The sequence below is a fragment of the Wyeomyia smithii genome, chromosome 3 (assembly GCF_029784165.1).
Source record: "Wyeomyia smithii strain HCP4-BCI-WySm-NY-G18 chromosome 3, ASM2978416v1, whole genome shotgun sequence".
NCBI classification, from domain to species: domain Eukaryota; kingdom Metazoa; phylum Arthropoda; class Insecta; order Diptera; family Culicidae; genus Wyeomyia; species Wyeomyia smithii.
In genome coordinates this window covers 22,822,920-22,895,008 of record NC_073696.1, presented here as the reverse complement: position 1 = coordinate 22,895,008, position 72,089 = coordinate 22,822,920, and the positions used below count along the sequence as shown (strand labels likewise).

At 39.0% G+C, this 72,089-nt stretch overlaps 4 protein-coding genes across 7 annotated transcripts in view; 2 read left to right on the top strand and 2 right to left on the bottom strand.

The window, feature by feature from the left end:
• LOC129726452 (acetylcholine receptor subunit alpha-like 1) overlaps positions 1-136 on the bottom strand; it is a 24,041-nt gene extending 23,905 nt beyond the window's left edge. The window contains exon 1 of the mRNA XM_055683160.1: positions 4-136. Within this exon, the coding sequence (XP_055539135.1) occupies positions 4-79 (76 nt within the window). The 5' untranslated portion in view covers positions 80-136. The remainder of the gene's footprint in view (positions 1-3) is intronic.
• A 12,978-nt stretch (positions 137-13,114) lies between these two features.
• On the bottom strand, positions 13,115-40,377 carry LOC129726454 (DNA-binding protein D-ETS-6-like). 2 transcript variants are annotated; one of them, XM_055683164.1, is made up of 4 exons: positions 39,840-40,377; positions 20,268-20,315; positions 19,695-19,881; positions 13,115-14,061 (listed from the first exon to the last, which is right to left on the bottom strand). In XM_055683164.1, the coding sequence occupies exons 1-4, from the start codon at positions 40,207-40,209 to the stop codon at positions 13,566-13,568; spliced, it is 1,101 nt and encodes a 366-aa protein (XP_055539139.1). In that variant the 5' UTR covers positions 40,210-40,377; the 3' UTR covers positions 13,115-13,565. The 2 variants fall into 2 exon arrangements, with proteins under 2 accessions (XP_055539139.1, XP_055539140.1); XM_055683165.1 differs by lacking the exon at positions 39,840-40,377 and adding an exon at positions 33,117-33,360.
• Positions 40,378-53,221: 12,844 nt separating this feature from the next.
• LOC129726453 (kelch domain-containing protein 3) lies at positions 53,222-55,473 on the top strand. Its single transcript, XM_055683163.1, has 4 exons — positions 53,222-54,275; positions 54,335-54,830; positions 54,900-55,040; positions 55,100-55,473. Exons 1-4 carry the CDS (start codon positions 53,843-53,845, stop codon positions 55,158-55,160), a joined length of 1,131 nt encoding a protein of 376 aa, XP_055539138.1. The 5' UTR covers positions 53,222-53,842; the 3' UTR covers positions 55,161-55,473.
• Positions 55,474-58,301: 2,828 nt separating this feature from the next.
• LOC129726448 (eukaryotic translation initiation factor 4E-binding protein Mextli) lies at positions 58,302-70,396 on the top strand. Of its 3 annotated transcripts, none has more exons than XM_055683148.1 (10): positions 58,303-58,417; positions 59,393-59,844; positions 64,631-64,929; positions 64,995-65,187; positions 65,329-65,400; positions 65,894-65,954; positions 66,016-66,490; positions 66,551-66,995; positions 67,059-67,484; positions 68,853-69,041. In XM_055683148.1, the coding sequence occupies exons 2-10, from the start codon at positions 59,736-59,738 to the stop codon at positions 68,885-68,887; spliced, it is 2,115 nt and encodes a 704-aa protein (XP_055539123.1). In that variant the 5' UTR covers positions 58,303-58,417; positions 59,393-59,735; the 3' UTR covers positions 68,888-69,041. The 3 variants fall into 3 exon arrangements, with proteins under 3 accessions (XP_055539124.1, XP_055539123.1, XP_055539125.1); XM_055683150.1 differs by having other exon boundaries at positions 58,305-58,417; positions 67,059-67,177; positions 68,853-70,396; XM_055683149.1 differs by lacking the exon at positions 65,329-65,400 and having other exon boundaries at positions 58,302-58,417.
• The last annotated feature ends 1,693 nt before the right edge of the window (positions 70,397-72,089 follow it).

Genomic DNA, 72,089 nt, shown 5'->3' with positions numbered 1-72,089 from the left:
TACTTGGCACGTTATCCGTGCGTGTAAATCCCGTTAAACTGATTAGAACCAAAACAACAATCCAGTAAGTTTTAGCCATTCTTGCTGGGGAATGCTTTCGAAAAAGAAACACGCAAACTCAACGACTGCTCGCCGAGAACTGTTGCTGTAAAGCCTCAAGAAAGCGGTTTTGTGATTCAATTACGTGCTCTTTAATTTGAGGGGTTCTAGAGTACAACTCCCCCTTGAACAAATTATTTTTATAATATAGACATGATTCATACACATTTCGTTGGTTACAACAATAAAACAAATGGCGGTTTAAACTATTGAGGGTATATTTTACCCTGTTTGCCCTTTAGTAGACAATATAATAAAATCGGCTTTCAAGATACTTTTATATTCTAGGATTTTGAATAGCCATACGCCATTTGTTCAATTCGGTTTATCGTCAAATTTATTTGCTGTGAGTAGGTACAGTAAATATTTTCTTTTTCTGCAGATGCTCGACATAACACAAATATATTTAATACAGTTGTCATCGATGGAGTTAATGACATAGTATATTTCTTGGAATACCATTTGATTATTGCCCAACAGCATCCAATTGGTCGCACTTCAGAGCGGTCTGGAAGATTTTGGTCGTTTAAATAAATTCTACGTTATCAAAAATATCCAGCAAACTTTTTCGCTATCAAAACTATGAAACTGGTTTTAAATTGGTATATCTATCTTAGCCATATGATTTTAAATAGGGAAGCCCAAGATTTTGAAAATTGTAGAAGTAAAATTATAGTTGTTATTTGAAAACAAATAAGAACTGTTTTCTTTGTTAGAATAAACGAATAAAACTAGGATATATTTTCAAAAATGTAAGAGGTCATTTAATCAAAACACTGATTTCTGCACATCCTCTGCGCTATTCAAAGAGGCTCGAGAGTACATATCCCCGAAAGACGCTCATAGCACATCACTTGCGCCCTGGTGGCCTTGATCAACCGAGTCAGTTTATTCGGAAATCCGTTGTGCATGAACTGCCACAGCGGTTCTCGATGTATCCGCCGGATCTCGACTGTATCCGCCGTGAAGTCGATGAAGATGTGATGTGTGGGTACATTGTACCCGTATTCTATTGTTTCTGTGAGATTTGTCGGATTGACAAGATCTGATCCATGGTGGCACGGACTCCCATGAAGCCCAATTGGTGCTAGCCCACGAACGTGATAGACGACGAAACAAGATCTGTGAGAGTATTTTGTAGGCGGCATTTATGAGCAATATACCGCGGCAGCTGCGGCACTCCAGCTTGTCGGCGCCTCTCTCTCATTTTTAAAGAGCTCGCTCGACAGTCCGTCTTTGCCTGTGGCTGTTGTTCTGCAGCCGCCCCTAACATGAAGGTCAGTACTTGCTTCGCTTCTGCTTACTGTATCGCCATTCAGGTGTCCATCGAAGTACTCTTTCCACCTGTCGACCTCCTCACTGGCATCCGCGAGAAGGTTCCCATCCGCGTCGTTGCACATGTTAGCTTGCGACACATAGCCTCTGGGAGACTGCTTTACCTGCTCATAAAACTTCTGCGTATCACTGCTGCCCCGCACTCCCCTACATACCAGTCGTTTCTGCCACTCGGTGCGTCCATTCCTCGTGTCGCCGTTGCGGTCTCCCCGATAGCTTTGCGAATGCTGTACCAGTCGTCCTCGAGAGGAGATGCACCAAGCCCCTTCGCCGTGGGTAGTACCGCTTCGAGCTGTTCCGTGTATTCCTCCCCTGTCTGGGAGTCCCGGAGCAGCTTGATGTTGAGCCTCGGGGTTCGGCGATGTCGGTATACAATCGACAGTTTTGAGGGCAAAAATAGCGTAACTAGGTAGTGGTCACCGCGATTGGTACTACGTTGATGTCTGAGAAGAACTGGCCGTCGGTTTGCTGTACATTGGTCAGGTGATCTCCAGAAGGTTTTGTGGTTGTCCTTTCGAGTGAAGAAGGTACTTCGGACTGCCAGCCCTCGGGAAGCTGCGCCACGGTGTGCAGGCTGTGCAGGCCGATCACCGGCTTGTATATGTCTTCCCTATCGATATGAGCCTTCATGTCCCCGATGACGATCGTTATGTCTCTACGCGCGCAGCTGTTGCATAGTTTATCCAGCTGTAAGCAAAACGCTTCTTTCTCTACATCGGGTCTTCCTTCGTGAGGACAGTGCACATTGAGGATAGTATAGTTGTAGAACCGATCTTTTATTCTCAACAAACAACCTGTCGCTGATCGCCTGCCACTTGATCACACGCGTCTGCATCCCAACCAGCACTATAAAGTCGGTACCCAGCTCATTGGTTGTGCCGCCGCTCTGGTAGTGCTGTGCCCTGCAGCCACAAATCTTCCGTATCATCTCTCCTGGAGCGCTGATCCAGTACAGGTTCCATGTCCCGAGCTTCCTTATTTCGTCCATTGGTCGTTGCTGATTGTTCCGGTTCGTATTCAATTCTTGTTTGTTCGCAGTACACTAAGGTCGCTTTTTACGCGGTTTTTTTACGCGGATTCCGGAATTCACGCGGTTTTTCTACACGGATGGCAGAATTCACGAAGTTTTTTGCGTGGATTCCGGAATTTACGCGGTTTTTTACGCGGATTCCGGAATTTACGCGGCAAGTATTCCCCGCGTAAAAAGCGACTTTAGTGTATCTCAATTTTTCGGCATGCTGCCTTACTAGGGCTACGGGTGCCTAGTCTTGCGTCTTAGGTGTTACTACTGAGACACTGCGTTTGATTTTTCAACCGTCCGCTCCGGATCAGACGCTGTTTGAGCCGCCCCTAACATGAAGAATAGATGCTCAGGAAAACTGCCCTCCTAGTTTAACAGCTCCCTCTTTCCTGTCAGCATACGACCAAGCTTCCACCGGTTCATCGATCTTCCCCTTAGAGAATATGAATTGTCGGGCCTTTCTTTCGACCCCTCCCATCAAGTTTTGCACAACCTCCTTGGTCACTTTATTCGCCGCAGAAGGCCTGTTCAACTGCATCACGCTGGCAACTGTCTTTTGCGGCTTCCGCTTCCAATGGCTTAAAATTATTAAATTTCGTAATTGATGGTCCCGGTCGCGATGTAAATGTCACTCTTCAGGCCAGAGGAACAGAAGGCCTACCACACGAGATATTTCTTTGCAAACTCCGACAACTTTTTTAATATGTTTGAAAATCGTATTTCTGTCCAGGGAGCTGTTCAAACTCTGCCTTGACTTAGGTTTTATCGTTCCGTACCACGTGATCAAACTTTGTCTGTATCTTCATGTACACCTAAATATTATCACCGAGTATGGTAAAATAAAAAGCATCAGCGAGTACCAAGAGTGTAGATAAATAGCACACTCAAAAACGATTATCGAGCTCGGTAAAGCATTTTACCGAGTTATCACGGCTTAACCTCAGTTTACTGAGAATTGGATTGTAAATCTATACCAGCTTTATGAAAAATATGTGTTTTCTGGGCAAAATGTGATCTTTAAATAAAAAATGTTTATCGTTGTCCTTGGTTTTTTAATAAAGAATAATAAACTACTCGAAATTCATTGAATGACAGTTCGCCCATTTAAAAGTTTTCGAGCTGTTTTTTTATCTGGAAATAACCGAAACCGTGTGAATCTTTACAACCCAATTCAGCAAAAAAAAAACACGAAATCCATTATTCAGCAAAATTACCGAAATTTCGAAGATTCTGATGATGATGATGATGATAGTCCCACCTCATACCCCTACATCGGTTTGAGCTGGTCGATTTATCTAAGTAAGATATTATATAGAGTCATACAATGTAACCAGTTGACAAATAAATAACGGACTGGTTATTAATACAGACATAGTAACCCTTCAATAGAATACCAATAATTTGAAAATATATTAAAAAAAGAGAAAACGATTTTCCAATAATATTGATCCAAGGCTCATCCAGAACGTTTCCAACCCGAAAATTATCTGGACTTGGTTAGGAATTGAACCTAACATTCAGGACCAGGAGCGTTAACTAATCGGAATTGCTTCTGGATAACGATCCAGAACTACGAGAGAGATCCTATGTTTCTATAATTCTTGATAACGAGCTCTACAGTCCACAGGCAAACCCAAGCCTTTTTAGTTTTTTCTCCCAACCCTTTGTACTAAATCGTAAAAACAGATAAATGTAGAAAATGAAAATAACAGCGTATATACTATTGCAAACCAAAAAGCAACTTATCAACCCGACATGTTTTTTGTTTCAATTTCAGGGATTGAAACCTGATGTATTCAATATCCAGATTGTCTATGACAGTCTTCGCGCGCGTGGCTCAAACATGTGTAGCCGACTCTTTTTTTTTTAACTCTACTATTTAATACTATATAACTATTGTAGTGTCGTCATTACTTTTTGTAATTATCAGTTTATATAAATCTTGTCTTGCTCATCCCTAATTAGTTCTACATCTTAGACACCCCTTCTCGAACGAACAAGATTATCTGTTGCGCTAAAAAAAAGAGTAATAAAAGGCATTGGAAGTTCTGTTTTAAGTGAGACCAGTCGTGTATGTTCTGATTTGCTCTGTACAGTATCCGAAACCTCTCGATTCTACAGTGGCGAATGAGGTGAAAATTATTGTAGAACGCCGGGTAAAGCGACATTTTTGCCGAAGTTTTTTCCGCGGAGTGGATTGAGTTTTTTTTAGTAAGTTGAATGGGTTAAAGAAAAAGATTTCGAAAGTGTATTTGGATAAAATAGCAAATCAAATTGTTTTGTGACTGAGTGCTTATGTATAAGAGATGGGTGATGAAATACAAAAAATCGGTGATCCAGAAGCAAATTGAATTGTGTCGAAACAGCCTTATAAAGGGACCAAATGTGTCCTGAACTGTGAACACGCCAATGGCGCCGTTTTGGGAGAAATCAGATTGTTCTCAAATTAAGTGCTTGTATATGGCGGTGGGTGATAAAATGCAGAATCGGTCAAGTTAAGTTGTGTTGAGGCAGCCCTATGGAATGACAAAATGTGTCTTGAACTGTGATCACGCCAATGACGCCGTTTTGGGGGGAAACGAAATTCGCTATATATATATTGTGTCGCAAAGAAGATGGCCGCTGAATTTTTTATAACAGCAAAGAAGGGAGTAGTGATGGAACGGTTATGTAGTAGTGAGAGAAAAAGAAAGAGTTGGTGTGGAATGATGCAAATATTTCGAATTTGTGTTTGTTTTACATGACGATGAAGAATCTCTGGAGAAAATGATCATGGATAAACTGTGTTGGTAGTGGTACAGGTACATTTTTTTCATGTACTGATGAACTGAAATAATCGTAAGTATGATGCAAAGCTAAAGACAGAGCCACAGACTATTGGGTGAGTCAGAAGAAAACTTATTGAAAATGTATTAGGTACGTGATTCTAAAAAAGAGAAATAATTATCACATTTTGTCCAGTGAAGCCAGTGTTATTAAATTATTAAATGTTGATGCAGAGACATTAAGCTGGATATTGAGTAAATGGTTGCTGTAGTTATAAAATCAGTTGTGAAATGGGCCGAGTTCCGGATTCACCTGAATAATTAAAGTAAAAATAAAATCTTATATGAATGATGTTAAAAATTGAATTTGGGGAAATATTATGCTCGCATCAAAACCGCAAATGTAGATAAATTTTATTGTGACTGGGTAAATGAGTTTTTAATGTTATCTTGTTCTCGGCCCGAACAGTAACAATGCTTTGAGCAAGGCCAAATGTTTTTTTTTTCTTCACATATGTAGGCCAAAAATATTAACATAACAGTTTGATTTGTATTTTCGGTCGGTTTTTACCAAAGTTACAAATGGTGAAATGGGCCGCGTTCCGGATTCACCTCTTACAATTGACACTATTTGTTCACATAAAATGTGCTAAACTTAAGTGCATAAATAAAGATAAATTATATAAAAAAATATCTGAATCAGTAGCCGAGAGCTGGATTTTTCAGTTTATTCATTGGTTTGAAACAGAGACGTTTCTTGAGTTCGATTTCAGTAACAAAGTGGTGAAATGGGCCGCGTTCCGGATTCACAGGTCATTGGAAAAAAAAACTTAAATCCATAGGTAGAGTCATGAGCTGAAGGCTGGATTCTCAATCTATTCTATGAAATCAATAGTGGTGAAATGGGCCGCGATCCGGATTCACCAACAGACAGAAGCGTCGAATGCGAAAGATTTTTGTCTATCTATGAGGTTTTCAGGTTTCCATTATTCTTGTCAAACATTTGGCACCACAATAACATGTCGAAAACAGGGGAGAAATAACAAAGTATGAGTTTGAGTGGTAACGGTAGTACATTTTTTTTACAGAAAATGGAAACGCTTAGACCAGTGAGGCAGTTTGATGCAAAAGTGGATCAGTCTCAATTAGCCTCAGAATGGAGAAAATGGAAGCGTAGTTTGGAATACTATTTGGCTGCCAATGGCATCACTGGTCAACGTGAGAAAAGAAACCAGCTGATACATCTTGGAGGTCCAGATCTACAGGACATTTTCGACAATTTGCCAGGAGTTCATGATGTGCCACATGTTTCGCCGGATCCACCGTTTTATGATGTGGCCATTCAGCGACTTGATTCTCATTTCGAACCATGCAGACGACGAACGTATGAAAGACACGTATTTCGTCAAATTTCTCAACTTCCGGGAGAACGCTTCGGCGATTTTGTAATGAAACTACGAGTTCAAGCAGGCAGATGTGATTTTAGTCAAGAAGGCACCTCAGTGATGGAGAGTATGATCATTGATCAGATCGCAGAAAAATGCATTTCGTCAGCACTCCGCAGGAAAATTCTGGAAAAGGATCGATCTCTAGAAGAAGTAGTTGCCATTGGAAAAACTATTGAGGATGTCGAGCAGCAGTGTAAGGAAATGGTTCAAAAAGAAAGTTATGATAAGTTGTCGGCGACCGTGAATAAGGTGAACCCGCAAATCCCACATCCTCCTAAGACTACATTTCAAGCATTTGGAAACCGCCCGTACCAAGGCAATTTTTACCGTCAAAATTTTAAAGGTCAACCGCGATTCAGATACGAAACTAAACGAGATTGGTCGGCTCCCAGTAATCAACCATCTGTTTGGCAGTCTGGAGCACGTCAGTCAAACAATGATAACAGGATTTGTTTTGGTTGTGGACGTCGTGAGCATCTGAGAGGTAGTCCATCATGCATCGCTCGGGAAAAACAGTGTCTTCAATGCAGAGGTGTCGGTCATTTTGCCAAATGGTGTACGAAAAGGACAAACGATGAACCCTGTGAGACCGTTACGCCATCTAAACGAATCAAAACGGTGGTTGAGTTCGAAGACAAGGAGTATAAGAATAAAGAGAAACAAGACATTTGCTTCGTAATGGGTGAAAATATTTTTCGTTTCAAGGTGGGAGGTGTTGAGACCGTGATGACGATTGATTCTGGTGCCGCAGCAAACATTATAGATTTTAAAACATGGCAAATGGCAAATTCAAGGCTTATGGTTCATCTCTTCCTATTGAGATGGTCGGAATGTTTGTAGCTGAAATCGAAGCAGCCAATACCAAAATCGAAGCTACATTCTACATAGCAAAAAACGGCATGCAAAGCCTTTTGGGAGATGAGACGGCAAAAAGACTTAACGTTTTAAAAATCGGCTACGACGTTAGATCTGTTAGAGAAATACCAACGGCATTTCCAAAAATCAAAGGTGTCCTCGTGGAAATTCCGATAAATTCCGAGATCAAACCAGTGCAACAGCCGTATCGTCGGGCACCCTTCGCATTGGAGGATAAGATTGAGGAAAAACTTAAATATTTACAGGACCAAGATATCATCGAGCGTGTGCAACAGCCATCGTCATGGGTTTCTCCTATTGTACCGGTTATAAAGGATAATGGAGAAATACGTCTATGTATTGACATGCGCCGGGCGAATCGAGCGGTCATTAGAGAAACTCACCCATTGCCGATAATCGAAGAGCTTTTCGGTGGGATCAACGGTGCAGTTCGATTCTCAAAGCTAGATATAAAAGAAGCATATCACCAAGTGGAAATCTCGGAGCGATCAAGAGAAATTACCACTTTTATTACCAAACAAGGATTATTCAGGTAAAGACAGTTATGAAGAATTGCTAATCAAACAAATAAATTCCATTTTCATGTCCAATAGTGTCCTTTTTTTGTTGGTTTGTTTTTTTTTGTCCTTAAATGTGTCTATTTTTCTCATACAGATATAAACGGCTAATGTTTGGTATAAGCTGCGCTCCAGAACTGTTTCAAAAAGTCATGGAGACTGTTGTTTCAGGGTTAGACGGTGTAGTCGTATATTTAGACGATATTTTGGTTTGGGGACGGAATCTGGAGGAACACGATCGCAGACTAAAGGCACTACTATCTCGTATACAAGAGTTTGGCATTCTCCTGAATGAGAAGAAGTGTGTTTTCGGAGTATGTAAGCTCGAATTTATCGGTCATGAGATGTCCAGTTTGGGTATACGGCCGACAGAAAGTAGGGTTGCTGCCATCAAATCATTTCGGTGTCCGGCAAATGTTTCCGAGTTACGTAGTTTTCTCGGGTTAATAACGTATGTTGGAAGATTCCTGCCATCCCTGGCCGACAAAACAGAGCCACTTCGAAAACTTCTACGCGTAGGGGAACAGTTTCACTGGCAACCAAAACATACACTAGCGTTCGAAGATATCAAGTCGGCTATAAGTGAAGCTAAATTCCTTGGATTCTATGATCCTAAAGATCTCTGTATTGTAATAGCCGATGCGAGTCCGTACGGTCTTGGGGCGGTTTTGTTACAGCAGGACACGAGTGGAAGAAGAAGAATTATTTCGTTTGCCAGCAAGTCTCTGACAGAAATCGAAAGGAAATACTTTCAGACAGAGAGGGAAGCGCTGTCTTTAGTCTGGGCCGTAGATAGATTTCAGCTGTACCTACTTGGAAAAAAGTTCAAACTAATTACTGACTGTAAACCACTCCTGTTCTTGTTTAAAGAACGATCCAATCCATGTGCCAGGATCGAGCGCTGGGTATTGCGTCTGCAGACTTACCTTTTTGATGTGTTGTATGAGCCGGGTGCAAACAATTTGGCCGATGCTCTTTCTCGATTATCAGTAACGAATCCTGTGGCGTACAGACCGTCAGATGAAGGATGCATACTACAATTGGTTTTGACTGGTTTCCCTAGTGCTGTATCGGTTGACGAAGTGGAAGAGGAGGTTTTAAAAGATACAGTGCTACAAAGCGTTCAACAGAGTTTAGAAACAGGAATATGGAACGAAGTTTCGAAGAGTTTTAAACCATTCAATTCAGAATTATGCCGAGTTCAAAACCTCCTTTTGAGAGAAGATAGACTAGTCATACCGGAGAAACTGAGACCACGAATCTTAGAGATCGCTCACGAGTCTCACCCAGGAATGGTCGCTATGAAGAGAAGGCTTCGACAAAAAGTGTGGTGGCCAGAGATGGATAAGCAGGTCGAATCAATCGTTCGAAAATGTAAAAGCTGTACTCTGGTATCAATACCGAATACTCCCGAACCGCTGAGCTGTACCAAATTACCTTCAAAAGCTTGGGCTGATCTTGCCATCGATTTCGTCGGGCCACTACCATCCGGTCATAATCTGCTCGTGATCGTGGACTATTTCAGTCGTTTCACAGAAGTGGTGATTATGAAGCAAATTACCGCTAGTTTGACTGTTAAGGTTCTGCATGAAACCTTCTGCCGTTTTGGAATGCCAGAGTCCATTAAGACTGACAACGGCCCCCAATTCGTTAGCAGTGAACTCCGCGATTTCTGTAAGCAGTTTGACATTGAGCACAGGAAAACTACACCCTATTGGCCCCAGGCTAATGGAGAAGTAGAGAGAATCAACCGCTCCATTGTCAAAAGACTGAAAATCAGTCAGGTGACGACGGCAGCAGCTTGGCAATGGGATCTTCGTACCTTCGTTCTTATGCACAATTCAACTCCACATTCAACAACAGGTGTCGCACCATCGATCTTGATGTTCGGGAGAAAACTGAAAGACAAATTACCTGGTCTGGTTATGAAAGGATCCAACGTCTTGGAGGAGATTTATGATCAGGACCATCTGCGTAAGTTAAAAATGGCAGACTACGCCGATAAACGGCGAAGGGCAAAATACAGTGAAATTTCCCAAGGTGATACTGTCGTTGCAAAGCGCATTCAAAGGGAAAACAAGCTCGCAACGACTTTCGACCCTGAGGAGTATTCTGTCATCGCTCGAAATGGTACGGACGCAACATTAAAATCAAAAGAGAGTGAAAGGATCATTCACCGAAATGTGGCACATTTAAAACAACTCGTCACAGGCACTAACGATAACGAAGGTACTGAGGATGACCCACGCAACGGCAGAGACGACGGGAAATTCTTGCACCTTGATCCGGAACGTACATCAGCATCTGAAGACGAAGTCGAATTGAAAAATAACCAGCAGATTCCTACGAAAATTGATTCAGGTGTAGGTATGAAGTTTCGTCCTAGAAGAATGGTTCAGCATCCATCGTATTTAAAAGATTACAGAATCAATAACATTCAATAGTTTTAAGAAAGATAGGGATGTAGTGTCGTCATTACTTTTTGTAATTATCAGTTTATATAAATCTTGTCTTGCTCATCCCTAATTAGTTCTACATCTTAGACACCCCTTCTCGAACGAACAAGATTATCTGTTGCGCTAAAAAAAAGAGTAATAAAAGGCATTGTAAGTTCTGTTTTAAGTGAGACCAGTCGTGTATGTTCTGATTTGCTCTGTACAGTATCCGAAACCTCTCGATTCTACAACTATATTCAAACAAAAATCCATCATCATCAGTAAACATAATAACTTAATGTACCCAATAAATAGAAAAAAAAAAATTTAAATTTTACAATCTTCGTCATTAATTTACAAAAAATTCTATATAATCTGTCTACAAAACAAACTTTATGTGTGAAATACAAAGCCTTTTAAACTCCGCCATTGTTGCTGAACGTTTAACCTGTCTTGGCATCGAATTGAAAAAGTTAATTCCTTTGTACAACAGAGAGTTCTGTGATCTTCCGATTAAAAACCTAAATTAATCCACCTAGCGGTCAGACCCAGCCTTTCTCATTCAAACTTATTATATGTTAGAATTGATTTACACGATTTAAGAGAAAAAATACTCCTTGAAAATTTCTGCTGGTTTCAGCACAACTATACCATTATTAAATACTATACCATTATTAAATTACAATTAAAAACCTAACATTCACACACATATGAGCATACATTAAAACATACATATGCAAATATAATGAAATAAATATGTTTCGAATACATCACGCAAAAATCCAGATGACTACTTCTGGTTACCGGAGTACATCCTAAAATGGCTAAATTTTGCCTAATCTGGGTATTTCGATGGCGAAGATGCCGACTTCATCCATTTATGAGTATTGCGGAAGCGGTACACCCAAAGGCCAGAAATCAACATAGGACGCCATTTTAAATTTCTAGATACTTAGTAGCTTCCGATTTCTGAAAAACAACCTTAAAGGGACAAACATTACCAATGTTTTTCAGGAACATTATCCCGGGCTCGAAAGCCGGGAGTAAACTCCATATTTCACTTTGAAACCCGATTTTGCAGCTTTCGGTTTCTGGAAAACATCCACACACGTACACACCCACACACAAACATATACACCAATACATGCACACATGCAGAAAATGCTCGTTTCGTCGAACTAAGTCGAGTAGTATATGACATTCGACCATTTGGATCACTTTTCTACCTTTTATTTAGCCAGTGATCGTTAGGAGAAAGTCAATATGTTTACTTTCATTATGTGATTTCACATTTTTATGACCAACGGACAAAGTTATAATCCGAATACAATAAATTCAATAGCAACCTATGGGGCAACTAGACCTTTTATTTGACACTAATTTTGTGAAAATCGGTCCAGCCATCTCTGAGAAAAATGAGTGAGTTTAAACAATCTCAGGTTAACTTTTCTTTACATAACTTTTGAACCATATGTTCAATCATAACGAAATTTATAATTTAAGGGTTCTGGAGACAGCCCAATCATTTGAAACCAATTTTATTGAAATCGGTTGTGTGGTTTCTGAGATAATGATGTTTCGTGATTTTTACATTTTGATACATAACCTCTAAACTAAAAATCCGATTACAATGAAATTCAATAACAACCTATGGCGCAACTAGACCTTTCATTTGCAATTAATTTTATGAAAATCGGTCCAGCCATCTCTGAGAAAAGTGAGTGAGAAAAAAAGTTGCACATACATACACACACACACACACACACACACATACACACATACATACAGAAAATGCTCAGTTCGTCGAAAGGGGTCGAGTGGTATATGACATTCGGCCATTGGGACCACTTTTATACCTTTGGTTTTTCCAGTGATTGCTATACCTTTCTAGGAGAAAGGCAAAACGGAAAACGACTTTCTGGGACTTAGAGATTTTTGAGCTGGGAAACAATCTCATTTCACTTGTCCTATTCTCAATTTCACTTCACCGTCAATCTCACTCCACGGAGGTGATTTTTGTCACCTCACTTGAGGTGGAATCGGGAATAGGTCCAAAAAAGTGAAGTGAGCGTGAGAGTGAAATATATTTCACCGTGAAGTGACTCCCGTAATAAGCACCATTGCAATGCGTCCAGCATTTAAGTTAGGTGCACCGAAATTTACGAAAAATGTAACAGTACTAATATTTTGAACCGAATAGTGGCACCGTTCTCGACAATGTATATATAACCGAGAAATCATCATTTTCATTTGGTACTGTCAGAGCCGGATTTACGATTGTGGTTTTCTGAGGGGGGCCCAAAATAAAACAAAACCCTTGTTTGCTCGGAAACCGGATTTTTTTTTGATATCTGAAAAAACTACCGCAATTTGACATAATTGCGATTCACAGGCAGAAATTTGCCCGGGGCCCGGGCCCCTCCTCAAATCCGGCTCTGGGTACTGTTATATTGTTAATTTTCCGAAAATCCAAACGAAGCATAAATTTATAGAAATTAAATGAACTTTAATTTAAATTAAAAAAAAAAACACAAAAACAACAAAATAGATTTGATATTTATTTAATTTGGAGTTTAAAATGCCTTTGAAATTACTTAAGTCGTCATGATTGATTTTTTGTGTAACTACTACAATTATTGTACCTCTTACGTATATCTTACTTCAGTAGTTCAAGAAAAACAATATATTCCACAACTTCAACCTAATATAAATAAGCTTTCATACACTATATGAGAACTGTATCGATAAGTAATTATAAACTTCTAAACTAGGTTGACCTAAAAATATCGGATCTTTTTTTTTTACTTGTGCGAATAAGGGCCTAAATTTTTAATAAAAATTCTGAAAAGTTATCTGGATACGAAGTCATCTGCCAAATATTATGAGTACGAAGAACGTGAACGAGTATGACTCCTACTTAATCATATAATTTACTGGGGATTTGAACTTAAAACAATCATTGACTGAATAGTTATTTTTACGTCTTTACGTTCAACTGTTAGCGTCTATCAGGTATAGCCTAATCTCTCCTACTGACCGTACGACTTGTAGGACGCCGATTCGTCACTTGATCGCGCTGAAATTGACAGCGTCGCTGCTGTCGTTGGTACCGCACTGGTATTAGGAACGTGAGCTGAAGGAATTTCTGTTGTGTGAGGTATCGCCGGTGGAAGCGGGTAGGAAGGATACGGTGGCCAATAGGGAACTGCTGGTGGTGGTTTTCCGCTCCCTGGTGTCAACGAGGTAGGTGAGGACGAGGATGCCGTTGAGATCGACCCCGGGCTGGCGGCGGTTCCGAAACTTTTCGGACTGCTTTCGGGAGGATAGGTGGCGGCCGAGCGGATGCTACCGTACAGGTCGCTGTGCGATGAGTATTTATCGTAACTAGGTGAGATCATACCGCTGGTGCTCGGCTCGTTGAGCTGAGCCTGAGCCTGACAGGCCGCCATCAGTCCGTGGAAGTCGAATTTATACGCGTATCGTTTTCCGTGTACCTTGGTCATAATGTTTTTGTCGTAATAGTACCTGCGGAAGAGAGACAGAGAAAGAATGAATGAGTAAAACGAAGGTGAAACGGTAACGGACAACAAGGTATGTTAATTCCCATGGCAACGCGGAGGCTCGACCTCGTAAATGTTGCGGTGGCATAACATCGGGATGAATCACCTTTCTTTCACATTCCGCACATTTTTGCAGCTTCCTCTTTGGGATCGAGAGCGAGTTTTTTTACCATTCTGATTCATCTGGTCCAAAAGCGCGTGGCACCTCAGGCTAAATGCCGATATAAACCAGTGCCCGATATCGTGCAACATAACAAGAATATCGGGCAGTACTAATATAGTCAGTGATGAGTTAATCTTGTAAATCATCAAGAAAGGAAACATATGAAATATTTATTTTATTATGTAACAAGTGGTGAATCATAAAGCGGGTATGACTTGTGATTTGCGATTTGCGATAATGCGAAATTTGGCACTAAATTGCAGTTTAAATAATGCAGATGAACGCACTTTGGTGGTTTTACCCTCTATGAGTAACAGTGAACTTTATTACTCAACCAACACAGAAGACGGTTTAGAAAAAAAACTAAATTAATCCACCTAGCAGTTAGACCCAGCCTTTCTCATACAAACTTTTATTTGTAAAAATAGATTTACATGAACGCTTCAATCCAATAAATGTATATTCACTCTTTAGGTTCTAAAATATTGATGTTGTAATCTATACATATAAAAATGCAGTCCGGTCTATCTGTTTGTCTGTCTGATCCATATAGGCTCGAAAGCTACCGAACCAATCGACGTGAAAATTTGTATGTAAGGGTTTTTGGTGCCGATAAAGGTTCCTATGATAGTTTGAGACCCCTCCCTCTTCTGGAAGAGAGGGGTCCCATACAAATAAAACACAAATTTCTGTACATCTCGAGAGCTAACCAACTAAATGGAACCATATTTGGCAGGTTTTAGTGGTAACAAATATGTTCCATAATCGACCTCGGGCAACATTTTGGATTGTAAGATGGCTACTTCCGGTTTCTGGAAAACAGCCAAAAATGGCCGATTTCCACCCAATATAATAATTTCCGGATCTAGAATAATACACAGGAGCTAAAATCGACCACAGATAGCATTTTGACTTCTAAGATGGCGACTTCCGGTTTCTGAAAACAGCTGAAAATTACTAAATACCACCCAATATGAGTTTTTCTTTAATCAGTATGACGTTCAAAATCCAGAAGATGTCTCCAAATGCTATTATGGAATCCAAAATAGCGACTTCCGATTTGTGAAAAACAGCCTAAAATAACCAAATACCATCCAGAATGAGTTCCTCTGAAACCAGAATGATGCAATGAGTTAACAATTGACCTCAGGCATCATTTTGATTTGCTAAATGGCAACTTCTAGGAAACAGTCGAAAATGACCGAATAATACTCAATATGGATATTTACGTAATCGAGACGATGCATAGAAACCAAATTTTGACCCTGGACACCATTTTGAATTTAAAGACGACCACTTCCAGTTTTTGGAAAACAACTTGAATAACTAAATACCTCCTAATATGGGTATTTCCGGTGTCAGATTGATGCCAGAAAATCTGATGAAAATGTCCGAACACCACCCAATATGAATATATTCAGAATTAGGGCGATGTACAGAAGAGAAGCCAAAAGTCGTGGATGTTGCCATTTCGAGAAAACAATACATTTCAAACGATTTGTTATTTGACTTTAATCATATCCTATGGCCGATTCATTGTTCATTTGCAGACTGTAAACACATCGCAAGGAATCAATGAGTTTGTAACGCACACATAGTACGACACCACATTTAAATTATGTTGAGGGCACATATATCGATCAAAGCAGGTATAGTTTTAAATAGTCATTGAATTTCTTTTCTTTCCATAACTTTTGAGCCACATATCAAATTGTTATGAAGTTTGTTATTTGTAAGTTTGAGAGATGACTCGTTCGTATGACACTAGTTATGATCAAATAAGTAATGTAATCTTTAAGATAATAGACTTTGGTTGTTTTATTAACAATTTAATACATGACAGTTGCTTAAGTTCGATAATAATCAAATGAAACGGGAACGTACAGGGCAGCCAAACTTTGAAACCACGTGTTCAACCATAATTCATCAGTTAACCCTTAACTAACCCGCTCATCTGATAATAATATTGATCAAATCGGTTGTGTAGTTCCTGAGATAATGAAGTTTCGTGATTTTCACATTTCGGTACAGACGAAGTTACAGTCCGATTACAGTAAAATTCAATAGGGTGTTATGAGGCAGCTAGACTTATTAATTGACACTAATTTTGTGGAAATCAGGTCAGCCATCTCTGAGAAAAGTGAGTTAGTCTAGGTAGTCTTCGGAATATGTTCCTTTTCATAGCTGGATTTCACATTTTTGAACATAACAGGCAAAGTAATAGTCCGATTGCAAAACAAATCAATAGGGTCTTATGGGGCAACTAGACCTTCCATTTGACACTGATTTTATGAAAATCGTTTCAGCCATCTCTGAGAAATATGAGTGAGATTAAACAGTCTTCAGAACACGTTTCTTTTCATAACTTTTGAACCACAAGATCGATCTTTGTAAAATTCAAAAGTTAAGGATTTTTGAGGTAGCCCGTTCATTTGAAATTAATTTTGTTCAAATCGGTTGTGTTGTTTTCGAGATAATGATGTTTCATGATTTTTACATTTTGATACATAACCTCTAAACAAAAAATCCGATTACAATAAAACTCAATAGTGTCTTATGGGACAACAAAACGTTTTATTTGCAATTAATTTCATGAAAATCGGTCCAGCCATCTCTGAGAATAGTGAGTGAGAATAAAAATCTGCACATACACACACACACACACACACAAACACACACCTACACACATATACAGAAAATGCTCAGCTCGTCGAGCTGAGTCGAGTGATATATGTCATTCGGCCCTTTGGAGCACTTTTATACTTTCGGTTTTGCAAGTTATTGCTATACCTTTCTAGGAGAATGGCAAAAAATACAAATATCAATACTTTTGTCTCTCTCTGATAAAGTTTTTTCAGAGTCACTCAGAAATATTCAACACACCCACTTGTTTTTGGAATTAAAAAACTGAATCGTTGGTAGTTACTGCCGAAATAATTTTGGCTTGTCTTCGAAGTCATTTAAGTTTTTTCTCATCAGATTCACTAGTTTTTGGCATCAATCGATCAGAAATTCTTCTACGTTTAAATTCGAAATTCGAGCAAACGATTAATTGAGATGATGACTTCTTCCCTAGCACAATCGACCCTAAAGTCTACACCCGATTTGACATTGGAAACGATTTGTTGTTGTTGTTCTGCTCGTTCACGTGCCACACGCCACACCCACCGAAAACATAACTTTCAGTAGTCACGTATGAAAGGTAGCGTGCAGAAATTCTACCTTCATTTTCATTACAAGACCATTTTTCCAATGGGAAGGGGATGTATAACTTTCAGTAGTCACATATGAAAGGTAACATGCAGAAATTTTACCTTCTTCATTACAAGACCATTTTTTAATGGGGAGGGGTTGTTTTGTTATAAATTAATTTTTTACTAATATTCATTCAGAATTTATTTTGAGTGTTCTGCCACAAACGGTGACATAACAACACTGATACATATGTTTTAAATTTTATTTTATTAATAGCTTGTAATTGCTTGCGTATTTAAGTGAATATAATTGTAGGAAAATTGTGAACCATACGTAAGCTCGGTTTTGTTCGTGGCATAGAGAAATTTGCCCGTGTTGTTACTATTGTGAAACACAATGGCACTTTGTGGCACCACAAAACTATGTAATTGAAGTAGCTGGTATACCGTACATGGGCGAACTATCATTTAACACATTTCAAGCAGTTTTTCACATAGAACTACGTCTCTCAGAAAGTTCGGCTACACACTCGGTTACATAGGGATGTAAAATGAAAATCTAAAACCGGGAAAAGTGAAAAATTTGTCCAATTTCAAATTCTAGTAAATCGATTATTTTTCGATGGATTTCCTTTGTTTTTGCAGTAATCGATTGGAAAATCTTAACAGATTCCTCCCAAATGCAGAAAATTTTAATTTTATTTTTCGAACTATTGTACTATTGAACATTTTCAAGCCTTGTCAAAACGAAAAATTCGATCTTTGATTGGTTGTTATATGATTGCTTCCCAAGCACGGTCGACAGAATTATAGACCTAGTAATTTGAAATAAACTATTTGGCCTATATAAGAGCCTGTCCCAGCCGAAACTGCTCATATTACTCCTAGGCAGCGACTACAACAATCCTTACTTAGCAGTGGCAGCGGATAGCAGCAGCAGTGATAAGGGCAAGGCCTGCTGGTGTAGCAGCACTTCCTCTAGTAAAAAGCTGCCTTTGTGCAGTAGCGGGCAGCATTAGTAGTAGGTATATTTACATTATTTGGCACTTCCTCTAATGAAAGGTTGCCGTATTTTGACAACACACTAACGTTCTAGGATGCTGGCATTTAAAATATATGGGCCATCAAATCTTCAGTGTGAAAACAGCTTTCAACTGTGTTATCAGAAAAATGCCTAGATCTTCTCTGTCGGGGTAGCACACAGATGCGATCAACATTATATCCGACATGAAATTGAACAACAATTGTCTTTATAAAGATAACAAACAAATTATTGACGATTTGATATTTTCTCGTTTTTCACGAGAATTTAAAGTTTTTTTTTTACTTTTTATTCAATTATAATTTTCTTTTTATTTTAATCTGCATACACTCTGACTATTGAAACTTGTTTGCGTTGTATAGTGTTTTTTCCATTCCTGTTCAGTGATGCATGTGCAAACTGATATTCGGTATCACTTAAACTCCTCTTTTGTACAAAATTTTAAGCATATCCAATACGAATAATGTAACAAACAACATTATGTAGTTCTACGTCAACCTTACCTTTAACCCAGTTATCTCAAAATAGTGTTTTTTCAAAATATGACTGTCGTGATAACAATTGCGAATTTTCTCACTTTTATAAGTTTTTTTTTATGTTATCAGTCCTTGAACAAATACTTCTTTGATAAATTTCTTTCGACATAGAACTATGTCTCTAAGTAAGTTACTCATACAGGTAGTGTAAAATGAATGTCTGTGTTCAACAGTTTCGTCTTCTCGAAAAAAGCCTCCATGCAAAATTTCAGCTCAATCGTTCATGGAATTTTCGATGACATAAACCTTCTGTTATTTTCCTAATTAAAAAATTAAGGTCTTAGAAATAATGCGTTTGGTTAAATTGGTTTTTGAAATATCTACTTTTTCATTTAAAAACATAATACAAATAGGTAACATTACTCACAATCGCAGCAGCGTCAATAATTTTCCGTTTATTTATAAGAAATCTATACCTACTTTGGAATCCATTCATTTTTTGACCAAGAACCGCAAAAATAAAAAGATTACCAATTGAAATATATCCCTATTTCACAGTGGGTGGCCAGCGGATAAGTTCAAACAAATCGTTAGACAATTAGGTATACCCCGCACTTTAGTTGCGAAATTTTGATTGACTGTTAATAATAAAACCGATCAGTTCGTTTGCAAACTCGTTTCCGGGAAAGAAAAAAAAGCGTTTTGTTTTGTTGTTCCGCTCACCTCAGTGCCCGACTCAGCTTGTCGTAGTTCATGTTTGGTTTCGCTTTCCGCTCACCCCACCGGCGGGCCACCTCATCCGGATCGATCAGCTTGAACTCGCCATTGGTTCCTTCCCAGTGGATGAAACGCTCGTTGGACGAATCAGCAAGCAGTTCGAGGAGAAACTGCCACAGTTGGATCTGCCCACCTATAAAATGAACAGCAATAAGAACAAGAAACTGACAAGCGGACGCACAACCGATGGAGAGAGCGAGAGAGGGATACACAGAGAACGTGTTGGGCACAGAAGGGAACAGATAACCTGCTGGCGAGAGATTATGCACTCGGTGCGGATGGATGGAAGTGTGTGTGCTTGGTAACGAATGGAAAGGGTAGATTTAGAAAATTTGCCACCTCGTTGATGAGGGAAATTTGTTGTTTCGAAATCTTGGTAGGCACCTTAGCGTGTCGAATCGAATCGCAAGCATTCCATCTTCTCCATAGGAAAAGAAGCTTTTAAGCATCACTAAGCAAGGTTTGAGATTGTACAAATCAGCAATGTGGTTAAATATGAAATTCTCCATTTTAACTAACCTTGAGCCACCAATCGATGAGAGGCCGCATTCAACAATTGATATGGTTCTGAAAGGAATAAAAAAAAGTGAATGAAAAAAAATTTTTGGTTTGAGTATATTAAAACATATTTCTATTCCATAGAAAGTTTTCAAAACTCTTGAGATAACTTAGAAACAATCACGCGATTTTTGAAATCATTGGAACCTCTATCTAGATATTAAATATTTCAGGATTGGAATTGAAGTTTTATGAAACATTTAAGAACTTCGAGACTAGCCTGCTTGCGACAAATAAAATGTAATGTATTGATACATTTTTTTCAAGAAAGTATTGATACTTTAACTAACATAATGTAGTAATTACCCGAACAAAGCTGGTTTGTTTTTTTTACTTTGAACGAAAAAAATATTTCCATAAAACAGCCGAACGAAGTGATCTTTGTGACAATGTCAGCAAAATATATCGATAAAATATTCAAAATTCAAAATCTCTATTAGTGAAATTCTCAAAAATTACGAAAACTTTTCAAATACTTCGCTAAATTTCTGAGCTGAAGTCTCGGCAAATCCTACGCATTTAGGATTTGAAGACAAATCGTCCAAATTGATTGCTGTTTTTCGGTTACGTTTTGGACTCATGCTGTTCCCAGAGCGGGTTGAAAATAGTTTCGCTGGCCCCTGCATCTCTGGCATCCCTGCTTCTCATCCTTCGTCGTTGTAGTTTTATAATTTTCAAACGTTAAAATTTCAGAATACAAGCCCTACACAGTACACAACTATTAAAAATTTAGGTTTTCTGAAGACTTCTGAAACTTTTGGATAGAACGGGCTGGATTACTCCTCGAATATCGGATACCCAGGCCTGTAATGTGATATTTATGGGATTTCTGAACTACATATAACCAAGGACTTCAACTGAAATCTGATTCACCAAGCGATCAAAAGGCTGCAATTTTCCAATACAACTACTCAAATGCAATTATGGATTTTTCGTAAAAACTTCGAATTCCACATCTCTCTTGAATTCGATGAGGCCGGAAGTTGATTTCCGTAGATCGATACATGATATTTAACGTCATTTTCAAATCGAAGATGACGACTCCCGGTTTCTAGGAGCTGTATAAAGTAGTAGAAAACGTTCGGAAACTCGCACATATTGTTTTTTTTTTTTTTTGAACTAGGGGTGGCATTGCGCAACTCGATTTGAACGCATCAGGGTAGACTACTTACAGTTTTGATTTACATAAATGAAAAATCTATTTATGTTAAAGTCAAGAATTGTACCTATCTATGTTCCAACATAACTTTTGAATGCCTGAACTAATTTTTACTAAACTTGACATTGGAGGTGGACAAAAAATATTCATCCAATCTCAATTCACTGGAGTAACCCATCAAGAATAAGGGGGAGAGGGCTTGATCAACAAGTAAGTCATGATATTTAGTGCATTATAAAAACTGTTCGAATGAATCCGACGATTTTCAGGTCCTCGGCCATGATTAAAGGTCCAAAGTTAATGTCCAGAGACCGGAACATGATGTTTGAAACCATGTTTTGATTTAAGATGGTGAAGAGCTGGGTAAAATCGAGAAAACTGTCCAAAAACCTTTTTATATTAGTATTTCCTAAACTTAAATGGTCGGAAATCGAGGTGTGACGACATTTGAAATTCGATATGACTATTTCCAGTTTCGGGAAATCTGTGAAAATTGATTATATACTCCCCAATATGATTTTTTTGAAACAGGATGACGTCCAGAGACCAATGTGTGACATCATTTACAAATCCAAGATGGAGCCTTCCAATTTCTAGAAAGTTTGGTAAAATTGAAAAAAAATCACAAGGGTTGTATGCAAAGCCCCGACCGCTAGGTTGACGTAGAACTACATAAGGTTGTTTGTTGCATTACTTGTATTGAATATGTTTAAAATTTTGTGCGAAAGAGGAGTTGAAGTGCTACCAAATTTTAGTTTGCACATACATCACTGAACAGGAATAAAACAATCACTATACAACGCAAAGAAGTTTCAACAGTGTATGCAGATTAAAATAAAATTTTAGTTTTAATTTCAGCGCAAAACGAGAAAATACTGAATCTTCAATAATTTGTTTTTGTCCTTATAAGGACTGTTGTTCAATTCATATCGAATATAATGTTAATCGCATCTGTGTGCTACCCCAACAGAGGAGATTGAGGCATTTTTCTGATAGCGCAGCTGAAAGCTGTTTTCACACTGAAAATTTGACGGCCCATATACTTTAAAAACTAGCATTCCAAAATGTGTGTGTGCTGTCAGAATACGGCAACTTTCCATTAGAGGAAGTGCCGGCTAATGTACCTACTACTGATGCTGCACGCTACTGCACAAAGGCAGCTTTTACTAGAGGAAGTGCCGCTGCACTAGCTGGCCCCAATATCGCTGCTGATACCACTGCTGCTGCTCATGCTATCCGCTGCCACAGCTGCTGCTGTTAAGTAATAACTGCTGTTGTCGCTGTCTAGAACTAATATGAGCGGTTTCGGCTGAAACAGGTTCTTATATAGGCCAAATAGTACATTTCAAATTACTAGGTCTATAATTCCGTCAACCGTGCTTGGGGAAGCAATCATATAACGGCCAATCAGATCAATCGATTCGCGTTTCAACAAGGATTGATCATTTTCAATAATATAGTTCATTCTGTGCCGAACACGCATCAGTATCGGACGTGTGATCGGTGATCGCTCCGATAGAATATAAAACAAAAGACGTGTGAACAAGTGTTGGCATTGTTTGCCTGGTCGAGTGAAATAAATCCGGGTTCAAGGTCACGCCTTTGTGCAACTGTTTCGCATCGTGACTACCAGCTGGTGCGTAAGCCGATTTGGCTGCTGGCTAAATTGTGGTACAGCAGTGGACGAGACACAAAAGAGGAAAAAGAAGAAGCCATCAGTTGACAGTGAGTTGTATCGCTGTGTGGAGTGATCTCACACCTGGCTTGCTGCTGGTGGCTGTTTGGTGCTGCTGTATTGGTGCTGCTGGCTGTAACGGTTGCAACTTCGAACGATCGGACAACCAACCTTACTGGAAGGGAGAAGTAAGTGTATACTGACAAGTGCCAAAGGGTGCTTTAAAAACAAAACCTGTCCCGATGTAAAGGTGCTCGACTGCAAGCAATTGTGGTCAGCATCGATCATCGGTGGCAAAACAGTATACACCCCGTCAGACTCGTTTCGAGTTACGTTCGCCGGGTCAGCGCTACCAAGCCACGTCTCGATCCACCGGGTTCGTCTCCCTGTGCGATTATATGTGCCTCGCGTCATGAACTGCCTGAATTGTAAGCAGTTAGGCCACACCGCCGCCTTCTGCTGCAATAAGGCACGTTGTGGCAAGTGTGGGGAGAATCATGCGGATGATTCCTGCAGTAAAAATGCTGAAAAATGCATTCACTGTGGGGAGAGTCAGCATGAGCTCTCGACATGTGCGGTGTACATGCAGCGCAGGAATAAAATAAAGAGGTCTCTCAAAGAGCGTTCGAAGCGTTCTTACGCTGAGATGCTGAAGAAGACCGTTACAACTTCTCCCATTACATCAAACCCTTATGATCTGTTGTCCTCTGATGAAACTGATTCTGACGATTCACCAGCGGGAACATCTTACGCCAATCCTGGGGAGTCTAGAAAGAGGAAAAATATTTCCTCTCTTAAACTTCCCAGAAAAGGTCCTAAGATTTCTCAAAGTGAAATGAAAGTTACAAGCAAACCAAACAGTGCTGCGGAAAAACCGAAGCAAACTCCTCCTGGGCTTGCAAATTTAAAGTCCCAGAAGAAGTTCCCAGCACTGCCAGGAACATATAAAACCCCAGTTGTTCCTTTTGCACATCCAGTTGATGAAACAAACTCTGGATTAGTGAAATTTTCTGACATTGTGGACAGGATTTTTGAAACTTTCAATGTACCCGATCCAATTAAAATTTTTCTTACAGCATTTCTCCCAACAGTTAGATCATTTTTGAAGCAGTTGACTGCCCAATGGCCCCTCCTTGCAGCGATTGTATCCTTCGATGCCTAATTCAACTGCGTATATGAAGGATTCTATCTCTGTCTTACAGTGGAATTGTAGAAGTATTTTACCAAAAATTGATTCGTTTAAAGTTTTGATAAATAAAAACAAATGCGATGCATTTTCCCTTTGTGAAACTTGGCTTACTTCAAATATTGATCTCAACTTCCATGATTTTAATATTATTCGCCTTGATCGAGACACCCCATATGGAGGAGTACTTTTAGGGATTAAAAAGTGCTATTCTTTCTATCGTATTAACCTCCCCTCGATTCCGGGCATCGAAGTTGTCGCATGTCAAATGACAATACAAGGTAAAGAGCTTTGTATTGCCTCAATATATATTCCTCCCAGAGCACAGGTTGGGCAACGGCTGCTCTTTGATTTAATAGAACTTCTTCCCTCGCCACGTTTGATTTTGGGAGACTTCAACTCTCATGCCGTGGCTTGGGGTTCCCCTTACAATGATAACCGCTCCTCTTTAATCTATAACCTTTGCGATGACTTCGACATGACTATTTTAAACAACGGCGAAATGACACGTATCCCGAAACCTCCGTGGTGGGACCAAGAGTGCTCCGATGTCTACACGCAAAGATCCGACGCGTTTTTGGCCTACCAGAAGGGAGGTGTACCTGGCGACTATTTACGGTATTCGGAGCTTGATACCAAGCTTAAAAGCTTGGCTAAAGCAAAGAAACGGGGATATTGGCGTCGGTTCGTGAACGAGACGTCGAGGGAGACATCGATGAGCACGTCATGAATCCGATCGATCGATCGATGAAAGATGTTAAGCACTCTCCGTATTTCCTGGGGAAAATACGGGAACATCTGAGTGCTTTATTCGAAAAATCGTTTCAGATTACCTTAGCGTGGGTCCCTTCTCACTGCTCGATACCGGGCAATGAGAAAGCGGACTTTGTGGGCGCAACAAACGGTGATATTTATGAAAGACCAATTGCTTTTAATGAATTTTTCGCACTTGTACGTCAGAATACGATCATCAGTTGGCAAAATGCTTGGACCAGAGGGGAATTGGGAAGGTTCCATAATCCCCAAAGTATCGACGAACCCGTGGTTCAAGGGGTTGGATGTAGGTCGGGATTTCATTTGCGTGATGTCCCGGCTTATGTCCAATCACTATAGATTTGACGCGCATCTCCGTCGTGTTGGGCTCGGGGAAAGTGGTATCTGTGCCTGTGGTGAGGGTTATCACGACATAGAGCATGTGGTTTGGTCATGCCCTGTACACCGTGACGCCAGGTCTAAATTAATAGCTTCCCTGCAGGCCGAAAGTAGGCAGCCGGCTGTTCCTGTTCGTGATGTCTTGGCGAGCCGTGACCTATCCTACATGTCCCTTATATACGTTTTCCTGAAATCCATCCACGCCCCAGTTTAATCCTATTCCCTTCCGCCTACATCCAACCAAACGACAAGAACACGTTAAGACCCCGGATTTGGAAACAGCAACTAGACCCGCACGATACTCTCAGGTCCCGAGGGAGACAACCCAATATGCCAGTCCGTAATATCTTAGCCCAGCAGCGGAACATATTCAATATGCTGCTTACCTATGGCGATGGAAAACCATCAAACAACAAATCAGTGCTTTTAATGCAAAACATTCTAGCTTCAAGTTAGATTTAGTTTCAGCTCGTAGTCGGCAGCGAGGATAAAAAATTTGCTTTTAGTTATTAAGATACTTTAGAAAGTAAGCTACCAGATATAATTGGCGCCGTTAAACATTAAATTGTATTTGTGCCGTGTCAAATAAATTATAGATGAAGAAAAAAAAAATAGTTGTTCATCATATTAGGCTTGATAATTTTTAAGGTTTGATCATCACCTAATGTTCATGCAGATAAAAAATGCTGTTCGGAGAAAATAATTCAGTACGTTCTGAGACACGGAGATGAAATCAAATCTATAACTGGTCCAAATTTGAAGGTGTAAATTAATTTGAGAGAAAATAATAACTCTTCAAATAGGTATTTATTTCATCCTGAAAAGGACTGAGTTACTATGTCTATAATGCTGTCGACCGTGCTTGGAAAGCGGTCATATAACGACCAAGCAAAGGTCGAATTTTTTGTTTTGACAAGGTTTGACAATTTTCAATAGTACAAAAGTTTGAATAATAAAATAACAATTTTCTTCATTTGAAAAGAATCTTAGAAGATTTTCCAATCTATTGCTACGAAAACAAAGGAAATCCATCGAAAACTAACCGATTTATTAGCATTTGAAATTGGACATATTTATCTCTTCTTCCGGTTTTAGATTTTCATTTTACATCCCTATGTAGCCGAACTTCCTGAGAGACGTAGTTCTACGTCAAAAAGCTGGAAGCTCTCCAGTATTGGTATTTCCGGGACTGACATGTCGCCAAGGAAAAGAAATACTGATTCCCGGGATCCCGGGATTCCCGACTTCCTCGAAAAATTTCGCAAGATTATATAGAGTTTCCCATACAATTGTGCAGTAAATCTTAATATAGAGTGCTTTTTCGATTTTATCACGGTCAAAAATAAAATTAACCGTGAATTTGGCGAAACCGTGAGTTTAGCGAAATGATAAAAATTTATTTTTTTGCGTTGGATTGAATTGAAATTTATGATATTTTGAGTAAAATGATGCACTTTCATGGTTGAAGAATGGTTGAATGGTTGAAGTTCAAGATAAAAATGAATAAACAAAAAAAGGTTAGTTTATGATATTTTTCTCCATTACATTTTCGCGGACTTTCTCCCGGCTATTATACATGCAGTATCAATATGATTTGTACTGCCCATTCTTTAGCATAGCTAGCAGAGTCTAATGCTTGTTTATGTGAAATTGTGGAACCGCTGATTTTATAATTTTTAAAACCACGCTCTATGAGAACCGAACTGTAGTAATTTTTAAGTTGTTAACAGATCTTTTTCTCAACCGCTCTAATAATACGTAATTTTTGCTTCAAAATCAATGAAATACGTATTTCACGGTTCATTTTTCTCAGAATTGTGACACAAATTATTTGTAACAGATATGACACTTGGTTGCCTCAGAAAATTGATCAAATAAATTGAGTTTATAAAACTATACACATGCAAGGACACAAGGCACAGGTAAAATGATGTTTCGAATGCATTTTCTACAACTGGAAGTACATTATTCTTGATTTAAAGTTTTAAAAAAAAACGTGATAAAAACGAAAAAAAAACCGTGAGAAAATCGAGCGTGAATTTGGCGAGTAGTGATAAAAACGACTGTTGATAAAAGCTAAAAAGCACTGTACTAACAGTCTCCATATCTTGTTGAAAACAATCCAGGCAATGATTCTATGAAGAAACCATAACAATATTTGCCATCAGGTCCTTCTAACGAATTATTTTCCTTATGGGGCCGGGCTTACCCTCAGTACCCCTATCATTGAAAACTAGATTTGTTTCGTTTGTTTGTTTTTTGAAAATAATTCGTATCGTGTAATGTCATAGCAAATATATTTGATAACGATTTCGGATTTCGATACCGTTTAAGCAAACAAAGTTTTGAGCAAATTTTTGCTATAGTGAATAATATAGCATACTTATTAGTCCGAAGAAATATTTTGTCTAAAAATTCCGTACCAAATGTAGCGAATATTTGCCTCGTTTAATGCCTGCCCAACACTCAACTTACTCTTTGACAAACTAAAATTTATTGGACACTCCAGTTTCTAATGGAATGTAGCAAGAGCTGGAATCGGTGATTTAGAAGTATTCTAGAAATCAAACACCAGCGGTGATTCAGCGGACTTCAGCAAAGTTTTTCAGAAGGAAATTACATTATTTGGGCTTACCGGGAAATTGTTTTCATACAAATTGATTGTAAACGATTTTTTGATTCTTCTTACTAATAAACTTTATTTGATTTTTGCTAAGCTATTTTTTCCATTCCCGGATCCAGAGAATTCCCGAGAAATGAGATTTTTCATTCCCGTTTCCCGGGAAACCAATTCCCCGAAATATTGCAAACCCTAATGCACAATCCGTTGAAATAGGAAGCTCGAAACGGGACCAGGTATAACTGTAATCCGTTTGGCTACATGAACTGTGAGATGTTTCTGTATTGGTTCAATCATTTCTTTGGTGTAGTCAAACTCACGGAATGTGATCGGTTCTGCTGATAGTCGATGGTCATGGCTCGCACACCATAAACCAGCCATAAACCACAGCCACTTGATGTGGCCTTTATGGGCCCATCAGTGGCGTAGCGTAACCGGGTGACACTCGGAGCGGAAAATTTGGGTGTCACCCCTTTTCCCCTGGGTGCCACTCCCACCAGGTTGAAGTTAAATTATATTGTTATCAAGAATTGTGAGAACTAGCACGTCCGTTTTCAATTGCACTAAATCTACCCATTTTTAAAAAAATTGAGATTGAGATTATACTTTTAGAAGCAAATTTATATAATTTTCGACGGTTTCACCTAGACCTCCACTTAATTGATAACACTGTGCTACAGCGATCTAGAACTTCTGAAGTGACCTATTGTAGGTTGTAGGTCTTGTTGAGTGTAACATTCGCTCATACTAGAAATTTTCCAAACACCCCCAAAATCTGAAGTTATGGTCAAAATACGATTTTTTGGACTACAGCGCAGATAATATTTTTTAACTCAGTCATTTATCAACCGATTTTCAATATTAAAGGAGTTTCAGAAAGAGGACAAATAGAGCTTTCAAAATATATACAGGTTTGTTCTAATGTCCATAAAACATGTTGAGTTATTTGTGCTTAAATCTAAATTTTTAGACTTTTTCACGCAATTTTTCAATTTATTTGTCAATTTTCCGTCTATCTTTGTGAGAAGCATACCACACATATACTATAACTTTGTAACTTTATTCAATTCCGAATCAATTGAAAGTAGTTTTGTGAAAATCGGTTGATACTAATTGATATACTAATTTTTAGCTTCTATTGCGCAATTATTTCACGGATGATGAAAAATGCAAAAACTTTCGAGGTGACTTAGTGTGGGTTGTAGCTTTAGTCAAATGTAACTTGCGCGTTTACTTGAAGTTTTTTAAATGCCCCAAAAATTATAAGTTATGGTCAAAACCCTGTTTTTTACCTTAGCTCACATTTTTATGTTTAACTCAGTTATTTTTCAACCAATTTTTTATATTTTGGCTGTTTTGGAAAGGCGAAAAATAGAACTCTTGAAACATATATGTCTACACTCAACAAGACGTACACTAGGTCACTTCAGAAGTTCTTGCATTTTTTTTTTCATTTGTAGCACAGTGTAATTAATCTCACGGATGTCACACCTTTGAAAGTGACACGAAATCCTCCTGATGGGTGTCACCCTCTAGGCGGACCACCCCTTCCGCCCCCCGCACGCTACGCCAGTGGGCCCATTCAAAGCATATTATTTGGATGCTTGCGAAAGTTTCATGCGACGATCTCCCGGATAAGTTTTTGGAGTGTACGATATCTTGGAACTATTGAATGTGGCTTTTGAAAAGGCTGCCCCGATAGATAACGTTGTCAGTGGCTGTTATTGTAAATTTCCCAGCAAACGGTGGATAAAAAACGTTTAGTTAACGCCTGAATATACCACTTAACATGGAAGAACAAAAGACAACTTTACTTCTACGGAGAGTCCAGAATACGTTAGGAAAAGCTGCTGCAGCTAAACTATCATTAAATTTAATTTTTTTTTTAAATATCAACTGAACAAGATAAAAACTTTTGTAATCAATGTATGTATGATCCATTATCACTCCGCAACAACTAGACCTGTCTCTACAAAACTTGGCATAGTTATTTCTTGACATAAGAGAATTGTAATAGGATGATAAACGAAAGATTGACCCTTGATTGCCAAAATGATCTGGTTCAAAATTATAGAATCAATAGTGATATAGAATATAAATTTTCGAGCTCAACCGATTGATCCTCAGAAACCTCTAAGCCACCATAACAACAAAAGCTTACATTGAATCCTAAGCAAAGTCGGCTACTCAGCTAATGACTCATAAAAGTTATTCAAAGTTCGAGGAGTTTTCTTCGTAACAGATGCTGGCCTACATACTTAATTTATCTCGGCAAACTTCCCAACAGCTGATTGAGCTCGGCGATGTTTTTAACGAATACCAGCAATATATTTCGACGAACATTCAGCAAATATATCGATTTACCGTAAACCAGCAAGTATTGACGTTTCGTTTGCCGAAGTTCTTAAAAATTCTGCCGAGAACTTGTAGAACATTTCGCTGAGTTTATCAGCTGTTGAGTTCTCGGCAATGAAATCTAAGTGTGTAATAAGCTGAATAAAATAAAGAATAACCGTGTTTTAGGCAAAAAAAAAAACTTTTCCAGACTGTCACATTTTAGACAGTAAATTTTATCTACAACGACTGGACCGATTTGAATGATACTAGTAGTAATTGAACAGAAATAATGATCAAATTTTAACATCAATTCGTTTATTGGGGGTTTGGCAATTTCGTTTATTCTTGATTGTTGGCGTGGGTTAGTGAAACTGCTAATGTCACATTTGGCTTTTAATACGTCAATCGTACAGTAGAACGGTTAAATGAAATAGTTACGAAAACTGTTGATTGACGATGCCGTGCACCAGTTACTTTTTTTGTATGACTGCATGCTTAATTTTATGCTGTTTATTATAATTACGAACAGATTTCAAACAAATACCTACATAACTTTTTCACTTTGACTTTCACTTTGGCTTTAAACTGTCCAAACTAGCAGAATCGAAGTTATCCTAAGTATGAAATAAATTCTCAAAAAATTGCATGAGCTGTCGCACACACTTAACTGCATAATGTTTTCTCGGTAAAGTAAAATACCGAACTACTTGAAAACATTTTCGTTTACCGTTGTTCCGTAACAAAATTACTGAGAAATCGGAAACCGAATGTGTTTACCGGAATACCGTAAATTTGTTTGCCGAAAAAATCCGTAAAACAGCAAATTTCCGAGCTCAGTAAACTAAAATACCGAATCTCGGAAGCTTGACATCATTTAACCGAAATCTCGTTGAACCAAAAAACCGAGATTCCTTAAAAATAGAACTGCCTTACTGAGATCCCGAAAAATAGAACTGTCAAAATAACGAAAGCTTCACTATCAGTTTGGTTCGTGTTTCGGTTTAGAGGTAAAAGGAAGAGGTTTCGCGGTTAATTTCGCGTGTTTCGGTTTAGAGGTAAAAGGAAGAGGTTCGCGGAAAAATCTGTAATATTCAGATTAACCTAAAATGTTTAGTGAGTATACAATATTATTTCACAGATCTTGTTTGTGTTTATTGCAAATAAACTAAAAGCTAAAAGCTAAAAAAAAAAAAATTCTTTCCTTACTCAATTTTGTAGGTTAACTACTCGCTTCGCAGGATGGAAGTTGCAGTGATTTAATTTAATTTTATTTTATTCAATCATTTATCTTACAGTATGTAGTCTTAATAAAGTATAAAATAGCGTCAAGTTTACAAAATATTTTTGTTGTTTTAAATCCAGGAAGCAACACAGCTCTCCTGTTTCTACCAATGCTGTAATAAGTTGAATCATTTGACAAAATAAATAATAAAATTATACGGATAATTTATCGTTTTAATCATTTCCTGGATTTATCTGAGAAATCGCAAAATGCGTACTTCAGTAAATTTTACCGAAATTTTCGTAATAATTCGACAGTTGAAATTTCCGAGTTCCGGTAAAATATTACCAAGAATTTCGTTAAAGTTTGAGAATTGTTGATTTTACAGAATCTCGGTATTTTGATGTATTACCGAGATTTTCACCGAGATCTCAGCTGTTGAAATCTCGGTAATTCATTTTACCGTACTCGGTGATATTATCTAAGTGTGCAGTCAATAGCTGTTTATGGATTACGGGTAGCGAATGGTGGACTTTTCGTTTATCCACTTTTATTGATAGGAGTTATTCTGTTAGTGACGCTACAATTTATGGCCAACAAAGTAGCGATTAACTGAACTTAGATCAAAATTTCGAAACTTTGTTGTCTGTAAAAAAATTACCTAAAAAAATTTAGAAAGGTAATAATGATTGTATCAAGAGGATCTAAATAATTGGTATAGCGATTGCTGGGCTATTTTTAAAATAAAACTTGTATGCAAGCAGAATTGAGTTGTTGAGTTGGTTATGTTTGTTCATTTGCTTTGCAACTGTCACCACATTTTTTTCAATCACAACATTTTTAGTTACTAAATTTACCACTACATGATGTTATTTTTAAGTACTGATAGTTCCCAATGATGTCAGCTTTATTGACCAGTCATACACGAATACGCCTAATTTGGTGATGATTCAATTTCAATGCGGGTAAAGTAAAAACGACTTAACCATCCAAAATGGCCATTTTGGATTTTTTCCCACCGCAGAACAACCACTTTAACCGTCGTTTTATTCTTCACAACAGACAAGCCTATAAATATGGTAACGGTGTGTGAAAAGGCAGCTGTTGAATTTCGCGGAAGCCACGTCATATTACGATATAATTTATACACGAATTCAATCGTTCCCGGAATATCTCTCGTTGTGACAAAACATTTGGCTTGGCGCCTTTATGCCCATCAAGACTTAGTTTTGAATGCTTCACCACCCTGATCGGTTGGTGTGGTTTTGTTGCCGAAAAAACAACTCAAGCCGCAAAGAACGCGCTCAGGACCACGGTCGATCATATTCGGAGCCGACCGCAAAATTGTTTTTAATTCGCCGCCCAAGTAGGCGAATTCTATCGTTCACGTATGAGTCACACCGATGGCCGCTAGACTTTTAATTATACAAATCACTCTTGCCCTCGGTAGTTGCGCTACCTCCGTACAGCAACGGCAACGCCGACCGGTGATGATGATGCGAATGCAGATGATGCGGATGATGATTGTAGTGATTACCGGGATAAACCCGCACGGATGCAAATCGGCGCGATGCGACGTGCAGATCCTCGGAAAATCTCCACACAGCAGCCGGCCCGAGCCCGATACCCATTGAATCAACACTCGTCGCACTCATTTCTTGAACGCTCGGGAACGCGAAACTTCCGGAAAGACGTTGTCCCGACCGATGTCGCCGCGTGACTGACGGACTGACCATTTCCGCATGTTGGGGAATCTTCGGTGCGCTGTTTTTGGGAAGAATTCCCACACCCCGTCGGCTCCGTCCTCTGTTCCGCCTGAGCTGACGGGCTACTGGTGATGCCGGTTATTTCATGGTTTTGTTTGTTTGTTGCGGAAGCGCATGATCCACACTTAATTCCTGTGTCAACAGCCACAACCGGGAGCGGATTTTTCCTGCCAAAGGGGAAAAGTTTTCCTCGCTTTCGCTTTCACACTAGAAGTTTTCATCTGGAGTGGGGCGCGTCCATTACCGATGATCCTAATCTGCATCCGATTTCTTTTCCATGAGGGAATTTTACAACGCCGTCGCCTACCGTGTCGGTTTTAGCGGACGCTCGTCGAGGACAAATTTATAAAAATTCAATAACCGTAGCCTCCTGCGGTTTGCTCTATTGGTAATTTATTCAGTGGGATTTAAGTTTGCCATTCTGGCGAACCCTGCACATTCGGTTAGAATTTTTACCTTCGATTATTGAACGGCAGGTTTGCGTACAGTTTCGCTTTTATTAGTCGTGTTAAAGTCAATATTGGACATAGGTCAGAGCTGTTTTTTATCAACTTATTTCTGGAAAGCTAAAATAACCAACAAAAGGAAATCCCACTTTGATTTCAACTTCTAAACACTTCCTTCCTGCTTCCGTTTGACGAAGATTTGGGCCGCAACGAACCCGAGCCGGATGGGGCCCCTGCGGTGCGAATGGCGGTTTTCCCCTCCGCGCTAGTCACTCTCTGCAGGAAGCGGATGAAAATTGATATAAATGTCAACTGTCGGGGCTTAGTGTGTACTGAGTTTATTGTTTAAATTAGCATAATTTCTTGTAAAAACTGCTTCTCGAGAGGTGTCTGTCTCACTAGGAATGCGGACGAGCGTCGGGTGCATGATTGTTCACTTCGATGGAGTTCATTGTACAAGGATCATATTTTATTTATTATATTTCGTGACCCTTGAATGCTCCGTCGGGTGTTAATATGCGGATAGTATCATGCTTGTCGGAGCGGGATTTACTGTGACATGAGCTGGGATGGATTTTCCCAAGCCGGGAGTCCCAGCGTGGAATAGGACAAGATTTTTATCGCTAGCTGCATCGAAGGTGGAAAATAGTAATTTTATGACAATCTTAACGCGAGCAAAATGCAAACAAATTGTTTATTTTTGGACTACCTAAAGGTTAAACTTGCACTTTGTACGAATTGGTTTGTTTTATTGTGGATTTCATGGTCCGATGCAGGACTGTAATCATTTTCAACTTTTTACTGTGGAAAATATTGCAAAGTAAACTGCGCGACAGTTTTCTCATAACACAGTTTTAGTGTTGTAAGTTAAATCAAAAAAATTTTGAGTCGTGCAAACGAAGTCTTTTAATTTTTAAAACTAATTTCCATTTATTTTTTTTCTTTTGGGTCTTGTGACTATTGAAAAAAAAAATTAACTCAAACACTATTGAAAAAAAAATTAACTTAAACATTTTTTTTTGCAACAATTTCAATGGATTCAATAAGATATTGTTTCGAAACTCTAATTTGTGATGTGTTGACGGCGTGGTAGATGTGGGGCTACGGAAATTATTTATAATCAAACTCTTCAGGTATGTCAGTGCTTGACATCACAAAAGAACTTTTTTTGAACTTTAAACTCTACCACCAGTCAACACGAATAGAATTTTCTCCTGGCCGCACAGCGACAAAATGCAACACGCAACAGTTGCACTCTTGGCATCTGCTTCCAACCGACATAAGAATAATTTAATTGGCCCTGACGACTTTGTTGATATTGGTTTGCTTTTTGCTTGCGAAAGTGAAGGAAGGAAATATTTTTGCTTTTGTTTTCACACATAAATTGACAATTGCATATGAGAATCCGCGCAAGTGCGAACAGCCTTAAAAATCTCTTTTACTTGTGTCAGGGGCAATTGTCTTCCTACCAAAAAGAGATGCAAAATGATTTTGAAAATTGTCTGCAACTGCTCGACAAACCGGAAGAATCTGCTCGAAATTTGAAAAAAATCTGCTCATGCTTCGAAAAAATTTTGCCCGCGCAGGCAAAAGTCTGCAAAAATCTGCACACATTTTGAGAAAGTCTGCGCAAATGTAAGAAGACTCTAACAAGAATTTGCACAATCAATGGAAAATCTGCAAATATCTGCGAATTAATTAAAATCTGTAGACGGACTCTAAAAATCTGCGTTTTGCAGAAAAATCTATACATCTGGAATCCCTTACCAAACCGCAACACGACACGATACGTGATTGTTTTTGCGTTTGTGGAAGCCCTTTCGATCCGGCTCCACTGGATATCAACAGGAAATGAGATTTATTTTCCGCACAGTCGTGTTGCGAAACTAAGACAAACTGCGAGGACTTAAAATATAGTTGAAGGTAACTAAAATGAACATCGTTCCCTGTTAAAGTAGTTCCACGTCAAAAATATTCGGCGCCCTCCCTACCGTGGCACTGACGGTGTAAAAGTAGATGTCGCAGTGTGTTTGTGTACATTCTTCATTCGTTTGGTTCTAGATATAAGTGGCATTTCCCATACACACACTAGCAAACGTGAGAAGTCGTGTTGGGTTGTTTCCCACAAACTGTCGATCGTCGTATCTTTTTGCCGATAGTGTTTGAGGTTGTCAGCTGGCTTTGGGCTTTAGAAAAGGAGTACATGTGTGAACGTGAATGAACTGTTTGGATAACATTATGCGGTGAATGGTAGTAGATGGAAGCGACACGTCCGAGCAAGCGCTGCAATGTTGTTATAGTGATTTATTTCCATGTTTTCAGCTGCAAAAGTAGTACAACAACCACCAACCATCAATCTATTTCAGCACAAATTTCTATATGTTTTTCTAAACTTTTCTTATTATTTTTTACATGTTCTGCATTAAAAACATGCAACTCTCAAGTTTGGACGCAATCAATCGAGAGCTTATTTACATTTCTTCATACTTCTTATCGTATTTTATACGATAAGAAGTTTCAACCATGTATTTCGAAAGAGACTATAATATTTATTTACGGCCTCTTGATTCCGGAAATACCCATATTAAGTGTTATTTATTCATTTATACTGTTTCCAAGAAAGTGAAAGTCACCATCTTGAATTTCAAAATGGCGTCTGAAGTTGATTCTCGATTGCTGACCATCATTTCTATTCTGAATTCTAAAATGGATACACGATTCTGGGAACCCGTTGAAAAATGACTGAGTTTAAAGCATTTGAAAGTAGACAATTTTCGTGACGCTCACGATGTTTTCGGCTTTTCAATTTGCACCCCTCTTTCGTTACTGTAAGACGTAATTCTACGTAAAAAAACAGAAACTTTCTTTAGTGGTCTTTGTTGAGATGGTTTACAGGTCGGACTCGTTTATCCGGAGACTTGATTAACCGGAGACTCGATTATCCGGAATTTTATTTTTACGGTGTTCATTTACAATTTTTTATCCGAAATTTTACCTTTACCATCCCTTCTGGCATATTTGTTACCATTCATGTCACTTCCGGCATGTTTGGGACATGTTCGAAATAAGTGAAAATAATCAATGTCCAATTGATTTTTTATGCTTCTCAAGAAATCACCCCTTTTCGCCTCAGAAATAATTTCTGGTTACGCCACTGCATCATACAAGCAAAATAAAAAGTAAATATTTATTTTATGTTCGTTAATCGCAAATTTTAACATTTTTTCTGTGATTCGATTTTCCGGAAAAGTCGATTATCCGGAATGATTTTTTTTTTCATGTTCCGGATAATCGAGTCCGCCCTGTACTCGGTCACTAAAAAGCAAAGAATACACTGTCAGAGGCCGGAACCTAACATAAGCATCGAATTTTGAGATTTCATTTGTTCACGTATTACGATAGTATAGGTAGTTCATTTCAAAACGCTTGTTGCCGTTTTCAAAAATAATTGAAAATACCTAACTGAGAAACTAAAAGAAAAAGTGTCATTTCGCAGAAGTAATATTTAGTTATAGATAATACCTATATCCTTTCTGGAGCGATTTTGTGATTCTGGCATTTACGTCAAAATTTCAGCCCACCGCAGTACACTCTAACATTCTTTCTATAGCGTCGGATTTGTGCAACACTGGTATGGATAGAAGTTTATAGTTTCAAAAGTGACGTATTTGAAAATTAGCGTTTAAAGTTAGGTACCTTTTTTTTAAGTTTTAAGACTAAAGTCCTAAAGTCGTTCTCATCCAGATTATTTAAGTCTATTATGTACATATTATGAGCATGTTATACATATAGAAATCTCCCCTCCATCGATTTTAGGGTGTTTTAATTTGAGTTGCAAAGTCATATCTACTGATAATTCTAAACTTTTTGTGAATTTGGAATCGTTTTAGTGGAATGAAACTTAACCGTATTTATATTTTTTTTAATAATAGTCGTTATTGCTCTTTGATTATTTAAAACGATCAGTTGATAGTCGAACATTTTCTCCTTATATTTTCTTGAGGCTTTTTATGTGACGAAGCTGAAGGAATTCCCGAAGCTTTAGATAGGATGACACATCCTACTATCATTTATTCTCCATAAATAATCTCTTCAAAGGTTCCTTTTTTTATGTCGATTTTTATTTGGAATCTATGTTTTCGATATAAACTGGGAATGTTAATAAATTTGTTTAAAAAAAAAAGCTTAACCTGAAGGAAAAAAAACTCCATATAATCATAAAACGTATCATTTCATATATGTGTGCGTTATTTCTAGGGATACCATCTGGTCGAAGTTAGAAATCAGAACACCTTTTAATAATAATAAAACTCTTTGGATTACTTTTATACCTTTGGTTTTTCCAGTGATTGCTATAACTTTCTAGGAGAAAGGCAAAAAATCCGCGTATAAAAACGCGTAATTTGAAAATCCTTCGATTTAAAAATCCGCGTATAAAAAAACGTTAATTCGAAAATCCGTGTAGAAAAATACCTAGTAAAAAATCTGTGTGTATCTCTGACAATCCACTTCCATCAAACCACTTTGAATTATTACGCAATAGTAGATATTTTAAAAATTCAACACACGTAAACTGTTTCAACATAAACTTAACAAATGCCAGATGTTTAATGGTAACGGTCAACGCGTGAGAGATTCGTCTTATTACTCTAGTGAGATTCAACCAATGAAAAATTTTGATCGCAGTGAGCGTTGTGACCTGGAATCTAAAACACTTATTGAGCAATTTTGAAAAATTCTGCTCATTGCCACACCAGAAAGATAAATATCTCCAAAAAATCAGGACAAATGCTAAAATATAAAAAATAAATCAGGACATGTCCTGCTAAATCAGGACGGATGGTATCCCTAGTTATCACAGATCAACTCTGGTCCATGACGTTTGTTGGTCCATGACGATTGTAACTAAAAACATTAATGGGGGAAAAATTCACTACACAGCGCATTATTTATAAAAGTTTTCCGCGATTTCTCGAGTTCTGACTAAAAACGTCCCAATTTTATAATATTTCAATTTCATGACCAAAAAGAACAAAAACCAAAACAAACAGACGCCATGTTGCCAAAGTTGATGGTTACACGATGTTTGACAGATAGATCCCTCCCTGATTTTTTATAAAACTTTGTCGTTGATCCGTCGTCTCTGATTGTTTTTGGTAGATCATTATTATGTTTCGACATCTGAGAAATAGATATTCATAAAAAATTCCTCTGCGTTTTTAATCAGATATTTGACTAATCTGTTCAAAAACTTCTAAACTTTACATTTTGAAAGGCCAAAATCAGGATTTTTGAAAAATTTTTGTCATGAACAAATCATATTTGTAGAGTGAAATACAAAACATTTTTACTGATAGAAAAGTTGAGTTAGAGAAGACTCGCCTGTTTGTTTTATTTCAATTCCAGCAGAGATTGAAAATAACATAAATGTCCAACAAAATACTGCTATACCCAAAAACCATATCATTTATTTCAGTTTCATTCAGTTCCAGTTTGTTGATTCATTGACGGAATGGCCTACTAGATATAACGAATGCAACACATACAATATTTATCTAATTTTCTCTGCATAAATTAGAACAAAATATGGCCAAATCTATAACAAGCAGAGGCTACATAAACCTGTCGAAGAAAGAAATCCCTGCGGAAGCTATTATTATCCTTAATTGAATTCATTTTCCGATTGCAATCAGGAAACGTTTATTTTATTACATCCACTTCTCTCTCACTGTGCTCCCTCACTCACAGCGGAAAAACGATGTCGAAAGGATTATCACTAAGGAAGTCGAAATGACCAAGCGTACCAAAATCACTTCAGTTTCTATCCTCGTCGTCACACACAGAACGCACAGCCCAGCCCACCCCAGATTGGGGTTGAATATGGTCATTTATCAAGATTTCCACCGGAAGATTTGATTGCCGTTGACCGGCCGAAAGTGAGGAAGAAGGTGGCTGAGGCTGAGTGATTACCTGGATCAACATTGTTTCCCAGCAGCTTGTCCTCGATACCGGTTCCACTCTGCAGCAAGTGTGCGAAATGTTTCGCCAGCGTATCACCGCCGGCTTTGCTGCCGGCACACACCCAGAAGTCCGCTTTGGTAAACCGAACCAGATCGGTTCCGTTGTTGGGGAATCTCACCGGCTCGAGGTTAGGGAAAATGTTAAATTTCTTCGACACCCACCGGACCCAGGAGCTGACGTGCTCGCCGGTCCATTCCAGCGGGTTGGTTGGTACATAGATGAGCGCGTTATCACTTTCTTCTTCTCCGGCATCCGAGGATGAGTCATGCTTATCACTACCAGTCGCGATCGTTTCACGTGTATTCTCCTCATCGTGCATCTTTTCGCCTGTCTCGGTGGTATTTCCATTTGCTACTTTCGCCGATCTCTAACCTAGAACACATCTAACAGATCCTTATCACACACTTCAGACAATCCGTTAAATTAATCCCGCACATTTTGCACACCTGAAGTTCCAATAAGCCTACCATTCGGAAACGATCTGAACGTATCAACTGATGGAACTAAACTGAGTCAGTTGCTGGATCCCGCGAATTTCACAAAAATCGACCGATGATTAATGCAGATGCGAGACGAGAGTGCAAAGAATGGGTTGAGCAGAATGTAAGATCGCGGTAAAACAAACCAATAGCCGCCACTAGTGAAAAAGAGAGAACAAGAGAAGAGCACTGCACGCGGTACTCGCGCGAAACTAGTCCCAATCGATCGATGCTTACCGCGACCCGAACCCGTTCCGTTTGGGATCTCACACAGCGCAGCTCGGTTTCATTCATAAATTCGTCGTGATTCATTCATAAAAGCAACGCCGCTAGCCACCACGTGGAAAAAAGCGTAAAATCACTTTTCGCTTCCTCCATCCCAGCGTGAGTGTGTGTAATCATTCGACGCGGCTGCTGGGGTGAAACATCCAAAACGAGCAAATTCGTGGAAAATAGATGATGCTTAAAGCGGAGCATCGATCAAGGTACAAGTGCATTAATCATCGTGGTTCCAGTGAAGCGATATTTTGTTTTGGCGATAGTGCGTACCAGTCTATACTATAGCCGATGATTGAATAAGAGTTATCAAGGTCACTCAGGAACTTGTCTAGCAATTTAAGCGACAGTTGGAGACAGAGACAGCGTTCATCAGGTACATGCAATAAACTTACCAGCTGCTTAATGGGGTATTACTCACTCACGGTGGGAAATCCCACCTTGCGCCGATCGCGATCTTCCTGGGCCTGTTTTTGGTTGTGCAACGGTATGAGCCTGTAAGAGCGTCGCCCGAGAAGAGAGGCGTGATCGTGGTTCTGATCGTGTTTCGCTGGTTTGCATATGATTTGGGGGTATAGTAAGCTACGAACGACATCGGTAATGCGGGTTGGTTTGGGATTTTTCTTCCGTCGATGGATATTGAACTCAAATCACATGACCATCACCGACAGAGGATTAATTTGAATTATCAATTACGACGACGCATGATATAAATATTAAATACGAAGGAGGTTGCTTGCGTTTAAAAATTGAACATGTAAATTTTATTGTTCTTTGATTAGTGTGCTGTACATTTCCAAACGGCGGCGGGTAATTACATCAATTCCTATTGTAAGCGAGAGATTTATATTCTGTAATTTATATTCTGTAAGTGAAGAGCTATTGACTCTTGGGAAACTTTTTCAAACAACGCTTTTTATTTTTTCTCATCTCTACATCCATCAAATGAATTGAGAATGAAATGGCGAGTTCTGGTTTATTAAACAGGTTTTTTGTTCAAACATTTAAAATACTAATAGTTTTGGCTTGTAAGAGATATACATTACTAGAAATTTGTAATTCCGTAAGCCGGGCTAAGATTGTGACACACAAACCCAATGTTTGTCAGCCATCTCATGGCGATCACTAAGAACGGCTAGTCATCTAACCCGAAAGAGTTGGCTGACAAGTCACGGGTTGGATGGCACAATCTTACCCCGGCTGACGCTACTCTTATTAAAGTTTAACAAGTACGTCGCACCTCCATGAGTCGATCAATAAAACTATCGACTCCATTTTTGAAAAAGAAGGTTTTACAAACTATTTTTTCGCGACAGATCCTCCTTATTGCTTGCGATAATACAATTGTTGGGCTCAAATTGGCCCATTAATAATCAATAAAACCCGGACCTGCCTTGTCGTGTTTCAATACTTTGAAGATTTCCAATCTGAGTCTTTTTAGTCGCAATTCTTCACGACCGAAACAATGCTTGGAAAATTACGGAATTTCTTTACTCTTTTTGTATTTTTCCATCAAATTCTTCGGCAACGATTAACATAATAAATTTTTATTTCTTAGTTTTTCCATCTTCAGTATAAATTGAGATTCTAGAACTTGAAACGATAGGTGGCATCGAGTAATAGAAGTAACGACTACCAAGGGTGAGTTTATGGAGTAATCATAGAATTATCAAGTAATGAAAAATATCGACTCAAGGTAGTTCAACTTCACATCACATGATAGTGTCAAGCGAAATCGTAATCCTGAAATATTTTTGCTGGGGTATTTTGATCAAATAGTCCTTTCAAAGGCAAGTTAGCCATGACATCCCAAGAGTGCAAATTGAAAAAACGAAAACATCGAGAGCGTCACTAAAATTGCTGAAAAATTTCCAACGGATTTCCCTCATTATCACAGCAATTGGTTGGAAAAATAGCTAGAAAATTGTGATTTTGTGACGTAAATATTGTACTATTGAAAAATTTAGAGCCTATACATATTTCAATCAATCAGAGCTGAAAATAAAGCCAAGTATCAGGCAAAACACTCAGTTTTAGTCTACATTGAATTGAACAACCAATCACTACCTTTCTTCCCTAACACATTCCAGCGCCTCAAAATCATAAAAGTCATTGTTATTTTTCTGCTCCTCGCCAAAACGTCGCTGATATAGATAAAAAGAGTTGTTTTCGTAACAATTTCCTTTTTCAAAACAGAATTCAGTTCCATCACGATTTTTACCAACTTCAAATTAATGAGTTCGGGACGCTAAGAAGTGCCACTAGTGTTGTCAGGATAGTGACAAGTCTGGTAATATTCTGGTCATCGGGTTAAATCTGTGTTACATGTTACTAAATAGCTCTATAGTTGGATTTAGGGTGGGTCCAGTGAGCCATGGCCCTTGGGCTCACACTTTGGGAACCCTTATAAAAATTCACTACTCATGGCTCATGACATAAACAAAAAAATGAAAATTCAGAATATTTCGTGATACTTAAACCCGAATCAACCCAATGATGCCATATGGCATCATTTGATTCATTGAACATTCCTTGACTCAGAATGAATTTTAATAGCATTTTCATCATTTGGCAATACTTTCATGAACACCAGTAGGTTGACCGCTTGACAGAGAGAATAACATCAAGTTTGTTTGGTTTGGTAAGTGCACGCAGTACCTATCCAAAGTAGAAAAAAATCAAAATTTTCGTGGGGAACTCTTGGCTGATTCAGGTTGAAATAACTGAAAATCCAATAAAACTAATACAATCCTTCTATAACCTTCCTTTAACTTATACTTTTGTTTGAAATATTCCTCTAGTGGAATTTTGACAACTGAAATAGGGGCTTCCACAAAATACTTGGCCCTCGAACCCCCGCATTGCTTGGAATAAATGTAGAACTCTAAGTCTAAGTTTCAAATGAATTTACGCACTTTTCAGAACTGTCAACTCGATCCGCCATTTTCTTCCACCATCTATGTAAATCAGCTGTTTTTATTTTTCATCATTCTGCCACTTTTCTTCAATTTGCTCTTATCGCTCAATATTTTCTATTGGACTTATCTGACGATATCAATTCCATTCTCCTTGTACCAATCCATGACTTCCCGGCTGTAGTTGCAGCACAGAGGGCAGAGGGTTCATGGCAGCACAGAGAACAGACATCCTTGTTCATATGAAAAACATTAGAAAATCGTGTGTAAAAATTTTAATCAAAATGCATACATCAAACAGCACCCTAGCGCGGCGTTTTGCAACGAGATTCTGCTTGAGAGTCCTGTTGGGGTGCTTGCTGGCGTGGAACGACCGCAGGCCTTCGCGCCGACAGATTCGTCGAACAGTACTGTACAATGCCGAGAGCTTGTTTGCCAAATCGCGCAGGGTGACTCCAGGGTTCGTCCGAACTGCTCTTTTTATCGCCACTATTAATCGAAGCTGCTTGTCAATCGTTTCATGTCTGCGGTTGCTGTGATCTGCGCGATTCAGCGTTAGAGTTTTATTGAATTGTTTCAGCACGCTGTTTACAGGGGAACTTGAGACACTGCGCAATTTTTGCACCTGCCCACGTCGGATTTTCAACGTGAGAGTGCAAAATTTTTCACGACTTCCGGGTTCCATCGTAGAAAACTTTAGATCCACTGACTCGATTTTGATAAATTTTTAACCACTATGTAAACAAACCTTCCTCATTACTGCGCTCTAAGAGCGGAGGCCTAGTGTGGTTGGTAACGTCTCCGCCTGGGTTCGAATCCCACCGCCGACATAGGTGTCGATGGTTATGAGGTGGCGTGATCCACTCACAACCAACACAACTGGTCTGGATTCAATCCTAGCCGGCACCGGGAGCTTTTCTGAGGCGAAAAATCTCTGGAATCACGCCTTCCATCGCATGAGGAAGTAATGCCGTTGGCGCCGGCCCGTTAATAAACGGGTCGTATGTTAGGGTCCTGGGTGGAGTCGCCTCCCTGGGCGTCGGTGATTGGTACAACAACAGAGGCGGAACTAAACCGACGGAAAATGAGCGAGAATAAAAAAAATACTGCGCTCGTAACCGCCACTAGAGGCGCCACAGTAAATGGAAAGCTGCGACCAAATATCAAGTAGATCCTACCTTAGCTCCTGGCAACAACAAACGAACGAAAGTCTGAACTTGGCTGCTATACAACTTGTCTTCGGTACCGTTTTAATGATGCTTCGCGCATAGCGTTTGGCTGTATACCTACAATCAGTGTGCAACGCAGTCCGTCCCGTTTTTCACATTTCTTCATTCCATCAGCTACGCCGCGCTGCTTGGTTTTCGCCATAGTTCACTTCGTAGGTATTTAAAACAATAACGCGGGTTTTTTCATCATTTAAGTAACAGTTTTATTTTTTTTTTTAAAGGGGGGGGATTTGTTAGTAGCTTAAGTATTTATGATAAATATTAGTAAATAATGAGTATGTGTGTCCAATCACAAATGGTGACTTCTCAACACTGTTAGAAATTTGTAATTTTAATTGTTAGGATTTGTTTGCTTTCGCAATTAGGACTGGCTATAAAGAGAGCTTATCGTAGCAATTGAGGATTGCAACGATTTTTGTCGAAAATAGTTAATAATTTTATTTGACATAGCTTTTAATGGTTCAACACCAGTAAGTCTATGTAATTCGAGTGTACCAAACCAAGGAGGACGCTTCAAAATCATTTTCAGAATTTTATTCTGAATCCTTTGGAGCGTTTTCCTCCTTGTTGAACAGCAACTTGACCAGATCGGTACAGCATAAAGCATTGCTGGTCTAAAAATTTGTTTGTAAATCAAAAGTTTGTTCTTTAAACAAAGTTTAGAATTCGTGTTAATGAGAGGATATAACCATCTCGTATATTTGATGCACTTGGCTTGTATACTCTCAATGTGCTCTTTGAAAACAAGTTTTTTATCATAAATTAGTCCCAAGTACTTAACCTTGTCAGACCAACTTAAAACCCCATTCATCTTGACAACGTGACAACGCATAAGCCCTAGGCTTATGCGGAAAAATTATCATTTGAGTTTTAGAAGCATTGGGAGAGATTTTCCACTTTTGCAAGTAGGAAGAAAAAATATCTAAACTTTTCTGCAATCGACTGCATATGACACGAAGTCTTTTTCCTTTTACGGAAATACTTGTGTCATCGCAAAACAATGACTGTGCATCCTGGAGGCAAATCAGGAAGATCTGAAGTGAATATGTTGTACAGGACTGGACCCAAGACTGAACCTTGGGGCACACCTGCTCTGACAGAAAATCTATCAGATTTTGAATTCTGATAGACAACCTGCAGAGTTCGATCAGTAAGATAATTTTTTAAAAGTTTGATTAGGAAAATTGGAAAATTAAAAGTTTGCAATTTCGCAATCAAACCTTTATGCCAAACACTGTCGAATGCTTTTTCGAGAAAGTCTAAAAGAGCAGCTCCAGTGGAATAACCCTCAGATTTGTTAGCTCGTATCATATTAGTAACTCTGAGCAATTGATGAGTTGTGGAATGCCCATGGCGAAATCCAAACTGTTCATTTGCAAAAATTGAATTTTCGTGGATGTGTGACATCATTCTGTTGAGAATAATTCTCTTAAACAGTTTACTTATTGAAGAAAGCAAACTGATTGGTCGATAACTTGAAACTTCAGCTGGGTTCTTATCCGGTTTTAAAATTGGAGTAATTTTTGCATTTTTCCATAATTTGGGAAAATATGCAGTTTTGAAGCAGCAATTGAAAATTTTCACTAAAAATTCCATTGTGCTCTCAGGGAGATGTTTGATTAGTATATTAAAGATTCCATCGTCACCAGGTGCTTTCATATTTTTGAAATTTTTAATAATTGATTTAATCTCATTCAAGTTAGTTTCAATTATTTCTGCAGGTAAAAAATTTGGGAAGAAATTAAATCAAATTGACGTGTGACTTCATTTTCAATTGGACTCACAAAATTCAAATTTGAGTTATGAACACTCTCAAACTGCTGAGCAAGTCTTTGAGCCTTTTGTTCATTGGATACAAGAAAACGTTCACCATTTTTTAAAACTGGAATAGGCTTTGAGGGTTTCTTAAGAATCTTCGACAGCTTCCAAAAAGGTTTTGAATATGGTTTCAATTTTTCAACTTTAGTCTCAAAATTTTGATTTCTCAGAAGAGTAAATCTATGTTTAATCTCTTTCTGCAAATCTTTATAAATAGTTTTAAAAACAGGGTCGCGAGAACGTTGATATTGACGTCTGCGGACATTTTTCAAACGAATTAGAAGTTGAAGATTTTCGTCAATTGTTGGTGAATCAAATTTCATTTGAGCCTGTGGAACAGAATAATTCCTGGCATCAACAATTGAACATTTTAATGCTTTCAAAGCAAAACCAATATTCACTTCGTTTTGCAAATCAAGCAAATCATAGGGTTTAAAACTGATTCATGTGAAAAAGAAAAAGTTATTGGAAGATGGTCAAAATCAAAGCCAGCATGTGTGATCAAATCACTACATACATGACTTTGATCTGTTAGCACCAAATCAATTGTTGAAGGGTTTCTTACAGAAGAAAAGCATGTAGGACTATTTGGAGACAAAATAGAATAGTATCATTAAGAACAATCATTGAATAAAATTTTGCCATTGGAATTACTTTGAGAATTATTCCATGAACGATGTTTAGCGTTAAAATCGCCGATTATAAAAAAAATTCGAACGATTTCTGGTGAGTTTTTGTAAATCACCTTTAAAATAATTTTTGTGCTCGCGTGTGCATTGAAATGGTAAATATGCTGCGGCAATAAATAAAATCCCAAGTTCAGTTTGAACTTCAATTCCCAAAGTTTCAATAACTTTCGTCTCAAGATGGGGAAGAGCACGATGTTTGATTCGGCGATGAATAACAATTGCAACTCCACCGCCGGAACCCTGAATCCTATCATATCTATGAACCACGTAATTGGGATCATATTTTGATTTTATGTTAGGTTTCAAAAATGTTTCAGTAATAATTGCAATATGCACATTATTTACTGTTAAGAATTAAAAAGCTCATTCTCATTGGCCTTCAATGAGCGAGCATTCCAATTTAATATTTTAATTGTTTTATTTAAAATCATTGCTAAATTTTAAATTAGAAACAATTTTAATAGTAAAATATGTGACTATTTGAATGGCTTCAAGCATTGATTTTGCCTGCAACATGGCGTTCATAAGATCGAACATTGCCTGTTGCAAAAAAGAAAGTTTACCTGCCGTAATAGGCCCCAGGCAGTTGACATTAGAAAAAACCTTTTCGGCACCAATATTAGGTGGAGTAATAGGTGTACAATTATTTTCTAGCGTGTTTTGCTTACCCATATTAGCGGTCATTTTCGAACTACCAACACAAGGCGGTATAATGTTCGAACTACATGTAACCTTTGCATAAGTTGAACGGGTATGCAAAGGAGTAGGTAAACTATGCGTCACTGGTACGCTTGGAGAATTTTGTTTTGAATTTTGCTTACCTTGCCTTGCCTTAACAATTGCTAAACGGGCTGGGCATTGATAAAAATTCGACATATGGTTGCCGTTACAATTCGCACAGCGAAAATTTTTACTCTCTTTCACAGGACATGTGTCCTTTTTGTGAGAAGAGTCTCCACAAATGAGGCATTTTTGGTCCATGTTACAAAACTTTGAACCATGGCCATAACGCTGGCAAACACGGCATTGGGTGATATGCTTTTCACCTCAGCCAAACTTTCGATATAATTCCCATTTTACACGCACGTTATATAAAGCATGTGCTTTTTCAACAAATTTTAAGTTATTAACCTCACTGCGGTTAAAATGAATTAAATAATTTACAAGGTAAATTCCAGTTCGCTGACTGTTCTCGCCTCGTGATTTTTGTTTCATCAGAATTACTTGGGTAGGGGCTATACCAAGTAATTCTGTCAAAGTAATTTTGATCTCATCAACGGTTTGATCGTTGGTGAGACCTTTCAATACGACCTTGAACGGCTTGGCGCTCTTCGTATCATATGTAAAAAATTTATACATCTTTTCAGTTACATACTGAATAAGACGATTCCAATCTTTCAATGTTTGGGCCAGTAAACGGCATTCGCCTCTTCGGCCAATTTGATAAGTAACTTTGACGTCGGAGAGAAACGTAGAAAGTTCTCTTTTAAAAATATTAAATTCAGAAGCAATAGTTACCACAATAGGTGGAACTTTCTCCTTTTTTACAGAAATTTCACTTTGAATAGTTTTACTTTCGAACATTTCAATTGCGCCGGCTTCTCGCTCAGGCAGAATATCTTATATAAATTTTCACTGCATAAGCTAGTTTCATAAAGAGGTGCCTCTCTTTTCCTCCCCGAAGCGATGCGTGGTTTCTTTTTTCGTCCTGCCATTTCAGGTGATACGAAAAAAGTTCAAAAATAATATCAAATTGCAAGTATTGAGAAAAAAAGAAATAGGTAGTCTTGAGAAAAACTGATGTAAGTTAACTTCCAGGTAATCTTTAAAAGACACACTGACAAAACACAAACTTTGAAGCTATAGGCAGTCAAAGACCAGTCCACAAGCAACCGAAAATACGTCTGATCTGTCGGGCAGCTCAAGACGCACTGCAACAGTTTTATTTATTGTCGCTCATCGCTTTTCCATTCAATCGAATCAAAAGGTTATAATAGCTGGACTTCAATTCCCGGGAGGTCGAATACATCGTATGCTGCGTAATGAAAATTATGTGTGTTGGTACTGGAGTATCTGTTGTCTCTAATGAAGTACCGTGCTGCAGAAAATAAAATTAGCGGGTAGCATTGGCGCGTCTAAGGCCTGTCATAACATGATCTTATACAGTAACTTTTCGCTAACTGGGCTAAGAGCTTCTTCTTCACTTTGTTTTGGTTGGACAGGTGACAGTAACCATACATCCATCGAATAAACGAAGAGCACTTGCCAGTTATCGCAATCGTCTCGCTAACTGGGATGTCATTTCAATCGTAAATAAACATCGAGAGGGATTTTGATGATCAGCAGACTAAAGCTGCTTTGCGACAACTTCACAAATGATTTAAATTTTCAAGTTGATCGCCAGACAGTTCTATTCGTGTTGTTACTGTTTATGTTGCTATTAGATCCCAAACTAGAAAGTTAATCGCGAAACCAACAAGGAGCAGCGCAACATCGTTTAATGTTTCCCATTCACATGCCCCCGATCGTTTTGATCATTGACGCTTGTTGTATTTTAAACTGAAAATCGTTCAGTTAGCGAGCGCCCAGTTAAAAAGAAGCCCAGTTAGCGAGAGGCTACTAGCAATGGGCAAAATCGATCCGATTTTTGTAAAATCGATCTTTTCGGGCCGATCCATCGATTTTTTGAATCGATTTCTCTGCGCGCGATCTTCTACTGAATCGATCCTTTGGATGGCAAGATCGTTTTTTTTTTCGCCTGAAAAATAAATGTGTGCAAAACGGATTGAAGACAATAGTGATTGCATTTATAGTTGCTAACGTAATCTGCGGCCGAATTCCGAGAACACTTTTTTTTGAAGAGAAGAAAGTTTCTTCATTGATAGTATACAAATTTTTTTTCTTCTCGGAAGAAGTGTGTGCTTGGAACTCGGACACTGATCTGAAAAATGTGTCAATTTTTTACCGGGATGACCATAGTTGAAGAATGGGCTAAAGTTCAATAGACATGAAACCGAGGAAAACGTATTTCAAATGTTTTTGCTGGTTAAAAAAATTGTCTACGTCCATGACAACTTTTTTCATGAGTATGTCACCACCCCCACAAGGTTCCAGAATATCCAGCTTTCCACGAACGGTAATGGCGGATAGGGCACGCTGCCCATTTTGACGTTTTCTGTAGGTCAGGGAAGCTGGATAACCTTGTCGTCGAGCTGAAAAAGAACAATCCGCAGCCAAATTAAGTCCCTCCAGTATTTTTAACGCAGTAACCATATTTTTGCCTTTGTAAACGCGACATCAATAGACAAACCCGTATGAAATTTGGCTAATACGCATGCGTTGTGAAATATATCAAGGATTAGGGGTGGGTGGAACGGCTCTTTTGCAAGAGCGGCTCTGAACTAACTCATGGTTCACAATGATTCACGAGCGTTGACAGTTCGTGTTGTCTCGGTAAACTTCGGGTTCACACGAACCAAACAGTTCTGCTGCGCTTAAAGAACCGTGGTTCTTTTTCGTGAGCTGTTCGTTCTTTCGCTCTTTTCTAAGAACCGGTTCATATGAACGGCTAGTGATAAGTTAGCACCTCGAACTGAATATAAATTACCGACCACAAGACCGCCTCGAAAGTTTGACATATATTGTATACAATCATTACTAACTGATTGGTGTAGATTGGGGTGGCAATGGACTTTGACAGTTTTATTTAGAAGTAGTGTTCAATGTTCACAGTTAGCAAAATTTCGATTTTTGGATAACACCCGACCTTGACGTTTTATGTATTTCTAATAACCCGTTCACATGATGTAATATTGCTCATCTTGATTTCAGATCCCATACTCCAAATTTTCCGTGAAAACTAGATGTATGTATGTTTCAAGATACGCGATATCACGTGATATCTGCTATAGTGTGAACAAGGCATAAGACATTTGGCACAAAAAAAAACTATTACAAACTGTGCTTTTATTCAGAAGTCGAGAAAGTGAAATTTAGACCAAATACTCCTAAATACCGATTGAGCTGAAATCTTGCATTGCATTGGATATTGAATTTACCATTTTGGACATTAGCCAACATTATTTCATATTTGCTACCTCTGCAAGTGCACTTTTTGAAAATTGGCTTCCGTAGGGATGTTGTTTACTATCGTTGTGGGTGTTTACTATCAACCACCAATTTTTTGATTTCGGTAGAAAAGGCATATGCGCTTATTTTTCAACTATGAGTAGCGGGGTACTCGTTAACTCAAATATTGCAAAAGTTGAATTAAATGTTCGTGCATATGCCGTGCTGCATTCTGTTCTGCATTGTGTCACGCTCGCCATTTTTGTTTATTTGAGTTTGTGCTGCGGATGTTCCGATTTTTTTATGAATTGGGTTGTTCAGCTTTATCAGTTTTTTCTCTCATCTGGAGGATCTGAATTTTCTAAGTAAAACGTGATTTTAAAAAAAAATATATCATTGTCCTTCGCTTTTTAAATCACGATTTGAAACTGCTTGAAATTTGCTCGAAACCGCTACAATGACAGATCGCCCAACTACCAACTGTCATTGTAGCGATTTAGAGCTTTTGTTTTTTTCTTAAAAACCGAAGGAAAATGATTAAAGTTTTGAAAAATCACGTTTTACTTAGAAAGTTACACTCTTTTGGATGATATATAAAAATCGGAAATCCGTGAATAGCTAAACAACCCAATTATACAGGTTTGGATTGCTCTTAGTGCATCCGAAACAAAAGACCATTTCACGAACTCACAGGTGTCACGGATCCTGCTGACGTTGATGATGCTTTCACGTGCATTATGTCAGCGGTTCCAAACTTTCTGTCAAAATTTCGTTCATGAATCAAGTTCACAAACGTCTCGTGAAATGGTCTATGGGATGAGCGACAACGAGACTTCTTAGAAGAAAAAAACCGCCAAAAGAGTACACGCGGTAAAAGAAGATGGCAATAAACTAAAAAAGCCGTATCGTTAGTAGATGTTGTGAACGAAAACTCGTTGAACATGATTGATACACCAGAAAACGCAAACAAAACAAAATCTCCATAAATATAACCAAAAAAGGTCGTAAAAAGCTTATACCGAACAAAAATCGATTTTTTGTTGAATCGATTTTCCAGCCTCGATTTTCTTATGAAACGATTTTATTTATTTTGATTAATCGATGCAGGAGAATCGATTTTTTTTTCAAAGATCGCCCATTGCTAGAGGCTACTGTACCGGTACGACATCTGGTGGCGCAGTCGATGAGGTAAATAAACATTTCGAAATCGTTGTATTTTTTGGTTTTTTCAATTATTTAGTCAAATTATTAAATTTTTCCCGAGTTGTCCGACCCAATTGAAAAATTCATTAATTAAATTTATTTAATGTAGTTATATATAGATTACCATTCCCAGAATACTGCTTTTGGAGACAGCACTTTTATTTCGTTCCAACGGTTTTGCTTACTCAGTGGGCGAGTAGCTCGGGGTTTCCCTATGCGTAAACAAAACTTTGATACGCTATTCCTCTTGCTTGGACGCTAACATAAGAAAGAAAAGCTGTGGCAGTCGTTTTTGCTGCCAGTTATTTTTTTTTTTATTATGTTAGGTACAGAATTCTGTACCTATTCGATACCATATACTTTGATGTTTCTAATCACCTCCCAATGAGATGGATTTTTCTCACTAGGGCTTATCTGTAGATGTCCAATAAGCAAGCATATTCTATGGGTATAATGGTAATCAACACTACGCTCGTTTTGGCTAGTGGAAGTGTACTTGATAAAAGTTTGAGTAGAAAATTTTTGAACGCTGTTTATGAATAACGCCCAATCATTTTTCTCACAGTGAGAAGGTCTACGCTGCTGGCTGGCTGTCAAAGCAAAGTCGAAAACATTACTCACGAATCACGAGCAGCAAAAGAGAGAGCGAGAGTGAGGAGAGCACGCACCGAATTACAAAACAATAATTCCCCACATGCAGGAGGTAATGAGGTGGTGATGGAGCAGAAAGTGCAAAGAAGTGATTTTAGAAGCAGTAAAAGCAGTTCGGACACTTATTATTACTAAGCTCTTCAGCAGTAGTGCCACCGACGGGCAACGGACAATTCAACGGTTTACACAAGCAGCAAAGACAAATTCGAAGCACCTTCGACTGATCAAGGCCGTCGTTCGGTTGGCAGAGATTGTTCGTGTGATTACGACAGAGAGTCTCCGTCTATCATCGACCCTGATTGTGGGTACTGTTGCCGACGTGAAAACTGTGCCTGTGCAGAAAGGTGGAGTCGAAGAAAAATCATCTTTGTTTACGCTTCAAATCTACGCCTCGTATTTCCATACATGGCTTAATTGCTGGGTGCCACAAAACGACGGACAGTGGCGATACCAAAATTTATTATTCGATTCTCTTATCAGTGAAGAGTGTAGTGCGTTGCTGAAAAAAGCTGTTTTTTATCATGGAATTCTAAAAAAAACACGAACAGTGACCTAGTGGCTATCTGCGAACGCAGAAAAAAAAGTTGTTTGCGTTGCAAATAGGCGAAAAGCAAGGTGGTAATTATGCGCTGGATTGTCAACCTTGAGGGTGGACCAAGGCGAGTAAATCACGCTTCGGTCGCCGTGGGAGATTACATTTACTCGTTTGGAGGCTACTGCACGGGGGAAGATTATCGCTCGACCAGTGCCATCGATGTCCACATACTGAACACGAACAATCTGCGCTGGACGCTGGCACCGTCGATGAAGGATGAGTACGGGGTACCGTGCAAACATCCGGAGGTACCTTTTCAACGGTACGGCCACACGGCCGTTGCCTACGAGAGCAAAGTCTACATCTGGGGTGGACGAAATGACGAAATCGTATGTGATATTCTATTCTGTTACGACACAAAAACGCTCAAGTGGAGCAGACCTGCCGTTACCGGGACTGTCCCGGGGGCAAGAGACGGCCATTCGGCTTGCATGTACGGCCAGCGAATGTATATTTTCGGTGGTTGGTTGAATTTATGACTAAACTTTTTTCATAGATTAATCTTTTCCTATATTTGATAGGTTTCGAGGAAAACATCGACAAATTTTCCTGTGATGTGCATTATTTGGACATGGAAACTATGCACTGGACGTATGTCGATACACGCGGTGATCCTCCTTCGTATCGGGATTTTCACTCGGCCACGATCGTAAACCACAAAATGTTCGTGTTTGGCGGTCGAGGCGATGCTTGGGGTCCGTATCACTCGCAGGAGGAGATCTACTGCCCAAAGATAGTCTGCCTGGATCTCAAAAGCAGCCGCTGGGAGATGCCAAATACTACGGGCGAGGAGCCGCTGGGAAGACGGAGTCATTCTGCATTTGTATACAACAACAAAATCTACATTTTCGGAGGATACAACGGAAATTTAGATATACACTTTAACGATCTCTATTGCTTCGAACCGGATCGTTACGTGTGGCGGCTGGTTCGACCACAAGGACAATCCCCAAGGGCAAGGCGAAGACAGTCGTGCTTGGTGATCGGTCAGCGGATGTATCTCTTCGGTGGAACATGGTAATTGCTATTGTTGTAGCCTTGAATGCACTGTTGAGTCAATGTTTTTTTTTCTCCCTAAACCAACAGCCCATCGCATCTGTCCGATCCAGCCTCGTACGATTATAGCGATACTCACGTGCTAGATTTCAATCCGACGTTACGTACACTCGCAATGCTTAAGGTGCTGGAGTACAAACTGGACACCTCCTGCCTGCCAAGGATAATCAAGTAAGAGAATATCTTTCTGCTTGTTTTATTAATTAATTTTCTGTTTTTCAATGATTTAGAATTGAAATGCGTAACATGACGACACCAAACAAAATCAGTCGATCGCTGGTAAGCGGCTAGGACCGTGAAGAGACGACTCTGATCCGCAGCTGTCAGGGTGTGATGTTTCGAGTACTGAGCATTCTGCTGGGTATTAGCAGGGAATTATGGTAAACACAATCAGTCATCACTTTCAATCATCAGGACGAGATCAGGACAAGTGGAAGCCCATGGTGTAAAATACAACAATAGAGGCGCTTGATTCCTTAGTATAATAAGCGGCTACTAGCTACTAGCAATGTGTGTTTGTGTAGATGTAGATTAACTTCAGTTTTCGTTCTTAAGCTGTACATAAGATTTATGTATTTTCAAATGAAATAACGATGCAAGTGGATGGTCGAGTTGAATGGTGAAGAAAGAAAATCTCAAAACAGTCATCAAAGTTCGTCCCTATTCTTAACAGGATTTTCGATTTGGGGAGGAGGGCATGGGTTATTTCAAAGTGCCGATTTTTCAAGCATCACAGCACTTGTTATAACTGCTTCAATTTTGTAGATTTTTTGCTCGATTTGCTAAGAAAATTATTACAGACAAAATTTTCTAGCGTATATTTTTGACGTGGGACACGTCTTTGTTTACTATACTGGGATGCATTCTGTAAAATTGGAAATGAAACGGGCAAATGTTGCGTCAGATTTCAAACGCTAATAACAGCATAACACATGATGGATAACAATAACCAATATGTTGTTGGATAGATAAAATGTATAACAATTTTGTAATGTGTTAATTATCACTCTAATTTCATTGCTAAGCGGTAAAATTGATAATAATTTCAATAACAAATTCACGCGAATAATGAACCAATTACATGCGAGCATTCCTAGCACAGACGACGTGAATGGACACCATCCGTTCCCTGTGATATTCCCTGTATCAATTTCGAAATAAAAATTGACAGAGTCTCCCCGTCCCAACAGGTCAATTTATTTTTGCTTCCATGAGCTTAGACTAATATGATGTCTCGAAGGTAAAAGTTATCCTAAAAGTTTGAAACAATACCCATCCTTGAACAATCACTAAACCTGCGTGTTAGGTACTGTAAAACCTAATAAAAACTGATGTCTTGAAAGAAAACATGCCAGTAAAAGCAACAGTACCAGTGGAGTATAGAACCGCAGGTCTCTCGTCGTCTATGATTGCATTGGTACTCTTCTATTCGTACTGCAGCAGTACTATTCGTATTGCAGTGGTACACTTTTGTTCGTACATTCGTACTATTCGTATGCAATTGAGGAAAAACTACAATGCTGCTGTTGATGGTGATTGAAAGTTTATTTCATAAATATGATTGCCATGAATTACTCAGCAAGAATTGTAAATTTTTGCAACGGATATTTATTTAATTTTATCTTCGATATTCACTAAATAATCTTGACCGGATAGTATCGAAAGAGTAAATTCCTAAATATATACATTTATAGAAGAGTAAGAACCTGCGAATGCTTGTGATTTTTTAGTTTATTTAGTAAGATTCGTACAGAATCTCTTTTTAAATTTCAAAATTGTTAGATTATATATTATTATTCTAAGCTTTACCATAATAAACGTATATTTCCTGTCTTCGTAATACAGCGAATGTAGTGGCAGGCAAATGAAAAAATTGTCAAGCAAAAATTAAAAATGTAATTGTGGATTTCTACGATTTTTTGCTGGAACTTGTTAGGAATTTTGTTCAAAATATTTTCTTATGTTTTGTAAGGGCTTCCATATTATTTTGAAAGTAAGATCCAAACTATAGATTTGATTTAGTTAGAGTTAAATAAGACAAAACCATTCATTATGATAACGTAAGCATTATTGGATTGGTTTTTGAGGATATAGAGATAATTCTGATTTTGACGCATTATGAGAAATTCTTGGTGCTTCTTCAACAAGCACGATATGCTTGTGCCTTGTTTAATACATATTTTTTTGCACAAAAAAAAAATACTAAAGGCATAATATCGCCAAATATAAATGATATTTCTTCGAGTGTTGTTGAATATATTCCAAAAATTGATTTCCAGGGGAGGCTGAAAATAAACACATTGATTCTGTCTGCAGACTCTGTATATTTTGTAACAAAAAATCCCCTAATTACAGTGTTTAGTCCCACGTCACCATTTCATACAACCCTAGGGCTGTATACCTTGTAGTATTTCTAATTGCTGAGAATATTTTAAATTTTTATTTAAATTTTGATTTGTTTTCAAATTACGCATTGATTTTTTTCGTGTTTTCAAAGTCTGAAACTCTGCACACTACAGAAAATCAATTCATTCTCGGGGCTTTGATATTTTATTCGTGTTTTTGAGCTACTTGACTTTTGTTTTGCGTTTATCATTGATCATGTTTTCATACATTTTTTTGTAACTTTGTACGTCTTTTACTTATTTTTTGTTAACGTCTCGTATTATTTGTGAGATTTCTTCTTTAAATTTTATTAACTGCATCGATGAAGAAATGTTAATTTTCAATTTCTGTGCAATGTTTTTAAAATCACTAGTGTTTTCACATTAACTCTAATCTTGATGACGTCTGAGACAAAGTCATCTGAGAAAAAAATAGATAAAAACCCGTTCTTTAACATATAATCTTATCAGATAAGAGACAAAGTCAGAAAAATCGGCATCGGGACAGGTTTACAACCAGGGAGATCTGGTAACTGGATCATCGGGAGATTTAAAAACAGTAAAAACGGCAATATTGCGCGAAGATTTTTCGCTACTTTTGCGGTTCTCATTTTCAATGAAAACAAGGAAATTACTGGTACTGATCCAGCTAGAGACATAGGAGATATGAGTATGAGAAAGACTTGTAAACCTCTTGAATCGAAAAAAGTATGCTGCATTGGTTTCAAAATGTGTATTTATTTGTTTCTTATATTGACAAAAAATGTGTTGAAAGGCCTTGGAAAGTCTTGAGCGTTTAGATAAAATACAACTGTAAAATAAATTACCGACCAAGTGAAACCTTAAAAAAAAGTGAAATTTCTTCTCTTATAATGCCAAAAAATTTATTAAGTTCTCCTCAAACCAAAAATACATCTTTTTATTCTATAATAGAAAGAATTGGCCCACTGTAAGCTGGCCACACTGTAGTCAAAAACAAAACAAGTACGCGTACTGATGGATGTTGATGCAGTTGCCAGAGCGAGAACGGATACCAGTTGTCTTTGTCCCACTGGGCAGATTGGCCACCGCCAATCACATTTTCCTCGCTCGCTCGTTCGCATTCGACAAATTGTTCGCGCTGAGGAAAGTTGGAGCTGTGGCAGCAGCAGCAGCAGTGAAAAGGTGAGCCATGCAGTAGCAGCTTTTGGAAAATGCGTAATTTTCGCACTTTCGGGATCGAAAATTTCACTGGAACGTGTACCCTCGCGCGTGGAATATAACAAACTACAGTGTGCGAGCATTTTCCAGCGGGATACGGCCTGGAAAATCTGCGATAAGATTAATTTTCCATGCTGGTGAAAAGAAAAAGAAACTTGCGCACCGTCATTAGCGAGTTTGACAGTAGCGCAGCTGTGCAGTGCCATCGTTTGTGAATGATGAAGAAGGAAAGTGCTGTGCAGAAGATAGAAACGAAACGTGTGAGTGGGCGGCGGTTGCGCGATCTGCACTGGCCTGCTGTGTTTGTGTCTGGAAATTGATTGCGTTCGAAATTGCGACTGATTGTGTGTATCATATAGAAGGTTCAGCGCTACACAGAACCGATAAATTATTTATTTCAATCGGTCGTCGAGGTTTAGTGGTAGACAAGACGACAGGTCCCTTCGCGGGAGGAAGCATGTGAATGTGTCATCGTTAAACAAATCGGAACTGGCTTTTGACGTGTACCAATGTGTTTTGATAGTGGCAATTGTCTGAGCTTTACAGTTCACCCAGGCTTGTTGAAGATCTGATAAACGTTTTTTTTTTAATGCTTGCACCCTTGCAGATACAGCAATTATTGTTTCCTTTCCATGTATCTCAGCTCGGGGCGGCAGCTGATGATTATATACAGCTGCATATCTCAGCTTTTTGTTCGCCGTTTTTCGCTGATAAAACGTAATACGATATCGCTTTCTCTCGATTAGATTTGATCAAACTGAAAGTTTGTCGTTCGAAATTTTCCCCGAACTTGCCATACTGCTGGATAACATCAGTAATTGATGTAGAATCGAACTTTGAAGGGCTTCGTTTGTCCTATTAAGTTCGTTCCGTCAGTACATCAGGCCATTCCTTTATTCAGCACCGCTTACGTTTACGTTTGTTATTGCTATTTCGCAGGGGGAGGTGCACAAACATCGACAAATCCGTTTATTTTTCTTCCGTTTTGTTCTTGTGCCATTTCTCGACTCGGCTCGGTTTCACGTGACAAGGTGCGTGTGTTTCGTTGCCAGGGCGGTTCAACACTCAACTCGAAGAAAAGAAATCGGCCACCAACCTTCCCGTGCCCGTGCTCCGAACAACTGCTGTCTCTTGTTTCGGTAGCTGCGTGTGAACAGAAAATCAATACCGCCCGCAGAACCGGCGTTGCTGTTCGGTGAGAAGCTGGTTGGGACAACAGGCGGCTACGATAGCCATCCCCACGGGTCTCCCCAGTTCTCCAATCGAATCGCCTCTTGTCGGGATGGCACAGCTTGGTCGGGCAGTAAAGAATTTGGAGCCACCGCGTCCACTGAAGTCTACCATAAAGCAGTCGCAACACGGCCACGTGCCGGTTTACGAGGTTCAATCAAGTGAGTATATCTTATACAGTAATTTTTCAAACTCAAATTTTTCATGACTAGTTTAAGTTATTTTGTGAAATTGGCAAAATATGGTGCACGTTTTCGGGGCAATGAAGTTAGTACTCGGCGACGCTTTCACGAAAACGAACAAGGTCAATATCGCTAAATATATCCTTGAACCGTAACGGTTTCGAAACAAAGCAGAAGGCGAATTGGTAAAAAGACTATCCACGTAATGGAGGTGTGATCAATACTGCTAGTGTTTCTCTTTTTCGCATAATTTGTTTGTTTGAGATAAAAATCCAAATAGATTGTTTAGGTGCGTCTATAAGGTTGAAGCTTTGTTATACCGTTCAACCTGTTGTAGAACAGGTGACGCAATTTGACCAAAATAATAAAGAGCCTACTGTGCCCTCTGATTTATTGGAAACGTGTACGAAGTAAATTTTTTCGCAGTTTGATCAAACGAACTCGCATGTACAAATCCCGCGTTAATCCAAGTAAACGGTGAATATAAACATTAGGGCGTCCCAGAATTGCACCAATTTTGGAATTCTCGGGCTCACCCTCTAAATGATAGAAAATGGTGTTACGCACATTTTTTAGTTCGGCAGCACCTCTGAAAAATGATGTTTTCAACTGGCCCCGACGATTTTTTTTTTAAAAATCGGGTTTTTTGTGTCATATCCAAAAAACATGTCTTGTTTAACTTTCCATGAAACCTACTCCTTTTATATTTTTTATAGGTTCCTTAGGGTCCAAAATATTAGGAAAAAAATGGTTTCGGTTGGTTCATAGTCAATTAGTTTTGCTGTAAATTTTTTGCCCTTCGGAAAAGTGATTTTTCAAGCATACTACGACATTCGATCGTCAAAAGTGGGTATTGAACCCAAAGCTATCACCAACTCAATATTGTCAAAATATGGGAAATTTCATGAGGAAAAAGTTTGCCGAAGACAATATGGCTCTAAGAAAACGTGATTTCAAGTTATTCGTGATTTACTGTGAAATTAAAAGATTAGTTTTTATGGTTTCTTACACTTAGATGTTTTTGTGCCGTATCACATAGTTATAAATCGAACTAAACCTAACTTTTAAGAATTGTGAAGCAAACAAATAACAATAATAATTAGGATCGAAACTTAGGAATTAGGCAACACAAAAATCAAATAAAATTATGATTATAAGTAACTAACAACTGAAGCTTTTGAAGAATTGTTTTGATGTTTGCGGTTTTCTGCTACAACCATTAGCAGCTGATGTTTTTCTTGGTCTGTTCTAGGACCAAATTCATTATATTCTCCTGCTACTCCAAGGGCTCGTTCTGCAGAATCGTTGATGACTTTCAAGCTTTAACATTTTGATTTGGCATCAAGATAATCTTTTCTTACTATCCAGGCCTTAGGATCGTTCTCGTTCAAGAAACTGCTATCAAGCCGCAGTATATCGAAAAATTGTAGTGACTTCTGTGTAACGTAATCTTCTAACTTTTTCGCTGGTGAAAATTTTCACTCTCGAAATATCGTTTTTACTGCTTTTCTTTTTTAGCCTTTGTACCATCTTCCTCTTCGAATTATCATCAACGTTATCATCGAAAAACGGCAGGCTAATATTGAGCTCCGACAGATTCCATAAAGGTTTTTCAAATTTCTGCGACGTGGATTTACTCAGTTTTTTGTCAGGGTATTTTTTCAAGCAATGCACGAACTTCAAATCGTTCAACGGCGCATTTGTGGCAATTGTAGCTTCGTACCACCCTTTTATGTAAACCTTAACCACAAAAAGTACGAATCTCAGAAGTTGATTGCAATCCACAATAAACTGCTCTCGGAACAGAAACATTTTCAGACCGTAGATGGCTTTGGCCTTCCATCTCGCATGATGTAGTGCACCAGGACGACGAAATACTTCTGGATCGCTATCTACGAAACACATTAATGAAAGCTCGAGGAGTTCTGTGTAGTCCTCGCGTGCGAATGGTTGCAGCAACATTTTCTTGCAAAAAGTAACGATGTTTGCCTTTTCTTCCTCACTAATTGTACCTTTAAGAAACGAAGAATTGTTGTACTTTTTTATCTAAAACACTCAATTTATTCCTACCTTTAGCGAAACCAGCGTAACTATCCTTGTCCAATCTGTCCCATTCACTTCGGAAAGATTTAAACAGAGAGTCGTCTGGAGAAGTCGTTGTTTGCTTGAAACACGTTTTGTATGCCGCCATTAAAACCAATTCATATACGTGATGTCTACACGGAAAATCCAGCAACTTCCTTCCGAGCTATCTTTCCAGGTTAACAGCAGCTCCATTCTTCTCTCCAGAGGTCACACTAGTTGTGTCGAAGCATTTACCACCGATTTTGTCAAGTAGATTCCATCTTTCCAAGCTTTGGAAAACTGTCTCTGCTTCCGTTTTCCCTGTCCCAGAGCTGATAAACGATGTACTGATAATTTGCTCAAGAGAATCAGTTCCAGTAACCACAACCGCTAGCTTTTCGGTCTTCCTTCTGTTAAAGATCATCTGCTTGGAGTCAAAGTGAACGACTAGAGCTTTGTTTCTTTGGAAGTTCTCTTGGATATTACCAACAATTTCTTGACGCGCCTAGAGCATTGAATAATAATGTAAAGTATAATATTTTAAATTATAGATTAGGCTACAAACCGCTTTGCGCTTTCTGTGAATAGTTGATTTACTTAAATTAAACTTTTTTGTGTCAAGACCATAAGCAACCGCTGTGGCTGCTAATACTCCAACTGCTTCTCGATTCGACACCCGAGCTCGGTCCAAATTTTCCACAACAGAATTCGTCAGCGGTTGTTGCCTCCTACTTCGACGAAGTTTCCTACTCGTATCATCTACGATAGCTTCTCCTACGTTTTCCACCAAACTTCTTGTTTTTTTCTCAACTTTATTTTCGTCACATTGCCTGCGGACCAAGGGCACACTGCTTGCGAAGGTGTTGGGAAACTCAATGGGAATTTTTCTAGCCACCTGTTGGCTCCAGAATTCGTGCCGGGTAAAATCGTTAAGAAGATTCTCCGCGATGTGATTCACGCTAATATTGAAAAACTGATCAAAATGCTTCTTTCTTATCTTCACTTCCGGCAATGCTGCTGATTTTTTCTTCAAAAATGCCTTCCTAAGACGCTGCCAACCTCCGACAAGCTTGGAAATCCGGCGAACAACGTTCCTTTTGAGCTGGTGCGGGAGACCAGCTTGATTCCAAACCGCCACAGCTTCGGTTGCCACGTTTTGAACACTTTGACCAACTGAATGATTTTGATTCTCATGCTGGTACCGAAAGTAGTTGGTGATTTCCATTTCTGACGGCAAATGATTTTTGGGTAGGCTCTTCCTCGCTATCCCAGTTATGAGATCCGACTTGAGATTCAATTTTGGCGACATAATGCTTTTTTTTCGTTCTGCGTTCAACGACAAACGACCGAAAACTGATGAAATGTTCAGTGGTTTTTCTCTTATATAGCCTTAAATGAAATTCCAGAAGCTTCGAACCTCTTGAAACTAAGGATGTTACTAAGCAACAGTCCAATAAACATTATTTTACATCTTACTAGGTCATTTGAACTCGACCAATTTGTTGTCAGATAACTCAGTTTTGTTTTTATTCGTTAGTAATTAAAATATAAACTATACATTCCGCAGTAAATCACGAATAACTTAAAATGACGTTTCTTTAGACTCATACTGTCTTCGGCAAACTTTTTCCTCATAAAATTTCCCATATTTTGACAATATTGAGTTGGTGATAGCTTTGGGTTCAATACCCACTTTTGACGATCGAATGTCGTAGTATGCTTGAAAAATCACTTTTCCGAAGGGCAAAAAATTTACAGCAAAACTAATGGACTATGAACCAACCGAAACCATTTTTTTCCTAATATGTTGGACCCTAAGGAACCTATAAAAAATATAAAAGGAGTAGGTTTCATGGAAAGTTAAATAACAAGACATGTTTTTTGGATATGACACAAAAAACCCGATTTTTTTTAAAAAATCGTCGGGGCCAGTTGAAACATCATTTTTCAGAGGTGCTGCCGAACTAAAAAATGTGCGTAACACCATTTTCTATCATTTGGAGGGTGAGCCCCCAGAACTTCTGACTTGATGCAATTCTGGGACACCCTAATAAACATGTTGGATTTTTTTTCTGGCTCTTTTTTTTAAATTCGACTACAATGTGAGATTATATCCTCGTGTTTTTACTTTGTGTTTACTTCGTGTTTTATGATTAGAAATAAGTTATTCTCAACTCTTTTTTTCTAGGATTTATGAGTCATTCATTATATGAATTAAACTGCATTTTATGTTTTTTAAACAATACTGAACACGCGAATGTCCGTCATAATTCAAACTTTAAAATATAAATATGTTTTTTTTTATTCAAGCTTGGAAGTTTACGAAACCGTGCAATCAACATTTTTAAAAACTCACAGTTTACAATCTGTGCTAAAAATGTTTCTTTGTACAGATTCAAAAAAGCATTTCAGACATCTTTATCAAATTATGGCATTCATTAAGCTCCAATCATTGCTTGCAAGAGGTCGCTGCTTTCGACGGCGAGTCGGTAGCCGATTTGGTCGGCTTCGATTTTTAATCTCTTATTGTGCGTCTGCATCACATTCTCGAATACCCTACTTTGACTAGTTAAGACTTTTGTAATTCAGACATCTGAACATTGAGCCGATATACACTTTCGTAATTTCGGTATTCCATACAATCTTGTGGATTAAACCAAATACCTATCAACCTTTTTTTCTAATTCTACACCATCACCAGTCGAAGAACTGATCACACTGACTGAGAACGTGGCCGCCAGTTTGAATAACGGCTGCAACAATGCGGACGGCATGAATGCCCTGCTGGCTAACCTGCGACTCTACGGACCCCAGCTGGAAAATGTCTCCAAGGATACACTGGATCGGGCGTTCGTCATCTTTCGCAACGCGTCCCAGGACGAACGGCTCAACATTATGACCCGGCTGAATCTGCTGGAATTGATCGAGCTACGGGCCAAGTCGTGGCAAGTGTCGGATGGTATTAACACTTACTACAAGCACAAGGCGACTAACGTGGAGGTTGGCTGCCAGCATCTTCCAACCGATAGATTTGGTTTTACTCTAGTTTTGTTTACCTCTTTCAGCCCGACGCCATTGGCGATTCATCGTTGTTAAGCACCTCCCCTCCTGGATTGTCTCTCGGACAACAGATGATCCCGTCGTTGTCTCCCGGTGAGCTGATTCGTGCCTCGGGCAAGTTCTCGAAACCGACGAAAATACCGGGCAAGACGTACTGCAAGGACGAGATTGTCATACGCAACGCTGATTCTGGAAAAGGTAGTATTGTTCTTTTCATGTAATTGCTTTGTGATCGAAGAAGATATGATTCTGAATCATATTTTACGAAGCAGCCACATTTTATATTCGTTAACGTAAGCTTTATTTCCACATCTCTGGACTGTGAACACCTATGCTAAGTAATGGGAATCAAGGGACGTAGAGTTCACATGATTGAGGAATTGAGCGAAACTGTTATATCGTTCCAAAGAGGTAACAGCCACCAGTTTGGCCTGCTTGTGTGTGTGTGAAAATTTGAGTTGGATAACTAATTGCACCGATTGACACTAATTATTTTCTCAGCATAATTACCACGCACCACTCATAATTCCATTTTTAAACCAATGTTAACCAAACCCTAATAATCGAAGAGAACAAACGGACAACGACATTGGGGAATTTCATTCCTTGAGACATTATCGAATTAGTCATCTTCACTACAGTTCACGTGTTTCAAAGGTCGCTGTTTTCTACATGCACTTTTTCCCGCTAGTCGCACTTTTTAGCTTGTAAGCTGATAACAGTACGTTCCGCATGACCTGTCACAATCCATGTGCAGAAGCGGTCCGCCCGATGATGCATTTTTTTTCATTATGTATTCCATTGCTCGATCCACATCATAGTTTGTTCTGGAGCTTTTTTATTTTGTCAATTTATGATAGTCGGTATATAAGTTGGCTCATGTTTTTTTTCCACTCACCCGCAGTAAATCCAGGTGCTAAGGAACGTCTTGTACAGATTACGGGCCCCAACGAAGAGAAAATCAAGTAAGTCATTTTAAATTGGCTTGATTAGAAACGTTATCCCACAACGGTCATTTCACGGCAGCTACGCGAAGCAATTAATCGAAGACACAATCCGTCGCAATGCATCACCGGTGCGACTGGAAACGTCCCAGGATGGATCGTGCAGCTCACTGGCTTCATCCGCTTCGGATGAGATGCTTCCCAGGCGACCACTGTCGGACGGTCCCAGTTCAATGTCCAGCAACCCGGCTTCACATCGTGGTGCTGCAATGGTGGCCACAGGCCAGCAACAAGCGGGGCCGCAGGCCGGTATTGGATTGAATCTTAATTTAAGCGGCGCTAGCAACAATGGCAACATGTATCAAACACAGCAAGGGTCGCAATACACTCACGCGAAGTTGACTCGAAATGGATCCCAGAACAATGGACAACAGCAGGCCGGAATATTGCTGCATAGTTTATCCACTAACGATGCCTCACTGGGTGAATACAAGTATACGGTTAATGTTGGCAGACATAATGTCAAAATTACTGGAGATTGTTTCGATTTAGTGAGGGTGAGTTAGCGTTTCTTTTCGTTTTTTTTCATTGATCGTTTAAATTCTGATTTTTTGCAGGTCGCCAAGTTGGTGTTGGATGACTATTTCAGCAGTAATGAATTTTTGGCTGCCGTCGAAATGGGCTCCAGCTTCGATGTGCCTGGGTCGCTGGCTTCCCCGGTGACACCGATGGCGGGACAGCATCCACTGATAACTGGTTCGCCGTTTGTAGACAGTGGTGTGGGTCTGGACGCTATGGCAATGGGAGGCAACTGCATTGAGGTGGACGACGATGTGTTTATTGTGGAACCACCGACACTGACCGGCAGCAGTGGCCTGAAATCGGGCGACAGCTCCAGCTCGTCAAACTCGACGCTGGTTAGCGCGTCGGCGCCGGTGAACAACGGGCTCAGCCGATCGCGGAGAAGCCATTTCTCCCGCAAGGACAGCGCACCGGATGGCATTAAGGATGGTGCTGGCGGCGTGGGCACGCCAGCTTCAACGAATGACGATTCTAGTCCAGGTAAGTTATATACTATAAGTGAAAAAGTTATCAACTCATTGCTAATCGTTTGATTTCTTTCAGTGAGAATCGTCCATGAATACGAACGCTTGATCTACTACTCCAAATCTCCCCACTCATGGGCTCTGCCACGTGATTGGCTGAAGATCTGCGATAAACTACCGTATCTAGTACGAAACAAGGTAAACGACAGTTCCGTGACCGGAGAGGACGACCAGTCAGAAGACCAAGACTGCACACTAACTCCGTCTACTACTAAGTCGGAATGTACAAGTTGTCATAATTCTACCACCAACATCAGTACTAACAACGTCGTTACCAATAACAAACTTGGCAATGGCCAGCGCGATACTAACAATAACAGCACCACTAGTGACAATAACCTTTACTATCACCCAAACCATCAGCAACGAAGAGCTCAATACCTATCGCGGGGTTTCCTCAATCGGCATTCCTCCAATCACACCGGTAGCTTCGACACAGTCACTGGTAATAGCAACTATCAATCTTGTCAAAAGCAAACCTCGATGTACTGCGCCGGTAGCGGTACCAAACGATCGGACGTTATTCAGTATCGGCTGGTTCGGTACAAATCGACCAGCGATTGAGCGTTTACCCTGATAGACGAATCAAAGAAAGTTGTTTTAACCTTTTAAAGTTTTATAATACTCAGAGTTTAAATCAAATCATTTCGAATGATTTGTATGCATACTGTAAATAACTAAATCTTATGTGATAAAGAATCAAATAATACTCCAGTGCTCAGGGCCGGATAAAGACGGTGGGGGGCCCGGGGCAAATTTGTTTGTGAGGCCCTCTTTTCTAAAAACATTTGGAGGTAACGTCCTGAAAGGTGACGAGCAAAAAAAAAAGGTCGCCCAAGGACTAGGGGGGCCCCTTGAATCGGGAGGCCCGAGGCATTTGCCCCCTTTGCCCCCCCCCCCTCAAGTCCGGGCCTGCCAGTGCTTAAGAAAATGGTTTGGACTTCGAATTTACCGTCGTCAGAGAGAGATGTGACGATTTTCGAAATTAGACTATTAGACTTTCGGTACTTGGTTGCACGAACGAACAAACAAAATCAACGAATTAACGAAGCCTTCCAGTGTGACGTGCCGAGTGTACAGTAATAGTTAACAATAACCGAGGTTAACCAGGTTGTATCATAACTAAAAGACACCAAATGTCGTCATTTGCTATAATAATACACACAAACACTGTATGTGCACTTTTCATCCTATTCAGTACTGCTTTTAGTTTAGTTAAGTTGAATGAAGCAACAACAAAATTTATTCTAATACACTCTCACCTGTGAATGTCGCACTAAACCGCGTGGTCACAAGCACCCATGTAAGTATACTCTCATCGTACTTTTCTGGTCGTTCTAAGAGGTCTCTAAAAATTATGGTTTTGTTACTTAACTTTTTTTTTGTCAAAATTCAAATAGACAAAAAGAATTGGTTTCTACTGAAACTTTGTTTAAAGTTACAAAATAGTGCTTGATACTTTGAAAGTAACAAAACCATCATCGCATTAATGGGTATCTTTTGAACTTTTCATTTCTGTACAGGTTCTTTCATATTATCTAACCTGTGAAACCTGAATATTATTTATTAAAATGAGGCTTGAGTCAGTTAGAATCTAGAATCATTGTAGCGCTTCTAGTAATCATATGTGGATTTTTTTGACATCACTTGGTTTTCGAATGAAATCCCACGGGATCTGGTCGGATTCTAATTGACTCATATTTCAATTTATTTAAAAATAAACCTCCATAAGTTAGGTTGCACTACATCCGTGACCGGTTATTACAAACAGTTCCTAATCATTACCTTATCTATTTGTCCTCTCCTGCCACAGGACCTCGACGACGACAAGAACCGCTTCAATGGTGACGCATTCTTGGTACTGAGAAAGCAAACCACTGCAGAGGGTGGTTTAGAACAGAACGCGGATTCGGCGGATCGAAACGCTGGCGAAGGTGACATGGCGTCCGCGACGACGACGACAACAACAACAACACCAACAACGACGACGATTGGGGCGAGTGAAACTGATAACATCACTACCAGTGGAACCGCCGTCGAATCGTCGAAGCAGTAAAAGCTTGCGCTTTCCTCAGGCGAGACAGTGAAAGTGACTGTACGTTCTCGAATTGGCTAATGATGGCACCTCCAATGTACTCTCCAATTTAACCAACAATATCAAACATTGGAGGTTCGTAGTATGTACTTCAAAAGATAGGAAACCTATACATAATTGGCCTACAATTAACTAATCTTCCGTATTATAAACTGAAACCTTAGGTTAGTCACGTCTCGCAAACCAAAATTTCTTTCTCTGCTTGTCTATGCAAAAGAGGGCAACAACAAAAAGTCTAACATAGACTGGGTTCGATCAACTTTCGAAACTACAGTGATATACCTAGTTTATCTATGAGATTAACACTACTCGAACGTAAGCAATAATAGTAGAAAGGTATTTTTCTACAAAGATGGACGAATGATCCCATTAACCCAAAAAAAAAATCTAAATCTCTCTTCGACCTTCGACATTATTCAATGTTTTATTTGATTATTCTTTAGCAAACAAATTGTTATTGCTGAAACAAAAAAAATATCCTGAAAGCTGTGTATTAACAATTGTCTAGTCTCCAAGAAGCAAATCAACATTCATATTTTTCGAAAAGATTTCACACATTTTATTAAAGCAAATGCGGATTGAATCCGTATGCAATCCTAGTTTCACTTGGACTCGATTTGGTTGTTTGGCGTAGGTAAACATGCTTTGAATTTTACTGTTGTATTTGTCTTTTGATCATTTTGTTTAATTTTTATACTGATTCTATTTATTTCATCTCCTCCCTTAATACCATTATTATTATTATGATTATTATTAATATATTAAAACGAAACTTATAAATGTTATTTAATTTTGTTCGCTAATTTATATAGGTATTTATAATGTCCAACAAAAACAAAAAGTGTCGTGTTTGTCTCCTAAATTTTCAACTTTCAAAAACATGCTAGAACTGATCAAACCAAAACTGATTTAACAAACGTTGAGAAGATGGCTCACCCTCCTTATTTGTCTTTCTCAACTGCTGCACTGAATTGATGGTTGCTGAAACGCAATGTAACAGCTTCACGGCGAAGGTTATAGGAAAACGAAAAGATTATATGTCAATTTACGAGAAAAAATAATCAAAAGTTTTCGTTGTCTGAGAAAAAGAAAAAGCAGTACTATTTACCATTTATTCAAACCAGTCTCTATTTACATTTATACCCTCACAAAAGCAGTTAGAAAAAAAATCTAGAAAATGAGCTTAACCAAGTGTACTACCGATCGCGAAACGCGATCAGGATGAGAGGGTCTACTAATAAAACGAGATTTATTTTTTTGTATGAGCTTCACTTGTTTCAGGGAGATAGATTGAGAAATGATAAGTTAATGACTTGAATATCGATACTGGAAACCTAATTACCAATGGTTCGAGGTGGTACTGAACAGAGGAGAATTTGGAAAGGATGGAAAAGATACACCACCTTTAGACGAGGTGAAAAAGCTTGGAGAGAGCTGAAGAACCATGAGGCACAACGGCCAAACTTTTCAAATAATTCTCTCCCATATCCTGTTTCCTGGACTTAGGCCATTGCAGGAAACCTATGTTGGTAAATAGTGCGGTGCGGTTTTTGATCGGGACGATCTACAACGGACCAGACAACGGACCTTGATACTCCTCCTCGACAAGTTTCGAGAACACAACTTGCAGACACATCATCTGTTTATAGACTTCAAGATGGCGTACGGTTCAGTGGAATGCAATAAGCTGTGTTAGATTATGCCTGAAAACCGTTTCCAACAAAACTGATTAAACTGATACGTGCGATTCTTGACGGTTTCACATCAAGCATCAGGTCAGCGGATGAAATTTCGGACCCTTTTGTGATCTTGGATGGTCTGGAGCATGAGAACGGCCTCTTGAATTTGCTATTCAACAGTTTTAGAAGGTCTGCAAAGGAGCGGCACCATCATCGCGGAAACTCACTTGTTTCTAGGTTTAGCGGGCGTAACCGATATCATCGGTGTAATCGTATAGTTGTGGAGAAGGCCTTCACGGCTTTGAGAAGGAAAGCTGCGAGAATTGAACTCAAAATAAACACTGCCAAAACAAAGTACGTGGTGGCTGGCAGAGCGTGGTAGTCGTACGGGCTTTGGTGCTGCGAAGGTAATGGATGGGAATACTTTCGAAGTAGTTGATGAATTTATTTATCTTGGTACACTCGTACCATGTGATAACGAGGTAAGCAGCGAGGTAAAGTAAAGCATTACGGTAGCGAAAAGGGCTTATTACGGAATCGAACTCATCACAAACACTGCCAAAACGAAAAACAATTTGCGCTCTATACAACGCTGATCCTCTCAGTTGAGAGAAGGCGATCGGCGAACGCTTGAGGTTTTTGACCGTAGAATGTTGCAGACAAACTAGAAAATGAAGTGCGGTCACCGGCTAAGATAATATTCAGCAGAGACCCGGATTAAGGCCGACGACTTTGAGGTAGACCCCGCACATATTCGATGTATGCTGTCGACGAGGATGCCCGAGCAGCGGTTTTAAGGGGCGAATGGAGACGAGCAGCACAAGACCGAGTTTCATGGAGGCATAATCTGGATTAGGCATAGGATCTTCACGATCTGTCACCAATAAAAGTAAGGTAAGTAAGATCGATGATGATCCGTTTACCAATCTAAATGATCCAGCAAATTTAATACATTAGCCCTTAATACAAGGAGCGCAAGAAGCATAAAAACGCAAGAATAGGTCTTATTGAATCACTGCTCTCATCTTCAGGTCAAACCCAGGAGTGCAACCCAGAAGAACGAAGAAATCATTTTTCTTCCATTCGGAAAATCATCTAACGCCACGTAGACCATCATTCTGCTCGTCTTCACATTTGTATTGCTATTTTGAAGGTCAAAGAAAAAAAAAAACAGTGGAATATGGAAACAATGGGTGGTGAGTACCTACATGAATATCTTATTTTTAACAACGTTAATGTATGCAATGCAGGGTATGGCCTCATTAGAGTCGTTATA

What these genes read in the sequence shown, in the direction of transcription:
- LOC129726453 (XM_055683163.1), top strand. Translation starts at nt 53,843, where the DNA reads ATGCGCTGGATTGTCAACCTTGAGGGTGGACCAAGGCGAGTAAATCAC. An exon ending in GCGAATGTATATTTTCGGTG is followed by an intron (nt 54,276 to 54,334) that starts GTTGGTTGAATT and finishes TATATTTGATAG; the next exon opens with GTTTCGAGGAAAACATCGAC. An exon ending in TATCTCTTCGGTGGAACATG is followed by an intron (nt 54,831 to 54,899) that starts GTAATTGCTATT and finishes CTAAACCAACAG; the next exon opens with CCCATCGCATCTGTCCGATC.
- LOC129726448 (XM_055683148.1), top strand. Translation starts at nt 59,736, where the DNA reads ATGGCACAGCTTGGTCGGGCAGTAAAGAATTTGGAGCCACCGCGTCCA. An exon ending in CAACGCTGATTCTGGAAAAG is followed by an intron (nt 65,188 to 65,328) that starts GTAGTATTGTTC and finishes ACCTATGCTAAG; the next exon opens with TAATGGGAATCAAGGGACGT. An exon ending in TGTTATATCGTTCCAAAGAG is followed by an intron (nt 65,401 to 65,893) that starts GTAACAGCCACC and finishes ACTCACCCGCAG; the next exon opens with TAAATCCAGGTGCTAAGGAA.
- LOC129726454 (XM_055683164.1), bottom strand. Translation starts at nt 40,209, where the DNA reads ATGCACGATGAGGAGAATACACGTGAAACGATCGCGACTGGTAGTGAT. An exon ending in TCATCGATTGGTGGCTCAAG is followed by an intron (nt 19,882 to 20,267) that starts GTTAGTTAAAAT and finishes TTCATTTTATAG; the next exon opens with GTGGGCAGATCCAACTGTGG. An exon ending in AAGCTGAGTCGGGCACTGAG is followed by an intron (nt 14,062 to 19,694) that starts GTGAGCGGAACA and finishes TCTCTTCCGCAG; the next exon opens with GTACTATTACGACAAAAACA.